Below are 72,089 nucleotides of genomic sequence, written 5' to 3' on the forward strand. Positions count from 1 at the left end.
GGGCAGTGTGTGTAGTGTGTGTATGGGGCAGTGTGTGTAGTGTGTGTATGGGGCAGTGTGTGTATGGGGCAGTGTGTGTATGGGGCAGTGTGTGTAGTGTGTTTGTGGGGCAGTGTGTGCAGTCTGTGTATGGGGCAGTGTTTGTGGGGCAGTGTTTGTAGTGTGTGTATGGGGCAATGTGTGTAGTGTGTGTATGGGGCAGTGTTTGTGGGGCAGTGTTTGTAGTGTGTGTATGGGGCAATGTGTGTAGTGTGTGTATGGGGCAGTGTTTGTGGGGCAGTGTGTGTATGGGGACAGTGTTTGTGGGGCAGTGTGTGTAGTGTGTGTATGGGGCAATGTGTGTCGTGTGTGTATGGGGCAGTGTGTGTAGTGTGTGCATGGGGCAGTGTTTGTGGGGCAATGTGTGTAGTGTGTATGGGGCAGTGTTTGTGGGGCAATGTGTGTAGTGTGTGCATGGGGCAGTGTTTGTAGTGTGTATGGGGCAGTGTGTGTGGGGCAGTGTGTGTAGTGTGTGCATGGGGCAGTGTGTGTAGTGTGTGCATGGGGGCAGTGTTTGTGGGGCAGTGTGTGCATGGGGGCAGTGTTTGTGGGGCAATGTGTGTAGTGTGTGCATGGGGCAGTGTTTGTAGTGTGTATGGGGCAGTGTGTGTGGGGCAGTGTGTGTAGTGTGTGTATGGGGCAGTGTGTGTAGTGTGTGTATGGGGCAGTGTTTGTGGGGCAGTGTGTGTAGTGTGTGTGTGGGGCAGTGTGTGTATGGGGGGTAAGGAGGCTTTTTTAAAATTTATTTAATTAAAATTAATATATTCATGTCCCCCCTCCCTTCTTACCTTTACTGGGAGGAGGGGGGACATTTCTTAGTCCCTGGTGGTCCGGTGGGGATTCCCTGGTGGTCCGGTGGTGGTGAGGTGAACTCTAGCCCAGTTACAGGTCTAGAGTTCACTCTCGCGAGATTTGGAGCGTTGCCGTGGTTACCGCGGCAACGCTCCAAATCTCGCGAGAGGAGGACCCGGAGGAGCTGCAGGTAAGAGCTCCCGGGTCCTCTCTCACTCCCTCCCCTGCCGGCTGTCAGCAATGTGCCTGCAGACTGGGGAGGGAGATCTCTGATCTCCCCTCCGGTCCGCAGGCACATTGCTGGGCTGGCACTTGGGCAATGCCAGCCCTGCATGAGCCGGCAGGCTCGCACACCCCACACCCCTGGGCGGCCCGGTACCGTTTGATCCACGGACCGGTACCGGTCCGCGGCCCGGGGGTTGGGGAACACTGTGGTAGATAGTCACTAGAGGTGGAGTTAACCCTGAAAGCTAATTATTGCAGTTTCTTAAAAACCGCAATAATTACCTTTGCGGGGTTAAGGGACCTGTGAATATGCACCCCGCTCACCCTCACCCCCCCCTCCTACCCACCCCCACTCCTCCCCCGTGCCCTCCCTCGCCTCTCCTCCTTGGCTGTGATTATCAGAATTGACAAGTTCAGCCAATACACTGCTTTCCCACAAGAAAGCTGTGTTGTCATTAAATTGTATTTTCTTGGAATTCCTAACAATTATCTCTTTACTGAATAGCCCTTTGTAGAAATGTCACTGTTTTCTTATCTGAAAGCATAAATGTATTAAAAATCTATCTTCAGTGCACACATGGCCACGTACTTCTGAACTTTAAAAAAAACTGAGCATGGACTGTTTTTCATACCCAAGGATATTTTTCATTTACACCTTACCTTACACCTTCATTTACACCATTTACACCTTATGACTCTCACGGAGTAGACAGAAAGTAAATATTTTAGTTAACTAGGTGCTTTATTATTCCTTGACTAAATCTACTTCTTTTATACCCCTTTTGCTTAAAAAAACTGCAACAAACTTACAAAGATGAAGAAGCTGCATATATAAAGGGAAACTACTATAGTGCCAGAAAAAAAAAGTTGTTTTCCTGGCTCTATAGTTCCCCATTGTGCTCCCTGCCTCTCCGTAGTGCACAAGGGGTTAAAAACCCCTTCTGCCGCTTACAACAGTCCAGTGCCAGTGGCCCTCAGCGCTGGCTCGGGTCTGTCTCCGCTCCTCCCCTGCCAACGTAAGCCCCGCTCGCATTAAGATATCCCCATAGGAAAGCACAATGCTTTCCTCTGGGGTTTTGTAAATTTAGCACTAGAGGTGGAGTCAACACATAAAGGTAATTATGGCATTTAATTAATAACTGCAATAACTACCTTTGCTGGGTTAAGGGACATGGCAATATGCACACAGACCACTTCGATGAGCTGTAGTGGTATGGGTACCTATAGTGTCCTCTTAGTATACAAAATCCAATATTTAATTTGAATGCAATAAGAGGGCCTCTATAGAAGGTGGGGAACAGTTGTGTTGTCAGATATTGGACTACAGGAGCAGCAAGATGCTATTTTGAGGACAGTTTACCAGTATCAATTTGTTTAATGAGTATACTTTCTGTATTATGGGTTGACTCCCCCACCCGTGATCTAACTAGTTCTCAAGTATGCAGAAACTTAGCTTATCTCAAATCAAATACATACATGCAGAAACTTAACTTATCTCAAATTAAATAAATAAATAAAAGGGCATGTTCAGTTTTATTGATCGAAAAACCTCATAAAATGTCAGTGAAGCAAGGCTGGCATTAGAACAAATATCCTTGTTTGTAGTCTAGTTGGATGAAAAGGGAATGTTCAAACATTAAAGTAAACTTTAGTGCAATGTTCCGTAGCATACTCTACTTCATGTAGAAGAATTCAATCACATTATGCTGAACTCGTTAGTGGAGATATGTAGCTTGCTTTAATTTAGGAAGCTTGCTTTAATTTAGGAAGCTTTCTTTTAACGCTTTCTTCTAACGATCCAGACTAAACTGAGTTGAGAATTGTTATATTGTCCAATAAAAGAGAAAACTATGCACTATACAGTACATCAAGAACCAAGAATGGACATACATCTTGGACCAACAATGAATAAACTCCACTATCAAGTGCTGTTAGCAGTACATCGAAAGATTGAATTAATGTGGTGGTGGTCATACTGAACATGTCCTTGAACGTTTCTATAGACTGAGTTGAATTTGCTTGAGAAATCACGAGAGTAAAACCTAGGCTATTAACAGAAGCTGTAGGCTAAACATGTGCAATTTGTTTTGTGTCCGAATTTATGAACCGACAGAAAACTAAACAATAGGAAACGGAAATTAGGGAGTCGTCTACTAAAGATAAGATCAGAGTTATCTACTAAACATCTGAAAAATCTGTACTTTGTAAGTTCATGACTGTTACCTGCATCCATTCCCCATAAATTCAGTTCATCCAAACAGATATTTTCTGAATATTGGATGAGCCGAAATTCTAAAATGAACTAATCAAAAGTAAATGAATCCCCTGAAACCCGTGCACATTTCTACAACAGACTCTTTTAGTTATAATGATTTGTTTCACAATGCAAGCTATCTGCAATCTGAAAATGCTGCATTATGTTTTTTGTTGACCTTTCAACATGCTTTCTGTTTAACCAAACAGAATGCTTTTCGTTCCATGCTTGTGAAAAGAATTTGAAATGTTGCTTATTGCGTCTTTGTCAGCATTATAGCAAGTTAAATATTCCTGGAATGCAAATCTAAGGAGTTACAAACTATTTCTAAAATGAAAGTCCAGAAAACATGCAGCAGGCTTTAGGACATGCAGCAAGGACTATTGACCTTTATATTCCAAGTCCATGATCACTGGTAGACAGGTAATGCTAAGAAAAACACGTACACAAGAGGGTGCATGCCACAACTAGTACACCAATCACAAAAATATAAAAGATCCAGATTTCTGTAAGTACGCTGTGTCCTTTTATCAAGTGCACAAAAAGAAACATTTGGAACTTAAAGGGCTACTCCAAGAATCATGTTCACTACTGCCCACAGTAGTGGTTATGATGCCAGGAGTACTCTGGCCCAGTTCACTGGTAATGGGCAAGCTATTTAGCAATGGTTTGCCCCCTTAGCTGGATACCTGCCGGGCTCGATTCTCCCTGGTGGTCCAGTGATAAACTTCCTGCTTCCTGAGAAGACAGAAACAGATGCTGTCTCCATCCATTGGCTGAGAGTGTCAGCTGACTGCTCTCAACCAATGATTTCCATCCTGAGCAACAAAACTCTAGTTTCAAGATGGCTGATGAACCCCTTGTGATGCTGCCGGAGGGGGAGTTACACCAGCAGAGGGATTCATCTCTGTATGTGTATTGCTTCACAGAAAAACACTTCAAAATACAGACTCCATACACCATGACCACTTCAATTCACTGAAGTGGTCATGGTCTTTGGAGAATCCCTTTAAATAAGTCTCTGTGAATGCATACTCATCAGAATAACACAGTCTTAATATGTTCACTAAAATGTAAATAGAATATCAAACATTTTTTAAATTAAGGTTCATCTTTAGGGCAACACCGGGACAGACATGTCCCAGGCTGCCTGACATTGCTTGACGTTACACTCTACTATAGCTACTGTCCTTGATTCATGTGACGCTATCTGCATTGTGTATGGGGAGGAAGTGTGTATTGTGTGTGGGGGTGATCTGCACATGTTGAGGGGTATATCACAAGTCCCCTCACTGTAGTAGGAGGTTGTTGAAATTCTATCTCCCACAAAAACCCGAGAACTGCAGAACATCCCCTTGGGACTGAAACGTCAGGCTAGAGCCTTGTTTGGCTTATAGTAGAATTTGCTTCTGTAGCACAGTGTAAAATCCAGCCATGGGGCCCCGGAGCTGCAGTGAGATAATAATAAGTATGGGTCTGCTCCTATATTCTTGTTATCAGATTACTTAATGAACATGTCTCTGAATGGCGATTTATTTTTTCCATACTAGTTGACACGCATTGCTTTGTTTATTCGAAGATATACGGTAGGCTCAGAATAATCTCAATGAATATGTCTATTCAGCAGCATTTTGAATCAAGGCATCTCTATGAACTGTTATTTAATTAATTGCTTAATTTGTAATAATTCATATGATTACATTATTTCCTAAAACCTCTTGATAATATAATCGTCTGGTGTTTTTCCCCTTTGCATTCTTCGCATTCTAGCCCTGACTTACCACTAAATTGTGTTTAGACGGCCTAGTTCGAAAGCACCAACGCTCTGTTTCTCCTTAAAGCTTGAGGTTCTTCTTCCTCAAGTTTACAGTCTTTCAAACTCTGCTTTTTTATAGACGTGCTTACTGCTCAGACATCATTAGGTTTTAGGTGGAACATCTTTAGCACATTAGGCGTCTTAAAGCCCTTATATTATATAGCCACTAAATGCTGCAATGCTACACAAGTCACGTGCCGTGTTTTACTGTCACATTTCATCATCCTAATTCTTTCTTCCTTCTTTTTATTTTCCATTTACAGCCTAGGAGAGGTAATCTGCGCGGTCATGTATTGCTTCTACATCCGAAAAGAAGATTACTGGGTATTCTTTAGTTCTGTGGGAAGAATTCATTGCAAAATCCAAGCAGACCAGTCTCTAACAATGGGCTGGGGTGTGCAGGAATGAGCTGGGTGTGTGCTACAATCACAGCACAGTGTTTTTTTACATCACCTGTATGCCTCATGTGAAATATAAATGCCACAAGCAATGAAACTGCAACTTCATATTAGATTCTACACACACCCTACTCAAGTCAACCAAGTTTTTATAATTGATGATTTTTTTTTCATATTTATAGCATGTTTTACTACAAACAATACTTTGCAATTTCTCGTATTGACATATGTCAGGTTTTTTTTTTTTTTTTAGACAAATTATTTTCAAAGAAGATTTCTAGGCACCATAACTATTACATGCAGATATATGCTGATATAGTGGCTATGGTACCATCAGACTGCATATGCCACTATATGGTTTGAGCAAATTGTTTTTGAGCAGTATGACCAAAGCACCGGCTGCACTGTCTCTTTTAGCCGGAGTTTGAGGACCCATGTCCTAGAACTATGCTGGTTATAATTGTCTTGCACATATGTACTCACAGCCATATTTAAAGTAAGCAAAGGTGATTTAAAAACTGTGTAAAACGGCTGAGGCTCATTGTTATGATGCTATTATTCCATCATTTAATATAGTATCCTAGTACTTTTACAAAAAGTATGGAAACTTTAGAATACAGAGTGTTATTGGAAAAACCCCAGAAATGTTTTGCCCTTTTTATATCTGGTTGTTGATTCCAATCTGCAATAAATGCGGAAAAGATATACCTCATCTCCTCTTTTCAACTTTAACCCCTTAAGGACCAAACTTCTGGAATAAAAGGGGATCATGACATGTCACACACGTCATGTGTCCTTAAGGGGTTAAAGGAACACTCCAAGCACCATAACCACTTCTGGGAATTACCTGGCAGACTTCAGGTAAGAAGTCAAACTGATCACCAGGTAAGAAGTAAAACCATGGGAGGGAGGTGCCTTTATAATCACTACAGCAGTCTGTAGTGGTTATGGTGCTCAATGTGTTCCGTTAGCATTCAGGTTCTCCTGTAGTAAAAAACCCAGTAAGAGCGCAAACCATAAAAAGAGTTTATATAATCAATGCGGCAGAAGTACAATAAAATTTGTACACTATCCCTTTAAAGGATCATTCCATAAAATAAAATAGTTGAAGATTTTGCTCTCTCTCTCTCTATATATATATATATATACACATACACTCTTTTATTTTTAAACACAATTTTGTCAAAAATAAAATACCTGTCGTTTATGCTAGTAAGTGTCACAATTTTGTGTGGGTGGTTCCTTCGTGCAAGGTTTATTTGTTTTGTGGTATTTTCTGTAGTAAGCACAGAAACACTCTCTTGATTTAGTTATGGTATTTGGCTGTCTCCATTTGAAATTGCAAAACTTCTTACCAGATCTAGATCTTAACAAACCACTAGGAGGATTAAATCTGACAAATATGGTGCCTCCTATGAACATATAGGTATGAAGTATCGTTTGGTCATAGGAAATATTTCTGTGTTACATCACTTTAACGAGGAATTGAGATTCAGCTCTGTGTGTGTGTGTGTGTTTGTGTGTGTGTGTGTGTGTGTGTGTGTATATATACACTGCTAAAAAAAACAAAGGGAACACAAACATAACACATCCTAGATCTGAATGAATTAAATATTCTTCTGAAATACTTTGTTCTTTACATAGTTGAATGTGCTGACAACAAAATCACACAAAAATAAAAAAAATGGAAATCAAATTTTTCAACCCATGGAGGTCTGGATTTGGAGTCACACTCAAAATTAAAGTGGAAAAACACACTACAGGCTGATCCATCTTTGATGTAATGTCCTTAAAACAAGTCAAAATGAGGCTCAGTAGTGTTTGTGGCCTCCACGTGCCTGTATGACCTCCCTACAACGCCTGTGCATGCTCCTGATGAGGTGGCAGATGGTCTCCTGAGGGATTTCCTCCCAGACCTGGACAGCATCTGCCAACTCCTGGACAGTCTGTGGTGCAATGTGACATTGGTGGATGGAGTGAGACATGATGTCCCAGATGTGCTCAATTGGATTCAGTCCTGGGGAACGGGCAGGCCAGTCCATAGTATTAATGCCTTCGGCTTGCAGGAACTGCTGACACACTCCAGTCACATGAGGTCTAGCATTGTCTTGCATTAGGAGGAACCCAAGGCCAACCACACCAGCATATGGTCTCACAAGGGGTCTGAGGCATGGCCAGATTAACATAGGGGCTGATGGAGCTGCAGCTCCAGGCCCATGGAATAGGCCCATACACACTACTCTTAGGTTTGCCACCTGACTGGTATTTTAAGGCACAGCCAGTATTTGAGGCTGCCTGGCTGTGATGGTATTGCAGAGATTACTCTGCAATACCAGCACCAGCCAGTAGGGGTCACTGTGTATGAAGAGAGGCAGGGATAGGAAGTTACAGCATATACCTGCATCTTGTCAGGGTACTCACCTGTTAGACAGACAGCCAGACGTGGCCGCTCCTGGAGTTCCCAACAGGGGACTTGAACCGAGGAACTTATCAGTCCTAGTCCTGATTTCTACCTCTGAGCCACAGCAGCTTCACACAGAGACTACTGAGTCGGTCCTGTTCATCCTGGCATGGCTTATAAACCGGGGGCTGCACCTTGACTTGGCTGTGTCTCACCTGACTCTCATCGGTCATCAGCAGGGTATTTAAACCCAGCCTCTTCCTGTGCTCAGGGTCAAGTCTTTGATCTAGTGTTCCTGTGTCGTACCAGTTTATCTGCTTTGTATATTTGACCTCGGCTTGTGACTACGTTTATTCTGACCTCTGGCTTTATCCCTTGACTTTGGCTACTCCTTGTTGTTCCTGACCTCTGGCATCCTTTGACCTCGGCTATCCCTCGTCTATCCTGCTGGTTCTGTCCTTGCCTGTCCTGCGTATTTGGTACTGCATCCTGCACAGCCCCCGTGCACAGACCCACAGGCCAGGTGAATTCTTACCTGACCACCTCGGCCTGTGGCTATCTGCAAGAGTGAGCAACATATCTGCGCTACAGACTCCCAACTCAGGTAAGACCCCGACACATCTCTCTACTCACTGATCTGTGGGGGAGCAGCTACACAGCACAGAGAGTTCAGATAGCAGTTACCAGCCTGCAGAGACAGACTACAGCTCAGGGAAGTGAGGGATGGGGGAAAGGCAGCAGGGTAACACGGGGACACTGAGACACTAGTGGACACATGGTGACACTGAGACCCATGTGGATGATGTGAGACATAGGTAGACACATTGGGACATAGAGACACAGTGTCCCCAAACTTCTGTGTCCCCATGTCTCCCAGTGTCCCCAAACTTCTGTGTCCCCATGTCTCCCAGTGTCCCCAAATGTCTGTGTCCCCATGTCTCCCAGTGTCCACATGTCTCCCAGCCAGTGTCTCAGTGTCCCCATGTCGCTCAGTGTCCCTATGTCTCCCAGCCAGTGTCCCTAGAATCTCAGTGTCCCCATGTCTCCCAGTGTCTGTGTCCCATTGCCTCTGTGTCCCTAGTGTTCCCATGTCTCCCAGTGTCCCCAAATGTCTGTGTCCCCATGTCTCCCAGTGTCCCCATGTCTATGTCCACAAGTGCCCCATGTCTCCCAGTGTCCCCATGTCTATGTCCACAAGTGCCCCATGTCTCCCAGTGTCCCCAAGTGTCTCAGTGTCCCCAAGTGTCTCAGTGTCCCCAAGTGTCTCAGTGTCCCCAAGTGTCTCAGTGTCCCCAAGTGTCTCAGTGTCCCCAAGTGTCTCAGTGTCCCCAAGTGTCTCAGTGTCCCCAAGTGTCTCAGTGTCCCCAAGTGTCTCAGTGTCCCCAAGTGTCTCAGTGTCCCCAAGTGTCTCAGTGTCCCCAAGTGTCTCAGTGTCCCCAAGTGTCTCAGTGTCCCCAAGTGTCTCAGTGTCCCCAAGTGTCTCAGTGTCCCGGGGACACTGGGAGAAATGGGGACACTGGGAGACATGGGGACACTGGGAGACATGGGGACACTGGGAGACATGGGGACACTGGGAGACATGGGGACACTGGGAGACATGGGGACACTGGGAGACATGGGGACACTGGGAGACATGGGGACACTGGGAGACATGGGGACACTGGGAGACATGGGGACACTGGGAGACATGGGGACACTGGGAGACATGGGGACACTGGGAGACAGGGGGGAACTGGGAGACATGGGGGAACTGGGAGACATGGGGGAACTGGGAGACATGGGGGAACTGGGAGACATGGGGGAACTGGGAGACATGGGGGAACTGGGAGACATGGGGGAACTGGGAGACATGGGGGAACTGGGAGACATGGGGGAACTGGGAGACATGGGGGAACTGGGAGACATGGGGGAACTGGGAGACATGGGGGAACTGGGAGACATGGGGGAACTGGGAGACATGGGGGAACTGGGAGACATGGGGGAACTGGGCGACATGGGGACACAGACACTGGAACTGGGCGACATGGGGACACAGACACTGGAACTGGGCGACATGGGGACACAGACACTGGAACTGGGCGACATGGGGACACAGACACTGGAACTGGGCGACATGGGGACACAGACACTGGAATACATATGGACACTGATGCCAGGTTGGCCTTCCAATTCTTTGGACAGACATACCCCCTTTTTGGGCATGTTCGCCCCTTTTGCAGTTCTGGTCACATGATTCGCATCAGTGGCCTACTCTTTTACCCCGCCCATTGGCTTCCTGCTTCACTGGACACTGCTGTTAGGGGGTATGGATTTATTTAAAAGATGAAAGCATAAATTGGATAAAGAGATTAGCATAGAGTGTGTTTTTTCTTAAAGCTTCATCCTCTGAGTTTCCCACCAACACCAACTCATCAGATACATGACGCTTGATATGTATGACTGTTTTAGTGTTTTTGGTCGATAATATTCTGTAATTAGGCCCCATCATAATTGTCAGCACCAGGCCCACTGGGCTCTTAATCTGGCCCTGGTCTGAGGATCTCATCTCGGTACCTAATGGCAGTCAGGCTACCTCTGGCGAGCACATGGAGGGCTGTGCTGCCCCCCAAAGAAATGCCACCCCACACCATTACTGACCCACTGCCAAACCGGTCATGCTGGAGGATGTTGCAGGCAGCAGAACGTTCTCCACGGCATTCCCAGACTCTGTCGCGTCTGTCACATGTGCTCAGTGTGAACCTGCTTTTATCTGTGAAGAGCACAGGGCGCCAGTGGCGAATTTGCCAATCTTGGTGTTCTCTGGCAAATGCCAGACGTCTTGCACGATGTTGGGCTGTAAGCACAACCCCCACCTGTGGACGTCGGCCCTCATACCACCCTCATGGAGTCAGTTTCTGACCATTTGAGCAGACACATGCACATTTGTGGCCTGCTGGAGGTCATTTTGCAGGGCTCTGGAAATGCTCCTCCTGTTCCTCCTTGCACAAAGGCGGAGGTAGCAGTCCTGCTGCTGGGTTGTTGCCCTCCTACGGCCTCCTCCACGTCTCCTGATGTACTGGCCTGTCTCTTGGTAGTGCCTCCATGCTCTGGACACTACGCTGACAGACACAGCAAACCTTCTTGCCACAGCTCGCATTGATGTGCCATCCTGGATGAGCTGCACTACCTGAGCCACTTGTGTGGGTTGTAGATTCCGTCTCATGCTACCACTAGAGTGAAAGCACCGCCAGCATTCAAAAGTGACCAAAATATCAGCCAGGAAGCATAGGAACTGAGAAGTGGTCTGTGGTCACCACCTGCAGTACCACTCCTTTATTGCCTATAATTTCCTATAATTTCCACCTGTTGTCTATCCCATTTGCACAACAGCATGTGAAATTGATTGTCACCCAGTGTTGCTTCCTAAGTTGACAGTTTGATTTCACAGAAGTGTGATTGACTTGGAGTTACATTGTGTTGTTTAAGTGTTCCCTTTATTGTTTTTTAGCAGTGTATACAAATCCACTTAACAAGAGCTAGTCACAACTTATTCTTTGGAAATATTTACAATTGGTCATGGCAACTGTAAGACACTTGTCCGAAATTTAAGACGCCCTATCATATGGCTTAATCACCTGAAAGTAAATCCGTCTGTGTATTCTATGGGCCTTTGGACTAACATAACAATTTCCAGTTTCTACAGCCAGTGTATATGCCTGTAGATGTATATTTAGAATTCCCATCACAGGGTGGGGAAGGTGTGAGGTTGTAGGATATATCTGTCAAAAAAGGGAGGAATCTATTCCTACAAAAATGCATTTTGTACATTTTAGCGGATTTACATGTTGGTTATCCCTAGTGTAAGATGTTCTCAGCTGTATTTACAAAGCTGGTTTATTTCTAATGTATACTAACAGACATACATGTACAGCCGTGTGCAAGATGCAAGGTGTGCCCATACATACCCTAATGTATATCCAAATGACTGTTTTCTTCCATTTGGTCCCAAATACACCTTTTGCTTTAAAGGGACACTCCATAGCCCAAATATTAAAATAAAATAAAATCTCATATTTATGAACAGTTTTAAAAAGCTGCAGATCTCTTGCCTGGCAAGAAACCTTTGCAATCCCTCCCTTTCTAACCACACCCTGACTTTCTGTGTCTGTCCAATCACAGACTTCCCAATGCAGCTCAATGAGAAGACTTTGCAAGGCAGGTGCTCTGAGCAAAAAAGGAAAAAAGAATAAGCCACAATCTTCTCACACAAGTGAGGAGAGGGGTCTCTGGATATATACCAGTATCTAACATAATGGTGTGATCTCTGTGGTGGAGACATATGTAACAAAAACTTAAATTATAAGCAAAATGGCTATATACATAAAATCCTTAACCTTGTAAGGCTATTCCTATATTAGATGAGACGGGTCTATCACACAGTATACATGACTGGTTTAATAGTTGGTAAAAAAAAAAGTAGGTACAGTGTAAGGTAGATTCTGTATGTATATTAGTCAGATTTGAGCAAATATCATCACAGTATGTGTATCAAAATAATATACAAAGTAATCATGCCACTAGTATTGATAATACTAGCATGCGTTACTTCTGATGTTGTGATGGTAATTGCAATATAGTACCAATATATGTGGAAAGATATAGGTCTGTCAAGTGCTGTGCTTAATACAGTGTCGAAGGGTGTGTTAACTCAGCATGGCTGGTCTTCGCATAGACTGGTAAGAAGGGGATATAAGGAGGACAATTGTAGTAAGCCTCTCTCCCTTTAACCCGTTAAGGACCAAACTTCTGGAATAAAAGGGAATCATGACATGTCACACATGTCATGTGTCCTTAAGGGGTTAAATCTGACTAGATAGAAAAATAGGAAAAAAAGAGGAAGAATTGATTGCAACAGAAACTTAACCCCTTAAGGACCAAACTTCTGGAATAAAAGGGAATCATGACGTGTCAGACATGTCATGTGTCCTTAAGGGGTTAAATTATTTACGAACTAACTATATACATAAACAACTTGGCCTTATAAGGCAAATTTTATACCTGATGTGACAGGTCCACTAAACAGTTCACATGACTGGCTTTATTAAAAATCGGCCAAAATGGGCCTGGTATAAAGTAGATCCTGTGTATATTTCTAAGTCAGATTTCTGTCTGAGATGGAGCAAAAAAATCATCACAAAAAACGTATCCAGGTGATACAAATAGCAATAATGCCAACAGTATCTATGATATTAGCACGTGTTGCTGGTGGTGTTGCAATGGTATTTGCAAATTAGTCCAATGAAAATATATGCGTATATCCAATGCTGTGCTTTTTGCAAAAGCGAAAAGTATCTAAGGTCAGCATGGATAGTCTTAGCATGAAATGACAGAAAGGGATATGAAGGGAAAGCATTGTAATTGGCTCAGATCAAAACTTTTGCTGTCAGCCAAGCAGGCAGATCAGGGGCAGAGCCAGCTGCAGCAGACTGGAGTAAAGGTAAGATTAAGCTATATTTAGGGGGGCAAGGGGTGGCCAAGGCAGCATGATGGTGGTTTTAACACTAGAGGGTCAGAAATACATGTTTGTTTTCCTGACCTTATAGTGTTCTTTTAAGGTTAGAGTAGTCAAATTAAAAAAAATGAGTGATGTGACAGATCAACCTTATTTTATAGACTTTGTTCCGTGTTTTGTCACCCAAAAGACTATTTTCACTACCCCTGGTTCCCTGCGCCTTCCGATCCAAACTAACTGCCCTGGAGCGCCCTTCTCCTGACCGTAACCGGAGTCCAGAGAGCTGCAAAGACTGAAGCAGGACTTATGTACAATTCATCTGGAACTCCGGACCGGTCTCGGCTAGTCCCAACGGCCCAATTCCACTTCGGATTTCCCATATTTCCACACTAGCCACAAGAGCGCTTTTTGGAGGGAAGGTGGGAGTGCCCCTTTATTCACCCATAGGAACTCCCGACATTTGGCCGACCAAAGCACTAATCGTCTGGAACTCTTTTGGGCATGGACCACATGTGCGGCTGGTCAAAACTTTACCCCAGTGGCGTTTTGTCATCTCTTCATTGCTCTGGGGCGCTATTTTGCCAACATGGGTGCTCGGATCAGATCTATCCTGGGATATATAATGTGTGGGGTTCCTGTATACTTTTCTGATGTTTTGGTGGTGTTTTTGTGTTGTGCTCTCTGGATCCAGGAGATAATTAGTTTAGCAAGCCTCAACCCAATCATCTCCCAGACTCAGAGGCACCAGGGCGGGATTACTGTATTGTAAATAAGGATCTCGTGCTGGGGGTCTGTGTATGAATGACCGTGTTGAACCTAATAAATCCAGGTCTACACCCAGCATTAAGTCTCGACTAATGTATGGGGGGAAAGCTATACCAGCTATATTCACTACTTTGTCTGGAAGGAGCGATAATACTACGGGAAAGGGAATCGCTGGAGGCGATACTATGGTGGTCCGCCACAAGTGAATTAGAGCATTTTTCCAGTTTGGCTATTTTGACCTTAAATTTGAATTCACTTTGGATTCTCTTTGAATTCTCACTTTAGTGAATAAACCTGTATGAGTTTTAATTCACTAAGTGTAATCTGGGTAATTTACATTTTATTTTAGTTCTATATGTCGTTATAAAGACCTCCCCCAGCCAAGCAGTGGAGTTAGAATGGTTTACATGAAACAACGATGGGAAGGGATATGCTGTTTGTTTAAAGGATTACTTATCCTTCACATTTGTATACCTAGTGAAGATCGATTTCTATTATTGTTCCCCTGTTTTAAGTTGCTGTGTAACTTGCGAAATGTTGATATTCTACCATAGCAACGTGATTAGTGCTGCAAGATGTTATGGAAACTGGAAGCAAGATTGCTGGATACATTTGTAAGTTTATTCCAGGACAAATGCAATCTTTCATTTTATTTTAAGCTTTGATTGTTTATCCAAAATTGTTTATCCAAAAGTACTCCTACCATTTCCTTGCAACAAGCACTGCATTTTTGTATTTTTTGGCACAATAGTGTTAGTAATTTTATTTTCTCATTTTCTCGATTATATATTGGGTACCTGTTCAACCACCCTTTCTGTTTTTTTATATGCAAGATAACCTCTGGATTGAAGTTGTTATGGTGCCTGGAGGTCCCTGGCGCCAGCTCCCTTCAGTCTTAAACCGTTAACGAATGCTTATTGTGTTGAATCCAGAGGCAGTTAGCTCTGCCCCTCTCCTTCTGCTTTTCAGTGAAGGTTGAATCAGGACAGCCTTGTAAAGTTTACTCAACTCTTAGTAGTAAATAGCAGTGATTTTATTCCAACTTCTCTCTGAAGGCGATATATTTCTCGTTTTAGCATATTCTTATTCAATATTTAATGCGCCAATTTCACAGACATATAACATCACTGCTGACTATTTTGCCAATATTTTCTAAAAGTCCATTCTGCACTGTATGAGCGACCCAAGTATACGTTGATACGATAAAAATGGTGGCCTGGATTGAATATTTTTGGATAAGCTTTTGAAATTATTTATTATTTTATATATAATAAACTTTTCACATTTATTTGTTTGTCATTTATTTATTATTTATAGACTCTTTGGTAATTGAGAAGTTCTCTGCAATATGTTGGCTCTATTCAAATTATAGTGGTGATAAATATAATAATAATATTTATAATATATTTATTTTATATAAAATGTTCCTGTTTGCAAATGGGGCTAAGTAAAGCGGGTCTGAATAGAACTTCCCAAAAAAGGGACACAATCTGGTAATGAACATAGACACAAATGAGTGACCATTTGTGTCTATATTCATTACCGGATTTTGCCCTATTTTTTGAAAGTTCTATTTATTACATAGTGAAAAGTTAGGGTGGTAGTGCTGGTACTACCTAATTGACATACCATTGTGGTTATTTATTGACTTTCAATGGGAAAGTCGAGTTATTTGATTTAATATTTTACCTTTTTTAAAATATATTTTCAAAATCCTTAAATATATAATTATATTGACATATTAACAATAGCAAAATTTTAACATTGTTCAAACTATTAAATACTTTAAAAAGTTTTTTCCAAAAATATGAAATCATTTGAAAAGATTAACTAAAAATATTAATTCAAGGGCAAAATCTTGTCTCTCTTTTTTTTTTTTTATATTGACGCTCAATAATAGAACTCGGTAATTATCTATAGCTATTCAGAGATGGGCATCATTGGGGCAGCAACACTCACCAGAGAAAGTAATTCGGGTAGTCTGATAATCGTCCATGTGGTAGTTCGGCTCGTCTGAATACTGTCCATGCAAATTATTTGGAAAAACAATTCAGATGAACCAAAAGGTTGCAAAAATGGACCATTTAGTGTATTGCAAAATATATACATAACATTGCTGTACACTGATGATTTCACAGATCAAGTGAGAAAAAGTAACTAGCAGAGGGTAAATGAAGATATGCAGTAAATAATCTATATGCATATATTTATTAAATATCGAAAAATAAAGAAAAAAAATGTTACTGCTTTTTCCCCTCTATTGGTCACTTCTCACTCGATCTGTAAATAAAGTCACCATTTAGTGGCTTTCATCTAACAATCAATCAACTTTTTCCCATGAATTATCCTTTTTGGCACCATGGATGGAACTCTGAATCATGGATCAAATAAAGATGCTTGTCCTTTGTGTGAGTTGTTTGTTTAGTTATGTCTACATATGGTGTTTTAGAGTCACAGTATTTGGACGACATGCAGATCAGCCTAAATTCAGACAATTGCAATTTGTCTGAAAATGAATGCAAATGTTTACAAGCTATGAAGGTAGCCTGAAGCCAGCTTCCGAGTCAATGGAAGAATTAGTTGCATCTAGTCACAGGAGTGACTGCTCTCTACAATTTTCTCTGAATTAGCAGCTAGTCCACTAATCTGAAATAACACAATGAAAAGACAGTAGGTCAGAGTATTTTCACTATGTAAACATTTAATGTGTGTCTATTTCCTTCTACCCTTTGGCCTCCTAACTTTGCCTCCCTTTCTACACCCACATTTCACCAATAGGAGAGAGCAAAGTGCAACTCAACAACTAATACAAATACTATATGTATTTAACTCTCTCTCATTTTCCCTGTTTATCCTAGTCTTTGCAGTTTTCAAGTGTCTTTATCTGTTTGACTATGCCATATCTCAATTTACACACCTTGCTATTTGTACGCCTGCCTGTTCATCAGTCTGTTTTGGTTTTTCTTTATAATTGCCTCTCTGATTGTGTCACAAGGGCAAAAGTGGAAACCATAGGGCCCCATCACAATATTGAGGAGGGGCCCCTCCAAATACCTAATGAAGCTTTAAGAAGCCTCTAGCCCCTGTGCGGCTACTGTTGAAGGAATTTTTTAGCCCTAGGCATTTTGCCACACATGCTCAAGAGCCTCTCAATGCTTTCCTGTGGGAAAGCATTGGGTTGGCTGAGATCATCAAGATTGATATTCACAGTCATGGAGGCTGGGCCAGCTGTGGTGAGATTAGCACAGCACGGGGGAAAAATGTGAGTAAAAATCCTTTTCCAATTTGATTGGAGTGGGGCCATTCATCTAAACACACTCACTGACACACACACACACACACACTGACACACACTCACTCACTGACACACACACACACACACTGTCACTGCAATAATCACACACATTTATGTAATCACTCAGCCTCCCTATCTTTGAGAGAGCTAGAGTGATTCTGCTTTCCCTGTGGTCCAGTGTGGCTTCAGTCATCTTCCTGCATTGCTCCATTGAATACTGTTTAGTGATGCCGGCTTTAATCAGCTCCATTTTCAAACAGGAAACATTTTCAATAAAAGATATATATCATAAATATTATATCACCGCTGGCTGAAGGTTGGAGGCAGAAGGCTCAACAGAGGCTGCTGGGAGGATAAGTGGAGCGGTCACTGTTTGGGTTCCGCTCGATATACCCCGAGAAGAAACGTAAGTGCAGCTTGGCGGGGGGAGAACCCAGAGATCTCCGGAGTAATGGAGAAATAGCTTCACTAAGTAACTTTGAGCAACTTTGAGCAACTTCAGGGGGAGAATCCCCTATAAACAAGGAAGAATCTCCTTTAAACCTCCTATAAATCCCCTCCTATAAAAACCTCTTTTAAACCTCCTATAAATCTCTTAATCTCCCATTAATATTATAATACTTATCTATACAACCTATATAACTCTGAAAAATCAAGATCTACAAATAGAAGAGATAAAGGGAGAAAAGAGGGAAAAGGAGGGGAAAATATGTATATATACAGATAAGAGAAAGGGAAAAAAAAAAGAGGAGGAGCATCTCTCTGCGGGCAACGGAGATTATGTTAACAGCAATATAACAGCAATATAGGAAGACCAAGCAACTCTGCTGAAGTAAAAGAGAAAAACTGGAAAAACAGATAATTCAGAGAGGCAAAAAAAAAAAACTGAAAGAAAAAAAAGGTTTTAACAAGAAAAGTGAAACAAGTATAGGATTCTAAAATCTGCCAATCTGAAATAATTAAATACTGATTTATGACTAGAACCCAGCACAAAGGCTTTAAAAAGTGATTTAACATCAAAAGCTCCGTCTGAACCTGGTGTGTTTTTTTTTTTTTTTTTTGTTTTTGTTTTTTTTCCTCCTCTCTGGTCCGAAATGACGTCCAGGAAAGGGCAAGAGAATAAACAGCAGATAAAGAGAGAAGAAGTTAGAAAGCAAGACAGAAAGAAGGCTTTCCTCCTCAGTTTCTGTGCAAACACAGAAACAAGAAATAGAACAACAAAATCTATCAGACTCCTCATCCCAATCATTTAAAGAAGTAGACAACCTATCTCCAAAAAGGATAGTTACAAATCCAGGCTTAAAAGAATATAATTCGGATGAAATACTTATGCATCTAGAGTCCTGCTTTGAGCGTCAGTCAGAAAAAATCAAAAAAGAGATCCATGAAGGCTTTATGGAATTCAAAATGGAACTATCACAGATGGGAAAAAAACTCAAGCAGAATGAAGAAAAAATAGAATCGATAGAATTTCAGCAAGCTTCAATAGAAGACACTCTTGGAAAGACAAATAAAAAAATAGAGGAGCTGGAACTTAAAATTGCAGATCTGGAAGATCGCTCTCGGCGCAACAATCTTAGAATTAGGGGAATCCCAGAAGCCATTAACAGTGATAAACTGCAAGACTATATAATGGAGATTTTTTCCCAATTGGGCATACAAACATCAGATCCAGCAAACTTTTTGGAAAGAAGCCACCGCGTTAGGAAACCAGACTTTGTGTCCCAAAGCGAACCCAGAGATGTAATGATCTGCTGCTCGGCATATAAAACGAAAGAACAAGTCTTAAAAGCATCAAGACTTATTAGGCTGAAGGATCCATATAGTGAAATTATGATTTTTCCGGATATCTCCTATCATACTAGGATTAAAAGAAAACCATTTGCAATTTATACAAAGATTCTACGCCAGAAGAATATTAGATATGCTTGGGGTCATCCCTGTAAAATCATCGTTTCACACGATGCAAGGACATATTCCTTTTCGGAGGTCACATCAATTTCGAAATGGTTCAGAGAGCAGCATTTTGAATTGGACAAACCAGCGGATGAAGATAAAGGTCGCAGGAGAGAAGCTGAAAAATAAATAGAAAGACTTTTTTTTTTTTTTTCTCTGCCACCCCAGCCTCCCCTTTATTATATAACCGGCCCAAAAGGCAGAAAAAGCAAAGAAAATGAAGGGATATCCTATTAACGATAAAGGGTTAAAATTATTGAATAATTATTGCCTATGCCGGAGGCCATGAGACTGACCCCACTTCCAGGGACTCTCCCAAAACCTGTTTATATAGACCACAAAATGATACTGTGTATTAAGAGTAATGCAATTAGAGGGATTCACTATAGTATAGACATAAGTTAATTGAAGTCACATAAATAATTGAAATTTAAGAATGCATGCTTTTTTTTTTTTTTTTTTTCTCCACTTGGAAATGACTACGACATACAAAATTGGGCCACTTAAAATTCTAATGAACACACAACCACTAGTGTTTTTTTATATCAAATTTAAACTAGTCAGACTGTGGGATGAAGCTTGGGAGCTAAAATTGCCCTTGATCTGATAAATCACAAAAGTATGGGGAATGAATAACCAAATTTAAAAATGAGAAATATGAGTATTGCTATTCACACTTATAGATATAGTCTGAGAATTTCAAGGCACAATTAGAAGAATTTAAGGTTACAAAAGATATATTGAAAATTGAATGTAAATCATCAGCACTATTTAAGGATAGAAAGACAATGTTGGATATGATATATAAATTTTTGAAAGGGGTGGTTTAGGCACTAAGGCTCACTATGAATTTTATAATAATATATGCTAATTAGAGATTAAAGTATTAGAAGGAACGGTATGACGACATAGAGACATGAGGAGAAGAAAAATGGGGGGGAGGGGGAAGGCAGAGGATAGAGACAGGCATAAAGAAATATATATATATATATATATATATATATTTTTTTTTTTTTGGACATCTAGGAAAGCGTATTATCTTGGGGCCGAATTGAAACATCTGGCTCTAATGCTCTCTAAGAGGGGCAGTTCAGTATCACTATATTGATCCTGTATTGGATCTAATTGGAGGTTATGCGAAAGAGGGTTTATCGCAGGACCATCCATACTTCCTTGAAGGGATGTTTCTTTGTAAATCTGTGTGTTAATGTAAATGTTGTGTGGTTTTTTGAATGGTTTAAGTTGACGACGAAAGATAAAATTCAACTATATAAAATAGTAAAGAAAGTTGCTTATCCTGAAGAGAATGTAACCTTGAGTAAGAGAGAAAGGAAAGAGAAAGAGAAGGAGAGGAGGGAAGAAAGAGAGAGCAGGAGGAAAGTAGGATAAAATTCACATGTTAAATATTGTTTCAATCAATGCGCAAGGTTTGAATTCCCCGCAGAAAAGAAGGCTCCTATTTGATCATACGAAAAGGGAAAAGGCGCAAATTATAGGCATTCAAGAGACTCATTGGCGCAGAGCAGATGAAGGGAAATTTAGCTCGAATGACTTCCCCAGCTCAGTATGCTCTTCTCTTAAAGATAAAAAAAAGAGGGGAGTAGCCATTTTTTTTCAGCGACAGTAAATGTTGTGATTAAATATTTTGAAAACCGATGCGATGGGTAGATGGATTATCTTAGTCTGCACAATAGACGATAAACTTTATACAATTGCTAATATATATGCCCCGAATACTTCGCAGATTCAGTTTTTATATAAATTCTTTTCGCAATTAAATAAATTTAAACAAGGAAAAACTTTACTTATGGGCGATTTTAATTTAGTAATGGATCCCTACATAGATAGAAAGTCTGAAAAGTCCAAAACTCCATCGAGGAATGCTTCAAATCTGGCAAAAAAATTCCGAAATATAATACAAAGTGAAGCTCTCCTCGATTGTTGGAGGACATTCCATCCTATGGAGGAAGACTTTACATGCTTTAGCAAGACTCATTGTTCATACTCAAGAATAGACTTTATATTTGCTGATCGTAATTTAACGGAAAATGTAAAATCTACGAATATAATTACGGTGACATGGTCAGACCATAACATGGTGAAAATACAATTAAAGAATAACTCTCCAAAGCATAGGCCAGAGTGGAAATTAAATGACAAGCTATTAATCCCTAAATCTAATGAGGAACAGATTGCAAAGGCGATAGACCTGTACTGGCTAGATAATGACAATAACGAAGTATCCTCAATCACAAAGTGGTGCGCATTCAAAAGTGTTATAAGGGGACACCTTATTGGTTTAGAAGCTCAGGATAGGAAAAATCGTCGGGAATCCCTCTCTAGCCTATACATTGAATTAAGTGAGTGCTATAAAAAAAACACTGCGACACCGACAAGAACAATTTCGAATCAAATTAGGACAATAGAAAATAAAATAAATGAAATTCTGATAGCTAAAATAAATAAGAACCTCCAGTATATGAAAATAAATTATTATTATAGGGGGAATAAGGCGGACAAACTTCTTACTAAAAAAGTTACAAATATACAAAAAAATAAATTTATTACAAAAATAAAACAGGGAAACGAAATAGTATTAGATCCCCAAAAAATTGGAGAAATATTTAGAAATTACTATTATAAACTTTATAATTTACCGGCTACATCCTCTCAGGAGGAGCTAGACAGTTATTTTTTAAATATTCATCTCCCTAGACTAGATGATTCTCAATTAGAACAATTACCGTATTTTTCGCTCCATAAGACGCACTTTTTCCCCCCTCAAAAGTGAGGGGAAATGTCTGTGCGTCTTATGGAGCGAATATGAAGCTTTACTTACCTGTCTTGCAGCGTTGGCCGGCAGCACAGGGTGCACCGCGGTAGTGGAACTTGAATTTCATGTTCCGGTTTCCGGTGGGACTGAAAGGAAGTGTGCACAAGCTGAGTGCGCACTTCCTTTCAGTCCCGCCGGAAACCGGAACATGAAATTCAAGTTCCACTACCGCGGTGCGCCCTGTGCTGCCGGCCAACGCTACAAGACAGGTAAGTAATTATGGGACAAGGGGAGGGGGACAGTAGGGAGAGAAGAATATGGGGAGGGGGGGGGGATGAAGTCTATGGGGGGGGGATGAAGTCTATGGGGGGGGGATGAAGTCTATGGGGGGGGATGAAGTCTATGGGCGGGGGGATGAAGTCTATGGGCGGGGGGATGAAGTCTATGGGCGGGGGGATGAAGTCTATGGGGGGGGGGATGAAGTCTATGGGGGGGGGATGAAGTCTATGGGGGGGGGATGAAGTCTATGGGGGGGGATGAAGTCTATGGGGGGGGATGAAGTCTATGGGGGGGGGATGAAGTCTATGGGGGGGGGATGAAGTCTATGGGGGGGGGGATGAAGTCTATGGGGGGGGATGAAGTCTATGGGGGGGGTGAAGTCTATGGGGGGGGGATGAAGTCTATGGGGGGGGGGATGAAGTCTATGGGGGGGATGAAGTCTATGGGGGGGGGATGAAGTCTATGGGGGGGGATGAAGTCTATGGGGGGGGATGAAGTCTATGGGGGGGGGATGAAGTCTATGGGCGGGGGGATGAAGTCTATGGGCGGGGGGATGAAGTCTATGGGCGGGGGGATGAAGTCTATGGGGGGGGATGAAGTCTATGGGGGGGGGATGAAGTCTATGGGGGGGGGATGAAGTCTATGGGGGGGGGTGGATGAAGTCTATGGGGGGGGATGAAGTCTATGGGGGGGGGGATGAAGTCTATGGGGAGGGGGTGGATGAAGTCTATGGGGGGGGGATGAAGTCTATGGGGGGGGATGAAGTCTATGGGGGGGGGAAGTCTATGGGGGGGGGATGAAGTCTATGGGGGGGTGGATGAAGTCTATGGGGGGGTGGATGAAGTCTATGGGGGGGGGATGAAGTCTATGGGGGGGGATGAAGTCTATGGGGGGGGGATGAAGTCTATGGGGAGGGGGTGGATGAAGTCTATGGGGAGGGGGTGGATGAAGTCTATGGGGAGGGGGTGGATGAAGTCTATGGGGAGGGGGTGGATGAAGTCTATGGGGAGGGGGTGGATGAAGTCTATGGGGAGGGGGTGGATGAAGTCTATGGGGAGGGGGTGGATGAAGTCTATGGGGGGGGATGAAGTCTATGGGGGGGGGTGGATGAAGTCTATGGGGGGGGATGAAGTCTATGGGGGGGGATGAAGTCTATGGGGGGGGGATGAAGTCTATGGGGAGGGGGTGGATGAAGTCTATGGGGAGGGGGTGGATGAAGTCTATGGGGAGGGGGTGGATGAAGTCTATGGGGAGGGGGTGGATGAAGTCTATGGGGAGGGGGTGGATGAAGTCTATGGGGAGGGGGTGGATGAAGTCTATGGGGAGGGGGTGGATGAAGTCTATGGGGGGTGGATGAAGTCTATGGGGGGTGGATGAAGTCTATGGGGGGGGATGAAGTCTATGGGGAGGGGGTGGATGAAGTCTATGGGGAGGGGGTGGATGAAGTCTATGGGGAGGGGGTGGATGAAGTCTATGGGGAGGGGGTGGATGAAGTCTATGGGGAGGGGGTGGATGAAGTCTATGGGGAGGGGGTGGATGAAGTCTATGGGGAGGGGGTGGATGAAGTCTATGGGGAGGGGGTGGATGAAGACTATGGGGAGGGGGTGGATGAAGACTATGGGGAGGGGGTGGATGAAGACTATGGGGAGGGGGTGGATGAAGACTATGGGGAGGGGGTGGATGAAGACTATGGGGAGGGGGTGGATGAAGTCTATGGGGAGGGGGTGGATGAAGTCTATGGGGAGGGGGTGGATGAAGACTATGGGGAGGGGGCGGATGAAGACTATGGGGAGGGGGTGGATGAAGACTATGGGGAAGGGGTGGATGAAGACTATGGGGAGGGGGTGGGTGAAGACTATGGGGAGGGGGTGAGTGAAGACTATGGGAGAGAGGAGAAGACTATGGGATGGGGGGACACTATGGGACAGGGGAGAAAAAAAATATTCTGTACAAACTGTCCCATAGTAAGAAACACTATGGGACAGTTTGTTCAGAATATTTTTTTTCTGGGTTTCTTCCTCTAAAAAACTAGGTGCGTCTTATGGTGAGGTGCGTCTTATGGAGCGAAAAATACGGTAAATACAGAGATTTCATTTCAAGAAGTCCACGACGCCATTGTCACTATGAAAAAAAAAAAAGCACCGGGCCCAGATGGGTTTACAGATTCCTTTTTTAAAACATATAAGGATAGGCTGATTCAGAGATTGGTAGATTGCTATAATTTAGCAATGAATACAGGTAAACTACCTAAAGAAATGTTGGTGGCAAATATTTTACCTATTCTAAAAAACAATAAAAATCCAGAAGAAATTAATAACTATCGACCAATAGCACTTTTAAATAATGATTATAAAATTTATGCCTCTATTATTGCCAAAAGAATTAGGAGTATAATCTCCTCCTTGATCTCAGAAGATCAGGCAGGGTTTATACCGGGCAGGATGTCTTCCAATCATATCAGGAAGATATTAAATATATTTACAAAGATCCATATGAATAAAATCCCCTTTTTAACGATGGCCTTGGATGGAGAAAAGGCATTCGACAGAGTCGGATGGAACTTCATGCAATCAACTCTAAAGGCTTTTGGATTTGCAGGGCGGATTATCCCGGCAATTCTGGCCTGTTACTCCTCACCATCCAGTAGGATTGTGGGAGGGAGGATTAAGTCTGATTGGCTCTCGGTATCGAATGGCACCCGTCAAGGATGCCCTTTATCCCCATTATTATACATTTTATCAGCTGAACCTTTGGCATATGAAATACGGAAAAATGCCGGAATAACAGGGCTAAAAAAAAGAGATAAACATTTTAAGATATGCCAATATGCGGACGATACACTGTTAATGTTAACTAACCCAATCAAATCAGTACCAGCCGCTATGCAAGCAATTGAAAATTATAGCCGCCTTTCAAACTATAAACTTAATGTTCAAAAAACGTCGGTACTGCCCTTCTACATGCAAGAGGCAGATTATCAGTACCTATCTGAACACTTTGCCTTTAGGTGGGAAAAAAAGGGATTTGTTTATCTTGGGATTAATATAGTGAAAAACCCGGAAAACATAATGAAGGCTAACGTAATCCCCTTGATTGAAGAATGTACTCAATCGTTAAAACACTGGAACTCTATGCAGCTATCCTGGTGGGGGCGGGTTAATTTCATTAAGGCATATATTTTTCCTAGGTTTATTTATCTATTGAGGATGATTCCGATTCAGATGCACCCCCATCGACTTAAGCTTATAAATAAGATTTTCAGAGACTATGTATGGCTTCAGAAGAAACCCAGATTGGGACAGGATCTTCTGTATATGAAATATAAGCAAGGCGGTATTGGTTTTCCAAACATCTTTCTATATCATCAAGCGGCTCAGTTAATGCATACCCTTCCACTAATTAGACAGGATAAAATTTCACAAAATTGGTTTGAAATAGAGGGGGAAGATATTACTACTCCTTATAACAATGTAGACCTAATGTGGCCTACAAGAGAAAAAAAACGAAATAAAAATATAGGGTGTACCACGGACAATATGATAACAAAACCTCTTGTAAAATTTTGGATCCAGTTTAAAAATCAATTGGATTTAAAAAACAAAATATTACCCGCTATGCCCTTTAAAGCCTTAGAGGTCTGGTTAGAAAACTTGGATACAACAGAATGGATGGAGAAGGGGATCCAAAAAGTGGCAGACATATTAGAAGACGGCAGGATTCTTCCCTTCCCCAAGATTAGGAGAATATATGGTCTTTCAAATGCACAGACTTTTAATTTCATTAGGATTAGGAGTTTTTTACAAAGCTCCCTCAGCAGGATAACAAAGTCATCTTCAGTAGCTAAACTAAATGAATTAATAGACTCAGAGATGGACATAAAAATATTAACCAGATGTGTTGAGATTATGAAAAGCGTAAAAGGATATGTTCAGCCTCTAGCAAAATGCAAATGGGAAAGAGATCTATCGATAGAAATTAATATAAAGGAATGGAACAGGGCCCTCCAAACAGTATACTCAACAGTACACTGTTTAAATATAAGGGAAGCCCATTATAAGCTTTTAAATCGATGGTACTTGACCCCAAAACAGATTCAGAAATTTTCGAAGGAAGAAACCGCCAGCTGCTGGAGATGCGGCAGTGAGGGGGCAAACGAATTGCATATATGGTGGGAATGCCCTCCAATTAAAGTAGCATGGGATCAATATATGGGTCATATTAATGATCTTCTGGATATTACATATATCTGGACTCCAGATGCTTTGCTACTGCATATAAATCTGCCGCATTTAACTAAAGATAAGAAATGTTTGCTGATACATGCTCTGATGGCATTTAAGGTAGCCATAGCAAGAAATTGGAAGAAAACTGCAATTGACTCCTGGCCACTCATTAAGGCGACTATTTTAACTCAATGCAAAATGGAAAGGGGTATAGCATTACACTTAAATATTAATATTCGCTTATTTGAGATATGGGATGAATGGATAAAGGTTCTTGAAAATTCAACCGATAGCTTACTCTATGACTAATGGGATCCCTTATAAAATTAGAAAATAATTATGAATCAGGATAGGCAAAAAAAAATCTTTATATGACCCACAAATAATGAAATGTCAACTTTACTATTGGTATGTCTCTTTATGAATGTGTACAGTGGCAGTACGCACGAAGGATAGAAAGGGAAGGAGATTCTGACTCCGATACCCTTGTTTTCAGCAGAGTTTATACGGGGGAAGAATTGTATGGAGAGCAGATAAATTGCTCAATCGCTCATATTAAGGGACACGTGTTGTATTATAGAGCATATGCTCCCCTATTTCTAGTTATATATACAATGTATTGTACTGATTGGTGTATGTTTTAGCTGTTGATAAGGGGCACTTTGTCTATAGTTTCTAAAGACAGATGGGGGCACTGGCATCAGTGACAGCGTGGGGTAGAAGGAAATTTCGGCACTATTTTCTTCACTAAAGACTATATGATGGAAGTATCCGATGGGGAATAGACAAATTACACAAACGTCTTTTATTGTACAATATGAAGGTAATACAGAGTATATGTTTCTATATCCCTATCCATATAAACATTGTACTGTACTGTGGGTTGAATGTTTTACTTGTTTTGTATTTTATATCTATCTAAAAATACCAATAAATTCTATTTAAAAAAAAAAATAAATAATTATCACCATCATAATTTCAATAGAACCAATATATTTCAGAGCATTTCGCAATTAACAAAGAGGACATGAATAGCAAATAAATGACAAACAAGTAAATGTAAACAATTAAATTCTGTTTTGTTTTCTGGAGACTTGTTATCCAGTTATGTCTCTAAATAGAAAATATGCAGTGTGATTTTATCTATTGGTCTTTATGTTCTCCATCAAATTGTAAATAGGTTGTCATAGTTGGAAACATACACCAGTTCTGTGACTCCATTAAGTGTAGTTAAAATTAGAGGTTTAGTGTGTTCTTTGATCCAGGGTCCTATAAAATAATTTGTGAACAAATTCTGAAACTCATTGATCTTGGATATCACTATAAAGGTCAGATTTTTTCAATGCAAATAAACTGTGCAATGTTCTTGGATGGAAAGATAATTTGCTAAATTAGCAATACTATTTACATAATTTATTTCATTTTTATTGCTTTTTGCTCTGTTATTTTTTATTTTTTTCTTGCATTCAGGCCCAGGATTCCAGTTACTTATACCCAAAGAACACAGAAAAATATTATAATAATGAAATAAGAAGTGGCTGATGTAGAAAAAAAAAAAAAAAAAAAAAAACAAGTAGGAAGCATCTACCAATCTCAATATAGAGAAAACACAGATTGCCAATAAACAAGACTCTAAGCAGCAAAACAACTTTAGTTTAATGAAGCAGCTTTGATGTGTATATATGCTCAATTCTCGTCCAACTCCCTTTGGAATTCAATCACTTTTGTTTCTGTTTGTGCAGCCCTGGTTGTGACTCACACAGCCTCCATGAAAAAAAAATGTTTCATTGTGAATCAGATCTTTCAGCACCATGTATTTACTTTAGAAGTACTTAACTCTTGCTCTGTTAATTGAACTTTGCAGACAGGAGGCTGTTGCAGGTTATTAACAGAGGAGGATATGATACATTCTAAATTAAACACACTGTGCAATAAGGGAAGGTAAAATATTTAGATTTATTTTCACGCAGAGTCTCTGTGAGTCACAGCCATGGGAGAAGTGTCTAAAGTGATTTAATTTCTAACTGACAGAGAATAAGCAGTGAGACTGCAGGGTCATGATCCATACACAAAAACCTCTACATTAAGCAAAAGTTTTTCAGTGTTCCTTCAATGCTTATAGATTTTTGTATATTTAGTTGATATTCAAATTTCTAATTATCGATTAAGGTTATAAGCATCGATAAGCATCGACCTTAAAAAAAAAAAAAGAAAGGAAAAGGAAAAAAAGATTTAATCGCACAGTGCTCCTTCTGCAAACAAAACAGTATTACCTAACACCAGAATATGATGCAGAATCTTATTAGCCCCCAAGGAAAAAGCCAAACAAAACACAATACAGCAAAACCACAAATACCACATAGCAGAAAGTACAAATATGACATTTAACTAAGGTGCATAAATTGCATTTGTCATGCCCCGGGAAAACTTATATATATATAAATATATTTTTACATACATATATTCATATATTCATACAATCAAACCACTAATTTACTTTTTTGTGTGTGCCATTTTTTTAAATTTATTTTTTAATATAGATCTTGACTCAATACATCTTGCGGTACACAATTTTGTTTTAAAAAAAATAGTTTCTTCAAGTAGCTTTTGGCCTGGATAAAGTTCTGGACGTAAAGCTGTTAAAAATGCATCCAGTAAGAAGATCACTTTTTACTTATGTCTTCTGGTATGCCTCTTCTTCGTAGATTATCCCTTTGGGAAACCTCTTCATTGTCGTCCATTTTATTCAGACAGGATTCCAATCGTTCTTCCAGAGACCGTACTTTGTCTACTATTTTATTATATAACTCCACTGTGTCTTCCAATCTAGCTTCCAGAAGGATTGTTCAAATACCCTTTTCTTTAATTTCTTCTGAGATTTCAGATAGAACTGATTAAAACTTCTTATTGTGGTTAACATATTATCTAATAATTCCTGCATTGTAGCTTCTGTGATCAATCTTTCTTATATTACAGTTAGTATACACAGTAACGGATCACAGTACTTCAGCTGAGTACATCGGTGAAGAATCTCCCAAGGCCCAAGCGCAGTAGCAATTAGCTGTGAATATAGTTTCCAATCCCCCAAACATTAGCATATACTTAATAAAAGGGTAAAATTATCTGTTTAGTCCAGGATCAATGTATGCTTTTATACAATACAGGGACATAGAAAACACGCCCATGACACTCCCATAAACACACCCACAAAATATCCTTAAAATGCAATGTCACCATGACAAAGCATGAAATGACAAATTATAGAAAACACACAAAATCACATATTTCCCACCTAGGAACCCCCATAGTTTATACATCCACAGAAAGCCTGGGTTTGAGCACACCACGAACATAGCCAAAATGCCACCGGGGGTAAAGTTCTGACTGGCTACACACATGGTCCTATGCCCAAAACAGTTCCAGGGCGTTTTGTGCTTTTGCCGGTCAACTTTGGGAGTTCTTTGCAAAATAAATACAGAACGCGTACTCTGGCTATTAAGTAGCATTTGTTCGTATGGTTCATATGAACAAACCTAAAAAGAAAAAGAGAATGCACACCAGAAATCACAAAAGAATAATCAACCAGGTTTAATAAAACCAATAGCAGTTTGAAACACAATATAGCACAATCAGACAATAATCTTTAAGTGATACAAAAATAGGCATTAAACAGAAAAAATAAACAATAATAATATATACCAAAATTCTCACAAGCCTAGCTGGGCAGAAACAGGAATCAAAAATAACCCCGCAACGTTTCGGCACCTCTCGCTTGCCTTTATCAAGGGTGGATGAACAAACCTACCAAACGTCTCTCTCCTGATATGTGTGGGAAGGAAGCAGGCGTTTGTCAAAGTTCAGCAGTGTTCGGCAGTTTCCATGTCCGTCTTTAGTTCCATGCGATCGATGCCCAAACACGTTGCCTGCATTCCCGTGAACACGATAGCCGCCAACCCAGTTACTACGTGTACATGCATACGAATGGCGGCCACCCAGCCGCACAATTAGAACACCTGATAATTGAAGTTTCAGGAGAGGTTACCAGGGGTTAAAAAGCCCAGAGGTTGTCCGCAGTTCGTGAGTTTGTTCAGTTCCTTTTCTATAGTCAGTGGGCAGGAAGCTAGCCTCCACACTCCTCCAGGAGCCCGTGGCAAACATCCAGACAAGGAGGCATTCATCACAGTGTGTATCTAAAGGTATTCTTTTTTATTTTTTTTTTATTTTTTTTACTAATTTCGTTTTCTTCATCAGGGAATTCTGTTATCGCAGTTTCAAACTTTTCGCCTTGTCTGCTTGCGCAGTGATTGGTTTTAAAGCATTCTTGCTGTACAGAATATTGGTACATGTGGTGCAAAAAAAAAATGCTATAGCTATGAAAAAAATTAATAAAAGTCTCACTTGCTAAGCATTCTTAACGTTTTGGGAGATTTTAGGGGCTTATATTGGCTTATCTTTAAAAATGAGAAACCGTTTATCAGCATTCCAATCACCTTCAACTGAAATTTGTTTCCAGCTTTACTTTGCTTTTTGTTTTGGTCTTAATTTTTCTCCTTTCCCATTTTTGTCACTACTCTTTTGTCTTTCCCCTGCTTTGTTTACAACTCAGTTACAGCCTGATCTCAACCATGTCCCAATCTAATGCAGTCTTGTGCAGCCTTATATGGCCCTTGCAATTGACTCACAAGTGCAACCTCATCCTAGCTTAACGTTTAACCCTTGAATGATCTCCCAGATACTCCTTGGTAAATTTGTCAATGACATAGACTAAAGTCAGTAGCAGGGCCGGCGCCACCTGTAAGGCGACCTAGGCAGCTGCCTAGGGCGCAACTTAGCAGGGGGCGCCGGATCCCTGCACCCGGTCATCACCGGTGCGTCTCCTCATGCTGCGCCGCCTGAGTGCTTTAGCAAGCCCCAGGCGGCGCAGCACTGCTGTGTGGGGGCGGCCGGTTTTGAGTGACCGGCAGGAGGGAAGCGCAGAGCGCTCCCTCCTGCCGATCTCTCAATGTAGCGTGGCCGGGCGGCGCGGAACGCGGGACAGGTACATCTGTTTCCTGTACCCGGCCGCTGGCGGACTAACAGGAAGTGCTCACTTCCTTTCAGTCCGCCGGCGGCCGGGTACAGGAAACAGTGGTTGCTGTCCCGCGTTCCGCGCCGCCCGGCCACGCTACATTGGCAGGAGAGAAGAGGAAGAGGAGGGTAAGGACCACTGGGGGAGGAGGGAGGGAGGACACTTAGGACCACTGGGGGAGGAGGGGGGGGGACTAAGGAGCACAAGGGGGGGTGGAGGGGACTAAGGACCACAAGGGGGGTGGAGGGGGAGGGGCAGGGCCGGTGCAAGGATTTTTGCCACCCTAGGCAAAAAAAAATTTGCCGCCCCCCCCATATGTCCTGCCCACCATGTGACATCACAATGCCCCGCTCATATGCTCTGCCATATGGGCCAACATCAGTCTGCACAAAGTGTCTTTTAAAAACCAAAGAAAAGAAAATGTTACTTGCGCTTTTTCCTTAATCCCTATGTATATTTAGACAAATGGAGGTCATTTAGTTGCTCCAATGGCCATTGGAGGGATGCCCGCCTGCCAACGTCAAGGCAGACCCCCCCTAAGCGGGTCCTAACACTGACCCTTCAGCCTGCTTCCTTGAGCTTCTGGCAAAGATATCTCTAATGAGACAGAAAGGGGTATTTTTTATATACACCCCTTTACTTATTAACCCTTAATAGGGAACACATGGGATGGGTAGCAGCATTGTAACCAGGCTGTGTGATACAAAGTAAATGCAAATACAAAAAGAGAAGTCCTGCGCTTAAGCAGCAAGGACTACAACACACATCAGCCCCAATATATAGTAAAAACCAAAGAAAAGAAAATGTTACTTGCGCTTTTTCCTTAATCCCTATGTATATTTAGACAAATGGAGGTCATTTAGTTGCTCCAATGGCCATTGGAGGGATGCCCGCCTGCCAACGTCAAGGCAGACCCCCCCTAAGCGGGTCCTAACACTGACCCTTCAGCCTGCTTCCTTGAGCTTCTGGCAAAGATATCTCTAATGAGACAGAAAGGGGTATTTTTTATATACACCCCTTTACTTATTAACCCTTAATAGGGAACACATGGGATGGGTAGCAGCATTGTAACCAGGCTGTGTGATACAAAGTAAATGCAAATACAAAAAGAGAAGTCCTGCGCTTAAGCAGCAAGGACTACAACACACATCAGCCCCAATATATAGTAAAAACCAAAGAAAAGAAAATGTTACTTGCGCTTTTTCCTTAATCCCTATGTATATTTAGACAAATGGAGGTCATTTAGTTGCTCCAATGGCCATTGGAGGGATGCCCGCCTGCCAACGTCAAGGCAGACCCCCCCTAAGCGGGTCCTAACACTGACCCTTCAGCCTGCTTCCTTGAGCTTCTGGCAAAGATATCTCTAATGAGACAGAAAGGGGTATTTTTTATATACACCCCTTTACTTATTAACCCTTAATAGGGAACACATGGGATGGGTAGCAGCATTGTAACCAGGCTGTGTGATACAAAGTAAATGCAAATACAAAAAGAGAAGTCCTGCGCTTAAGCAGCAAGGACTACAACACACATCAGCCCCAATATATAGTAAAAACCAAAGAAAAGAAAATGTTACTTGCGCTTTTTCCTTAATCCCTATGTATATTTAGACAAATGGAGGTCATTTAGTTGCTCCAATGGCCATTGGAGGGATGCCCGCCTGCCAACGTCAAGGCAGACCCCCCCTAAGCGGGTCCTAACACTGACCCTTCAGCCTGCTTCCTTGAGCTTCTGGCAAAGATATCTCTAATGAGACAGAAAGGGGTATTTTTTATATACACCCCTTTACTTATTAACCCTTAATAGGGAACACATGGGATGGGTAGCAGCATTGTAACCAGGCTGTGTGATACAAAGTAAATGCAAATACAAAAAGAGAAGTCCTGCGCTTAAGCAGCAAGGACTACAACACACATCAGCCCCAATATATAGTAAAAACCAAAGAAAAGAAAATGTTACTTGCGCTTTTTCCTTAATCCCTATGTATATTTAGACAAATGGAGGTCATTTAGTTGCTCCAATGGCCATTGGAGGGATGCCCGCCTGCCAACGTCAAGGCAGACCCCCCCTAAGCGGGTCCTAACACTGACCCTTCAGCCTGCTTCCTTGAGCTTCTGGCAAAGATATCTCTAATGAGACAGAAAGGGGTATTTTTTATATACACCCCTTTACTTATTAACCCTTAATAGGGAACACATGGGATGGGTAGCAGCATTGTAACCAGGCTGTGTGATACAAAGTAAATGCAAATACAAAAAGAGAAGTCCTGCGCTTAAGCAGCAAGGACTACAACACACATCAGCCCCAATATATAGTAAAAACCAAAGAAAAGAAAATGTTACTTGCGCTTTTTCCTTAATCCCTATGTATATTTAGACAAATGGAGGTCATTTAGTTGCTCCAATGGCCATTGGAGGGATGCCCGCCTGCCAACGTCAAGGCAGACCCCCCCTAAGCGGGTCCTAACACTGACCCTTCAGCCTGCTTCCTTGAGCTTCTGGCAAAGATATCTCTAATGAGACAGAAAGGGGTATTTTTTATATACACCCCTTTACTTATTAACCCTTAATAGGGAACACATGGGATGGGTAGCAGCATTGTAACCAGGCTGTGTGATACAAAGTAAATGCAAATACAAAAAGAGAAGTCCTGCGCTTAAGCAGCAAGGACTACAACACACATCAGCCCCAATATATAGTAAAAACCAAAGAAAAGAAAATGTTACTTGCGCTTTTTCCTTAATCCCTATGTATATTTAGACAAATGGAGGTCATTTAGTTGCTCCAATGGCCATTGGAGGGATGCCCGCCTGCCAACGTCAAGGCAGACCCCCCTAAGCGGGTCCTAACACTGACCCTTCAGCCTGCTTCCTTGAGCTTCTGGCAAAGATATCTCTAATGAGACAGAAAGGGGTATTTTTTATATACACCCCTTTACTTATTAACCCTTAATAGGGAACACATGGGATGGGTAGCAGCATTGTAACCAGGCTGTGTGATACAAAGTAAATGCAAATACAAAAAGAGAAGTCCTGCGCTTAAGCAGCAAGGACTACAACACACATCAGCCCCAATATATAGTAAAAACCAAAGAAAAGAAAATGTTACTTGCGCTTTTTCCTTAATCCCTATGTATATTTAGACAAATGGAGGTCATTTAGTTGCTCCAATGGCCATTGGAGGGATGCCCGCCTGCCAACGTCAAGGCAGACCCCCCCTAAGCGGGTCCTAACACTGACCCTTCAGCCTGCTTCCTTGAGCTTCTGGCAAAGATATCTCTAATGAGACAGAAAGGGGTATTTTTTATATACACCCCTTTACTTATTAACCCTTAATAGGGAACACATGGGATGGGTAGCAGCATTGTAACCAGGCTGTGTGATACAAAGTAAATGCAAATACAAAAAGAGAAGTCCTGCGCTTAAGCAGCAAGGACTACAACACACATCAGCCCCAATATATAGTAAAAACCAAAGAAAAGAAAATGTTACTTGCGCTTTTTCCTTAATCCCTATGTATATTTAGACAAATGGAGGTCATTTAGTTGCTCCAATGGCCATTGGAGGGATGCCCGCCTGCCAACGTCAAGGCAGACCCCCCCTAAGCGGGTCCTAACACTGACCCTTCAGCCTGCTTCCTTGAGCTTCTGGCAAAGATATCTCTAATGAGACAGAAAGGGGTATTTTTTATATACACCCCTTTACTTATTAACCCTTAATAGGGAACACATGGGATGGGTAGCAGCATTGTAACCAGGCTGTGTGATACAAAGTAAATGCAAATACAAAAAGAGAAGTCCTGCGCTTAAGCAGCAAGGACTACAACACACATCAGCCCCAATATATAGTAAAAACCAAAGAAAAGAAAATGTTACTTGCGCTTTTTCCTTAATCCCTATGTATATTTAGACAAATGGAGGTCATTTAGTTGCTCCAATGGCCATTGGAGGGATGCCCGCCTGCCAACGTCAAGGCAGACCCCCCCTAAGCGGGTCCTAACACTGACCCTTCAGCCTGCTTCCTTGAGCTTCTGGCAAAGATATCTCTAATGAGACAGAAAGGGGTATTTTTTATATACACCCCTTTACTTATTAACCCTTAATAGGGAACACATGGGATGGGTAGCAGCATTGTAACCAGGCTGTGTGATACAAAGTAAATGCAAATACAAAAAGAGAAGTCCTGCGCTTAAGCAGCAAGGACTACAACACACATCAGCCCCAATATATAGTAAAAACCAAAGAAAAGAAAATGTTACTTGCGCTTTTTCCTTAATCCCTATGTATATTTAGACAAATGGAGGTCATTTAGTTGCTCCAATGGCCATTGGAGGGATGCCCGCCTGCCAACGTCAAGGCAGACCCCCCCTAAGCGGGTCCTAACACTGACCCTTCAGCCTGCTTCCTTGAGCTTCTGGCAAAGATATCTCTAATGAGACAGAAAGGGGTATTTTTTATATACACCCCTTTACTTATTAACCCTTAATAGGGAACACATGGGATGGGTAGCAGCATTGTAACCAGGCTGTGTGATACAAAGTAAATGCAAATACAAAAAGAGAAGTCCTGCGCTTAAGCAGCAAGGACTACAACACACATCAGCCCCAATATATAGTAAAAACCAAAGAAAAGAAAATGTTACTTGCGCTTTTTCCTTAATCCCTATGTATATTTAGACAAATGGAGGTCATTTAGTTGCTCCAATGGCCATTGGAGGGATGCCCGCCTGCCAACGTCAAGGCAGACCCCCCCCTAAGCGGGTCCTAACACTGACCCTTCAGCCTGCTTCCTTGAGCTTCTGGCAAAGATATCTCTAATGAGACAGAAAGGGGTATTTTTTATATACACCCCTTTACTTATTAACCCTTAATAGGGAACACATGGGATGGGTAGCAGCATTGTAACCAGGCTGTGTGATACAAAGTAAATGCAAATACAAAAAGAGAAGTCCTGCGCTTAAGCAGCAAGGACTACAACACACATCAGCCCCAATATATAGTAAAAACCAAAGAAAAGAAAATGTTACTTGCGCTTTTTCCTTAATCCCTATGTATATTTAGACAAATGGAGGTCATTTAGTTGCTCCAATGGCCATTGGAGGGATGCCCGCCTGCCAACGTCAAGGCAGACCCCCCCTAAGCGGGTCCTAACACTGACCCTTCAGCCTGCTTCCTTGAGCTTCTGGCAAAGATATCTCTAATGAGACAGAAAGGGGTATTTTTTATATACACCCCTTTACTTATTAACCCTTAATAGGGAACACATGGGATGGGTAGCAGCATTGTAACCAGGCTGAAGGGTCAGTGTTAGGACCCGCTTAGGGGGGGTCTGCCTTGACGTTGGCAGGCGGGCATCCCTCCAATGGCCATTGGAGCAACTAAATGACCTCCATTTGTCTAAATATACATAGGGATTAAGGAAAAAGCGCAAGTAACATTTTCTTTTCTTTGGTTTTTACTATATATTGGGGCTGATGTGTGTTGTAGTCCTTGCTGCTTAAGCGCAGGACTTCTCTTTTTGTATTTGCATTTACTTTGTATCACACAGCCTGGTTACAATGCTGCTACCCATCCCATGTGTTCCCTATTAAGGGTTAATAAGTAAAGGGGTGTATATAAAAAATACCCCTTTCTGTCTCATTAGAGATATCTTTGCCAGAAGCTCAAGGAAGCAGGCTGAAGGGTCAGTGTTAGGACCCGCTTAGGTGGGGTCTGCCTTGACGTTGGCAGGCGGGCATCCCTCCAATGGCCATTGGAGCAACTAAATGACCTCCATTTGTCTAAATATACATAGGGATTAAGGAAAAAGCGCAAGTAACATTTTCTTTTCTTTGGTTTTTACTATATATTGGGGCTGATGTGTGTTGTAGTCCTTGCTGCTTAAGCGCAGGACTTCTCTTTTTGTATTTGCATTTACTTTGTATCACACAGCCTGGTTACAATGCTGCTACCCATCCCATGTGTTCCCTATTAAGGGTTAATAAGTAAAGGGGTGTATATAAAAAATACCCCTTTCTGTCTCATTAGAGATATCTTTGCCAGAAGCTCAAGGAAGCAGGCTGAAGGGTCAGTGTTAGGACCCGCTTAGGGGGGGTCTGCCTTGACGTTGGCAGGCGGGCATCCCTCCAATGGCCATTGGAGCAACTAAATGACCTCCATTTGTCTAAATATACATAGGGATTAAGGAAAAAGCGCAAGTAACATTTTCTTTTCTTTGGTTTTTACTATATATTGGGGCTGATGTGTGTTGTAGTCCTTGCTGCTTAAGCGCAGGACTTCTCTTTTTGTATTTACAAAGTGTCTTTTATCTGAAAAGACAGTGTGTTTACATTAAAAAGCCTACAGGCACAGGCTATAGACACCAGAAACACTACATTAAGCTGTAGTGCTTCTGGTAACTATAGTATCCATTTAATGTGAGGTAAATTAGAGATTAGTGCCACTAATAATATATTGGATTGTCTACTTACCACCAGATGAGGACAATAGGCTGATGATGGGCTCAGTCTGGCTCCACAGGTCTGGTGTAGAACAGGAAGCAGCGCCATTTTTTGGGGCCCCTTACACAGCTCAAGATCTGGGCCCCCAGGGCTTGACCGTGAGTATGCCTACAATGCCCACACATAAATCCACCTACATGGCCCACCCATGAGTTCTCTCACAGGTAGTGGAGTGTATGTGTGTAGGGGATGTTTTACGTGTTATTGTAGAGGATGTAATGTGTGTGTTCTTATAGAATGTAGTGTATAGGGATACCAATTTGTGTAAGGGATGTAGTGTGTGTATAGTGGATGCAGTGTGTGTTTGCGTGTAAGGAATGCATTGTATGTTTCTGTGTGTGTGTGTGTGTGTAAGGGATGCAAGGTGTGTTTCTGTGTATGTAATTGAATGCAGTGTGTGTCTGTAAGGGTTGCATTGAGTGTGTAAGAGATGCATTTTGTTTCTGTGTGTAAGAGAATGAGTGTTTGTGTGAGCGTAAGGGATGCATTGTGTGTTTCGGGTGTGTCTGTGTGTAAGGATGCATTGTATGTTTCTGTGTGTGTGTGTAGTGTAAAAGAGAGGGTTTGCGGGGTAGGATAGGGACTGAGAGGGGAGCAGCTCTTTATTTTTATTTTTTTTAAATGTCATAGTGCTCTCCCCTCCTGTCAATTAGTGATTTCCCCTTCCCTCCTGTCCCTCAGTGTTCTCCCTTGGCCCCCTGTCCCTCTGCCGTCCCCCCTTGGTGGTCTTCTCACTCCCCCCCTCCCCCTCTTAATGGTCCTCCCTCCCCTTTGGTGGTCCTCCCTCTGGCAAACCCCTAGTGGACCTTCCCCCCTCCTCCCTCAGTGGTCCTTACTCCCCCCTCTTCCCCAGTGGTCTTTACTCCCCCCCTCCTCCCCCAGTGGTCCTTAGTGTCCCCCCCTCCTTGCCCAGTGATCCTTAGTGTCCCCTCCCCCTCCTCCCCCAGTGGTCCTTAGTCCCCTCCCCCCTTAGTGGTCCTTAGTCCCCCCCCTCTTCCCCCAGTGGCCCTTAGTCCCCTCTCCTTCTTCCCCAGTGGTCCGTAGTCCCCCCCATCCCCCAGTGATCCTTAGTGTCCACTCCCCCTCCTCCCCCAGTGGTCCTTAGTCCCCTCCACCCCCCTTATGGTCCTTAGTCCCCCCCTTTTCCCCCAGTGGTCCTTAGTGTCCCCCCTCCCACCTCCCCCAGTGGTCCTTAGTCCCCTCCCCCCTTAGTGGTCCTTAGTCCCCCCCTCTTTGCTTCCCTCTGCGCTTCCCTCCTGCCGGTCACTCAAATCCGGCCGCCCCCACACAGCAGTGCTGCGCCGCCTGGGGCTTGCTAAAGCGCTCAGGCGGCGCAGCATGAGGAGACGCACCGGTGATGACCGGGTGCAGGGATCCGGTGCCCCCTGCTAAGTTGCGCCCTAGGCGGCTGCCTAGGTCGCCTTACAGGTGGCGCCGGCCCTGGGGAGGGGACACTAAGGATCACTGGGGGAGGAGGGGGGACTAAGGACCACTGGGGGAGGTGGGAGGGGGCACACTAAGGACCACTGGGGGAGGAGGGAGGGGGGACACTAAGGACCACTGGGGGAGGAGGGGGGACTAAGGACCACTGGGGGAGAAGGAGGGGGGACTAAGGACCACTGGGGGAAGAGGGGGGGGACTAAGGACCACTAAGGGGGAGGGGACTAAGGACCACTGGGGGAGGAGGGAGGGGGGACACTAAGGACCACTGGGGGAGGAGGGGGGAACTAAGGACCACTGGGGAGGAGGAGGGGGGGACTAAGGACCACTGGGGGAGAAGGAGGGGGGCTAAGAACCACTGGGGGAAGAGGGGGGACTAAGGACCACTAAGGGGGGAGGGGACTAAGGACCACTGGGGGAGGAGGGAGGGGGGACACTAAGGACCACTGGGGAGGAGGGGGGGAACTAAGGACCACTGGGGGAGGGGGGACTAAGGACCACTGGGGGAAAAGGGGGGGACTAAGGACCACAAAGGGGGTGGAGGGGACTAACGACCACTGGGGGAGGAGGGGGAGGGGACACTAAGGATCACTGGGGGATGGGGGGGGACTAAGGACCACTGGGGGAGAAGGAGGGGGACTAAGGACCACTGTGGGAAGGGGGGGGGGACTAAGGACTACTAAGGGGGGAGGGGACTAAGGGCCACTGGGGGAGGAGGGGGAGGGGACACTAAGGATCACTGGGCGAGGAGGGGGGACACTAAGGACCACTGGGGGAGGAGGGGGGGAATAAGGACCACTGGGGAAGAGGGGGGGGAGTAAGGACCACTGAGGGAGGAGGGGGAAGGTCCACTAGGGGTTTGCCAGAGGGAGGACCACCAAATGGTAAGGAGGGAGGACCACTAAGAGGGGGAGGGGGGAGTGAGAAGACCACCAAGGGGGGACTGCAGAGGGACAGGGGGCCAAGGGAGAACACTGAGGGACAGAAGGGAAGGGGAAATCACTAATTGACAGGAGGGGAGAGCACTATGACATTTAAAAAAAATAAAAATAAAGAGCTGCTCCCCTCTCAGACCAGTCCCTATCCTACCCCACAAGCCCTCTCTTTTACACTACACACATACACAATTCATCCCCCCCCCACACAGAAACATACAATGCATCCTTACACACAGACACACCCGAAACACACAATGCATCCCTTACGCTCACACAAACACTCATTCTCTTACACACAGATACAAAATGCATCTCTTACACACTCAATGCAACCCTCACAGACACACACTGCATTCAATTATACACAGAAACACACCTTGCATCCCTTACACACACACACACCCAGAAACATACAATGCATTCCTTACACGCAAACACACACTACATCCACTATACACACACTACATCCCTTACACAAATTGGTATTCCTATACACTACATTCTATAAGAACACACACATTACATCCTCTACAATAACAAGTAAAACGTCCCCTACACACATACACTCCACTACCTGTGAGAGAACTCAATGGTGGGCCATGTAGGTGGATTTATGTGTGGGCATTGTAGGCATACTCACGGTCAAGCCCTGGGGGCCCAGACCTTGAGCTGTGTAAGGGGCCCCCAAAAATGGCGCTGCTTCCTGTTCTACACCAGACCTGTGGTGCCAGACTGAGCCCATCATCAGCCTATTGTCCTCATCTGGTGGTAAGTAGGCAATCCAATATATTATTAGTGGCACTAATCTCTAATTTATCTCACATTAAATGGATACTATAGTTACCAGAAGCACTACAGCTTAATGTAGTGGTTCTGGTGTCTATAGCCTGTGCCTGTAGGCTTTTTAATGTAAACACAATGTATTTTCAGATAAAAGACACTTTGTGCAGACTGACGTTGGCCCATATGGCAGAGCATATGAGCGGGGCATTGTGATGTCACATGGTGGGCAGGACATATGGGGGGGCGGCAAATTTTTTTTTGCCTAGGGCGGCAAAAATCCTTGTTCACAATTCAGCTCTATCCCGGCTCGCCAAGCTCTCATCTTATATTGCTCTCACCTTCTGCAGCTCACTTGTGGCTCTCATTTCTGCGGATCTCAATGAAACGATTTTCTCTGACTTTCTTTGACTTCATAGTCTCCTCCTCTAATCTTTAACGGGGGTCTGCTCCCTGTCACCACTACTTCTGACGATGGACATACAGAAGCTTTCGCTAACACTCCAGAGCTAAGCCATGCAGGGTCAGCTGATTGCTCCAAGCCAATGAGCTAATCCCTGACACCAAACCCATTACAGTGCAAATAAAAATAAAGACATATACAGTTGGAATCACACTATATGAACCTACTATGATCCACACCTATTCAAATGTATTCGTTTAATTTTAGTAAATTAGTAATCAACAATATACATATATATATATATATATATATATATATATATATATATATATATATATATATATATATATACTCAGAATGGCCCAAAAACACACACAGTGTCATTATATCACACAAATCAATCCTCCACCCATGTAAACTAATAAAATGAATTGTATTTATTTGTATTGGTATTCAATTTGGTTATAAACAATCTCATCTTGTGTGTTCATGTCACACCAATACAAGCACAATCTGTCATACTATACAAGGATCACACTTAAAGGGATACTCCAGTGCCCTAAAACATTCTAGTTTGTTAATCATTTTTTTACTTGAGTGTTCTTTTAATCTTTGCACACCATTTATCTAATTGTTGATGGTTGTTTAAGTTGACCTCTGCCACATGAAAGTAAAAGAGTGCAAGTTGCTGCTTTGAATATGGCACGTAAAAAATGATGTGGTCACAGTTTTCTGAGGGTAAGAGTTGGCAAACAAGGAAAAATATGGAGGTTGGTGAACACTATTTTGGCAACCTGTTTCATCAACAAATACTATCTCTAGACAAACGAGGTTCAACATTTTCTTAGCTATTGCCAGAAATAATTATAAAATCACATAGACAAAAGGAATGTGGGAAATAGAGTAAATACCGGTGAAGAACTCAAAGAACAATAACCTCATTTATTACTACAATATCACTGGTATCTTAAGAAGGACACACCTAAGGATTTCTTCAACAGATATGTAAGTGATCTTTGCATGACAATCTCTCTAATATCTCTATATGTATTTTCAAACACAGGATTGCCATCTTAACCCTTAAGGTACCACGGCTCTTTTGAGATGCAACGTTTGCCTTTTTTCTGCATTTTTTTCCATAGTTCATTCCACCTCAATTTTACCCTTTCTCTTTACGTACATACATATTACACATCATTTTTAAAGGAGACAGAGGGCTTTCTCTTGATACCCTACTTGTACATTTAACGCGTTATTACTTATGAATAAATATTTAAAAAAAAAATAAAATCTATTTTGCTATTAATATTTTTTTATTCGTTTTCACAGCTGGTGAGATAACTCAGTGGGCTAATGCATCATCAGTAGCATCAGTTCAACACTTGGGTTGAAGATTCGAATCGCCGCAGGGTTGACTACATAGACAAAATAGATTCACTGATTAGTACTGATTGTAAAAATGCCCAATATGTCTAGGATTTGAATGAACTTTAAGAAGTTATAAAACAAATATTGCAAGAAGTGCATTATGGTTTTAAAGTCAAAGCTCTTGCTATATTTTGCAGTACACTAATAGGAGCGGTAAAATGTCTATATATAGATATTTGAATACACAATATATAAATATAGATTTTTTTTCTTTTTACTGTTTTTCTACTTTTTGCCTCTAATGGCTACTTTTTACTTAATCTGTGAAACAAATGATGGGAAAATGGGTGTACTACTAATATTTATATTAGGTATATATTTTGCAGTACACTGACTGGCCTATTTTTACTCTTGGTTTGTCCAAATAGTTTTTCTGAATCATTTGCTTGGACGAAACTTGAATCTGAGCTGAACCCCCACAAAAACAAATTCTAGACTACCTGGACAAACCTTTTTAGTGCAAATTGATTCATCCAAAACATATTTTTCCACCACAGACAATTCTAACTTCTACTGTCAAATAGGGGAGGAGTGAATGGACTGTTAGCATTACATTAACATAGCATTCTAGAAACTGAAAAAGATTGCTATAGCAGTTTTAAATTAATTTATTTTAGACATTATGCAGACATTATGTATACATGCAGACATTCTTTTTTACATTTTGTTGCCATTTTACTAAGCTGTATTGCTAAGAATACCTTCAAGGTCCTTACAAATACCTTTAAGCAAAGTATTTGACATTTTTAGCAATTTATGTCACACCTACTATATGTGAGAAAAATTGCATTTTTACTTTTATACCAACATTTCAGACTCTGACCTCGATTTAATTAGTTTGGATCAGCATCAGAAATGATTACCAACTGTTAGGAAAAAAAATGATTTATCTAAGGAAGGCACTATTATTATTATTATGTTATTATTTATATTTTATTGTATTAGTAGCCTTTTGGAAATGGGGCTTGAGGAGTGAGCACCCTTATCTGTATTCATTTTTTTATCTATTGTATATGGCTGATAACTGGGCATGCCCACCTTTCTCTTGTTAATTCATTATTTATTTAGCGCCAACAAATTCTGCAGCGCTTTACAGTGGGTGGACGAAATAACATGTAGTTGTAACCAGACAAGTTGGACACACAGGAACAGTGGGGTTGAGGGCCCTGCTCAATGAGCTTACATGCTAGAGGGAGTGGGGTAAAGTGACACAAAAGGTAAGGATAGTATTAGACTAATGACAGTTGCAAAAAAGGAATCAGTCGGGAGCTATTAACAGTTTAATTGACACAGTTTTATGATGAAGTGGGTTTTTAATGATTTTTTGAAGGAGTAGAGACTAGGTGAACATCTAACGGAGGAGGGAAGTGAGTTCCACAGGAACGGTGCAGCCCTCGAGAAGTCTTGAAGGCGAGCATCAGAGGTGGCAGTACGGACAGAAGCGTAAGGGCCTAGACGGGACATACTTGTGTATTAGGGAGGATAGCTAGGTGGGAGCAGCATTATGTAGAGATTTGAACTCAAGAACCAAAATTTTTAATTGAGCCATATATCTTACAGGAAGCCAATGTAGGGACTGACAGAAGAGTAAGGCGTGGGAGATGCGGGTGGACCGGAAAATGAGCATCGCCGCCGCATTAATTATGGACTGTAACGGCGCACGTTGGGAGCACTTAAGACCACTAAGAAATGGATTACAGTAGTCAAGGAGAGAAAAGACAGTGGAATGGACCAGCACCTTAGTTGCATCTGGGGTTAAGTAGGGTCGGATGCGCGCAATGTTTTTGAGATGGAAGCAGCAGGATTTGTCGATAGACTGAACATGAGGCATGAGGGGGAGGTCAAAGTCAAAAAGAACACCTAGGCAGCGAGCCTGTGTTTTGGAGATGATGGTAACACCGTTGACTTGGAGGGAGACAGACAAAGGAGTAACAACACTTCATGGAGGAAAGACCAGAATTTCAGTTTTGGTCAAGTTGAGTTTAAGAAAGTGAGCAGCCATCCAGTTAGAAATAGCAGAGAGGCAGTCAGAAACACTAGTATAGAGAGACAGGGAGAGATCGGGAGAGGACAGATAGATTTGCGTGTTATCCACTTAGAAATGACATTGGAAGCCATAGGAGCTAATGAATTTACCAAAGGAGGCAGTATAGATAGAGAACAGTAGGGGACCAAGGACTGAACCTTGGGGGACTCCAACAGAGAGGAGTTGGGGAGAAGAAGCAGAGCCAGAGAAAGAACTCTGAAAGAGCGCTGGGAGAGGTAGGAGGAGCACCAGGAGAGAGCAATATCTTGTATACCGATATTGCGGAGGATGAGAAGAAGCTGTTGATGATCAACAGTGTCAAAAGCCACAGAAAGGTCAAGGAGACTTAGGATAGAGTAGTGACCACGAGATTTTGCAGTGAGTAGATCATTGGATACATTGGTCACAGCTTTTTCAACAGAGTGACGAGCGCGGAATCCAGACTGAAGCGGGTCTAGCAGAAAGTTGGACTTGAGGAAGTCGGTCAATCTTGCATACACAACTCTTTCAAGGATCTTGGACGCAAAAGGCAGTAGCGAGATAGGACTGTAGTTGGACAGGGAGTTAGGGTCAAGGTTGGGCTTCTTTAGAATTGGGGTTACAGTTGCATGTTTGAAGGTCGATGGAAATATGCCAGAGGTAACTAGTAACGTCTAGGGGAGTTTTTCTAGACAAATCATTTGAAACGTTTTTCTAACACATTGTGTTCAATTCTGATGCGGATTCCAACTAATTAAAGCAAAGTCTCTGTGTGAAACGTTGCAAGATAAAGAACACTGCATACTGTCTAAAGCTTTTCATTATTCAAATATTTGTTGTAAAGGCTAAAGAAATAATTGAAAAATAAAAATAGTGCAAATTATATAATTAAAATCTTTACGTTTTGTCTGCAAAGCAAACTGTACACAAAATTGCTGTGTTGTGATAGGTTTATGTGCTGCATATGCACACCTTGCTTCAACTAAATGACATTAATTAGTTAAATACATAATGCAATGTGTAAAAATGTAATGGTACAAGTTGAACATGTTTAAGTTAAAGTCAAAGTCACTGACAACTGTTATAGTGTTTCATATATCGTTAGGTTTTCCCATCTACCGAGGGAGCTCTTCTCAATTGCCAAGGCAAAGTATTTGCTCTGTATTGGTGTTTGATAAGCATGACCCATTGGCATATCCATTCTGCTCTTTTCATTCACAATTGGAGCATGGACATCCTAAGGTTTTATTGCATACCTACTTAATGAAAAAAAGGTTGTATCTGAATATTCTCTCCTTACACTATTCTGTTATGTTTGTCACGGGAGATGAGACTTCTTGTACGTGCTCCCTTAATTATACTTTGTATCGTCTAATGTTTCTCTGCATTCCAATGGAATTGTTCCTTTCTGTTCGGTTACAGAACAGATTCTGTGGGTCCCCCCAAGCGACTTTAGTAACTTGACCCTTAGCGACTCGACCCTGAGCCAATACCGAGACCGAGCTGCCTCTGGCGAGATAAGTCCATATTCTGACCACATATTGTGGAAGAATGGTCTACTATACCGGTCCACCCCCAGGGAACACCCAGGGCACCACCGCTGTCTCCATTTCCAGTTGGTAGTCCAGTCTCCACACCGATCAGCCTTGCTTAAGCTCACCCACGAAGTCCCCTTAGCTGGACACTTGGGATCTAAACGGACTGAGTTCCAGCTATCCGTAAATTTTTCTGGCCTCTCTGGGGATGTCAAGTACCAATGCCGAAACTGCAACGTATGTCAGCTTATCAGAAATGGCTGAAACGTTGCGAACGCCCCCTACAACGCTTACCCTTAGTAGGCAAACCATTTAGACGGATCATCGTAGACATGGTCAGTCCCCTCCCCAAGCCCAGCCGGACAGGAAAATTATACATCCTCATGGTAGTGGATTTTGCAACCCGCTACCCTGAGACAGAAATGATAGCAGATGCCTTACTTAAAATATTTGCCCGAGTAGGCTTTCACCAAGAGATTCTATTCAATCAAGGGACCCAGTTCACTTTGGATCTCCTGAACCAGGTATGGACCCTCTGCGGAGTCAAATCCCTACTGACCTCACCCTATCAACCACAGATTAACGTGCATTGTGAGAGGTTCAATGGAACCCTCACACAAATGCTCCGGAAGTTTACCGTCCAACATATGGATTGGGAACGGTACCTCCCTCACTTCCTCTTCGCTTAAAGAGAAGTGCCCCAAGAATCCATGGGATTCTCCCCCTTCGAACTGCTGTATAGACGCAGTTTGGGGACCCTTTAATATCCTGGGAAGAGAAATGCACCCTGAAGAGACTCCCGCTATCACGTATGTCGTCCAGCTCCAGGAGAATCTCAAACAGTTGATTGTACTAGTCCATGAGAATCTCTGGGCTCTGGGCTGCTCAGACCCGACAGAAAACCTATGACCAACACCCAAGTATTCATGGTAGGACAGTGGGTTACAGCACACTAGGCAGAACAAGCTACAGGCTGCCTGGGAAGAACCTTACGAGGTTGTAGAACGAAAGTGGGAGGCCACTTATGTAATTGCCAAGGGAGCCCAAGCTCATACACGATGCATATGTCTCATAAACTCGCTTAAAACGAACTTAGAACGTGCTGCAGATATCGCTGTCATTTGCACGCCATCCCACACCGAGTCAGGGGACCAAGCGATTCCAGACCTACTAGCTGAAACCAGGAATGGGAATGACCTCACGCAGATTCTACTAGGACCCCAACTTAGCCCTAAGGAGCAGTACCAAATACAAGCTGTCCTGCAGCAACAACCCTACTTGTTCTCCGCACAGCCTGGGGCTACCACGTTAGCCCACCATACAGGCTCCCTTCCACCAACCCGCCTATAGGGTACCCGAGGCTGTCAGAGGGGATAATTATCAAGAGCTCAAAGAGATGTGAGCCCTCAGTGTTATAAAACTTTCTTACAGCCCCTGGGCATCTCCCGTAGTGTTAGTATCCAAAAAGGATGGAACCACCCGGTTCTGTGTCGATTTTAGGTGGATCAATGAGAAAAACACTATCAAGTGGATGAACTCCTTGACCGCCTATCTAGCGCTGCTTGGGTCTCTACCCTCGACCTGAGCAGGGGGTACTGGCAAATTCCCCTAACTGCTGAAGTCATTCCCAAATCGTCATTCATCACCCTGTTCAGCTTCCAGAGGTTAGTAGACTAACTACTCAAAGGACAATGTAGCCATCTTCAGAGCATTGTGGGGGAGCACTTGCAACACCTTAGTATGAGTCTGAATTTAATTCAACAGGCAGGGATGACTATACGCCCCGACAAATGCCAAATAGGAAAGGCCGAGGTCCAATACTTGGGACACCGAGTAGGGAGTGGAAAACAGCGCATCGAGCAGGCCAAGATAGAGGCCATTCTCAACTGGCCACAGCTTTGTTCCCCATAATAGCGACACTGCCAAGCACCTGACGGATCTGACCAAGAAATCGCTACCCCGGACAGTTCTGTTGTCCCCCGAGTGCCAGCTTGCTTTCTCCACCCTAAAAGCTGCCCTGGGAAAAGCCCTGTGCTAGCTGATCCAAACTTTAACAAGAATGTTCTAGTCAAGACAGATCCTTCCATGTATCCAGGTAATTGAGGATGGAGAAGAACACCCCATAGCCTACCAAAACCGAAAATTGCTAGACAGAGAAGTAGGGTATGCAGCTATTGAAAAGGAGTGCCTGGCTTTAATGTGGGCTCTTAAAAGGTTCCAACCCTACCTCTACGGAAGGGAATTCACCACCCTCACTGACCACAACCCCCTAGTTTGACTGAATCAAGTAGCAGGGGATAACAGACGCCTACTATGCTGGAGTTTAGTACTTCAACCTTTTAATTTCACCATTCAATACAGGCCTGGCAAAGACAACCACAATGCCGATGGATTGTCCCGGCAAGGAGATGTATAACCGCACTGCTACATTCGTCCACGGCGTTACCCGTTAGAGCAACCCCTGGCCGCCATCTCCACGGTAGATGGGACTCCTGTTTCCTTAATTATACTTTGTATTGTCTAATGTTTCCCTGCATTCGAATGGAATTGTTCCCTTCTTGGAAGATTGTGCTTGTCCCATTCTAAATATGATAATAATATGGCTTGTTCATATCAAAGGATTCCTTATCTTAGAGGGAATCGAGACATATGGCAATTGAGAGAGTAAGTTTATACTGAAACAAGTCTTCCAGGCCACTTATGTGTGACTTCTCACACCTTACAGAGTAGCTCTGCTGGGGTCCCAGCTTCAAAGAGGAATTCAGGTTGTAAGCCCTGACATCCCATTCAAATTAACCCCTTTTTGGAACTGACAATACCACCTCTACCAGGCAGGGACATAGATTTCGTTTTACCGAGCCGATCTGAGCGCTTTTTGGATATGTTGTGTGTTCAGATCAGGGCTATTCAGGAATTAAATTTTTGTGGGGGTTCCGATGCTGTTGTCATGTATTTTTGTGATATGTAAAAATTTCACCCAATGATACTGGTTGCGTCCATTATATTGGGGAAACTCTACACAAAAGGAATACTTTCACTATATTCAGTGAATCTGGAATTAGGACTAGTGGAGGATTGAAGGAATTACAGCAATAGACTCATGAACCCGTGACAACCTTGTTTTCGTTTCAGGCGAAATCACAACCCATTTGCTCTTTTTCACGTAATGGATAGAATATTTGGTTCTACTCGTTGTCATTGTCAATAGCAACTAATGCTTTCCGAGCAGACTACATAAGATCTTTTCTTATTCTCCATGGTCAGACATTAGATCCAGTCACCCACGGTATTCTGTCTCTTTTGCTCTATTTTCCACCAGCTGCCCCCCCTCCCTTTGAAACGGTGGAAGTTATCCCGGTTCCAAATAGCATTGTTTTAATCTTGGCTTCAACCCGTAATATCTCTGTGTTGGGCGTATTTGAAATATACCCTCCTAAAATGGCAGGTGAACAACTTTACATTATGCGGTATGTGCCTGTGTGAAATATTGCATAAGAGACACTGCATAATGTCTAAAGCTTTTTTTATTTCCCAAATATTTTTTATGAAGGCTGACGGAATAAGTGAAAAATTATAAACTGTGTAAATTTATATGATAATTTTTTATTTTGTCTGCAAAGCAATCTATACACAAAATTGCTGTGTTATGATATGTTTATATGCTTGATATGCCCGCCATGCTTCAAATAAATTACAATGAATAGTTGAATACATAATGTAATGTGTAAAAATTTAATGGCACAGGTTGAAGCTGTTAAAGCTAAAGTTACTGACAATTGTTATAGTGTTTCATATATCTTTAGGTTTCTCCATCTACCGAGGGAGCTGTTCCTATCTCCCTCAGGAGTCCCACAAGGCCTCCTAAACCATATTGTGACCTCCTGACTGTTTTTGATGTTTGGGCATTCAGGTCGGATGTTTCAAAGCCCAGTTTTCCCAGACTTCATGTCTCCAAGGAATGGAGTAGGCATGTGCATGGGGAAAAATTTTGGTTCGGTTCGGCATTCCGAAATTCGGGACTTTCGCAATTCGGCACTTGAACACTTCGGAACTTCGGCAACTTCGGCACTTCAGCACTTCGGAACTTCGACACCTCGACACCTCGACACCTCGACACTTTGACACTTTGACACTTTGACACTTTGACACTTTGACACTTTGACACTTTGACACTTTGACACTTTGACACTTTGACACTTTGACACTTTGACACTTTGACACTTTGACACTTTGACACTTTGACACTTTGACACTTTGACACTTTGACACTTTGACACTTCGGAAATTCGGCAACTTCGGCACTTCGACACTTCGGAAATTTGGAATTTCGGAACCTAATGTCCTCCCCCCTGGCCCCCACCCCTGAGCAGTGGGTGGGGGCCCTAAATACTAATAGGGGGGACCTAATGTCCTCCCCCTGGGCCCGACCCCTGAGCAGTGGGTGGGGGCACTACAGGAAAATAAGGGGGGGACCTAACGTCCTCCCCCCTGGCCCCCATCCATGAGCGGTGGGTGGGGGCCCTAAATACTAATGGGGGGGACCTAATGTCCTCCCCCTGGCCCCCACCCCTGAGTGGTGGGTGGGGGCCCTAAATTCTAATAAGGGGGACCTAATGTCCTCCCCCCTGGCCCCCACCCCTGAGTGGTGGGTGGGGGCCCTAAATACTAATAAGGGGGGACCTAAGGTCCTCCCCCCTGGCCCCACCCCTGAGCGGTGGGTGGGGGCCCTAAATACCAAATGGGGGGGACCTATTGTCCTCCCCCCGCCCACACCCCTGAGCGGCGGGTGGGGACCCTAAAAAAATTCCCCCCCCAGGTGAATAGGGGTCCCCAAACCCCTAGTCACTCCCTCCCCCCCAAAAAAAATGTACCCCCTACCTACCCCCCTCACACTAAAAATAATGAGGGGGGACCTTTAACTAAGTACCTGTAAATAAAATAAATCTTACCATTCGATGTTTTCTTTGTTCTAAAATCTTCTTTATTCAGCCCCAAAAAAGGCCAAATAAAAATCCATAAGAACCGACACAATTAAAAAACAAAACAAAAAAGAAAAGAGCGCAACAAAAAAAATAATCCGTCTTCACCCGGCGAAGGATCCGCGCAGACTGAGCTCTGTAGGGCGGGGGAAGGCTTATAAAGCCTTGCCCCACCCTGCAATTAGGCTCAGAGCACTCTGGTTGGTGGGTTTAAGCCATCCAATCAGAGTGCTCTGACAGGTAAATGAAGATATTGATAGGTAAATCTCTACATTTACCGGTCACAGCACTCTGATTGGTTGGTTTGAAATCCACCAATCAGAGTGCTCTGTGTAATTTTACACAGCGTGGGAAAGTTCTTTGGAATTTTCCAACGCTGTGTAATTTGACTCATAACTCTCTGATTGGCTACTTATCCACCCGCCGCTCAGGGGTGGGGGCCAGGGGGGAGGACCTTAGGTCCCCCCCTTATTTGTATTTAGGGCCCCCACCCACCGCTCAGGGGTGGGGGTCAGGGGGGAGGACATTAGGCCCCCCCTTATTATAATTTAGGGCCCCCACCCACCGCTCAGGGGTGGGGGCCAGGGGGGAGGATGTTAGGAACCCCCCCTTTTATTTGTATTTAGGGCCCCCACCCACCGCTCAGGGGTGGGGGCCAGGGGGGAGGACATTAGGTCCCCCCTTATTATAATTTAGGGTCCCCACCCAGTGCTCATGGGTGGGGGCCAGGGGGGAGGACGTTAGGTCCCCCCCCCTTATTTTACTGTAGGGCCCCCACCCACCGCTCAGGGGTGGGGGCCAGGGGGGAGGACATTAGATCCCCCCCTTATTATAATTTAGGGCCCCCACCCACCGCTCAGCGGTGGTGGCCAGGGCGGAGGACGTTAGGTCCCCCCCTTATTATAATTTAGGGCCCCCGCCCACCGCACAGGGGTGGGGGCCAGGGGGAGGACATTAGGTCCCCCCCTTATTATAATTTAGGGGCCCCACCCACCGCTCAGGGGTGGGGCCAGGGGGAGGACACTAGTTCCCCCCCTTTATTTTACTGTAGGGCCCCTCCCGTTGCTCAGGGGTGGGGGCGGGGGATCGCAGGTGGGGGGCCTTTTTTTTTATTTTTTAACAGTGAGCAGCCACAGACATGCCCCTACTCGCGGCATAGCGAGTAGGGGCATAATTTACTGAACTAAGTATTTTTTACTTAGTATTAGTAAATTTGGCTGAAAGACCAATTTATGTCTTTCAGCCTTTTAGTAGATAGCTCCCTAATACCGTGGGAATTAGGGAGTTATCTACTTATTCATTCCTGTCATTACATTGACAGGCTAAGTAACTTACATTTTATATGAATGTATGTTACTTAATTGTTGTAAGTGTTGCAAATGCTTACAGCTGAATCCTGGCTATGTTTTTATACTTTTTATTTAAAATTGTATACAATGTAACATTCTTCTTCTTTCGCTGGTTAAGTATATTAGTACTTAGGCAATACTGTGCTTCAGAACTTCGACACTTCGGAACTTCGGCTACTTCGGAACTTCGGCAATTCAGCACTTCGGCACTTTGAGACTTCGGAAATTCTGTATTTTCGGAACTTCGGGACCTCAGAAATTCGGCACTTCGGCAATTCAGAAGTATCCGAATGTCCGAATTGCCCAAAGTTCGTACGAATTCATATTCGGACCGAAACAAATTGAACATGTCTAGAATGGAGGCTTTTATCCATGGTGGTCCAATGGTGGGTCATACTCCAACAGGGGTTAACGCTGCCTAGTGGTTTAGCAGAGGTCCTGAGTCCCTGATGGACAAGTGGGAGAGCGTGAGGTTTGCACCACCTACAGATGCATAAGTAATTGCTCCCTCGCCATTTGGCACTCAACAAGTCAGAGTGCATCTCTGACTCACTAGACAGCACCAGACCGCAATGGAGCTAATACTAAAGTGCAAACCCCAGGCTGCCAGTTCTAATCCTCCCCCACCAAGGCAACCCTGACACTTGTCAGCTGCAGGACTAAAAGTATAAAGCAAACTGCCTGCTCGGCAATGACTCAATATTCACCCTTAAAGCTCTCACATGGCAGGGGCGACACCACAATTTGTAGCAGGATACTATATCATTAGGAATACATGTATGTCTGCAATGAAAATATGTGTTGGTTACTGTGTGATTCTATTTATACACTTCTGATAAAAAATCATATTCTTTTTGACATTGTTCAGTGTTGTATTAACTAAGCGTGAATCAATAACCTGGATTGTGTTTACTTTGCAGAACACACACCTTAATTCAATGAAGAATAGTGTACTTCAATGTCTTGTTGAGGGCATATCTATTGATGTTTTCTTTCTCGATGATAGGGTATGTCTGGAATGTCAAATGTCCAAGCCATTTTAGTTTCTATGAAGATAAGTCTCCTTTTTTGAAGCTACATATATTATTTAAAAAAAAACAGAAACAAGACTACCTAGGTAAAAACACACACACACACACACACACAGTATAATTTGTAGTAAGGGAATTTAACAAGATAAGTCTGAGTTGCTTAACACCCATATCATCAAAAGTTATCTGGAAGGAAGCAAAAATGGATTCCCGTCGAACTAAAATATTGCTGTCGAACAAAGCAAATGTGTGTTTTTCTTGGAACTCATGTATTGCTGTGGAACTATGGAGAACCTGTAGAACTCTAGGTTTGCCACAATTCAAACAGTTTGACTTCTTGCCATGTGAGGGCAAAAGGGCACTCCTGTCACTATAACCATTACACTCCTGGAACCATAATCACTGACATGTTTATTTACTCAGGAGTGAATTTAGAGGGGAATTTAAATTTAAAATCAAAGAAATAAAACTGGATTTTTTTTTTCTATTCTGGTTACTTTTTTGTTAAATTTGAAATTGACTTTGAATTCTAACTTTTGTAAATAACCCTGTTATTGTGCAGTTGTACCTGGTCAATAAATACAAATGCAGTTTGTTGATCCAGGTTTCTCTGTTATATTACTAGATAATCCAGGTAGTTAATCTTGCTAGAAGGGCATGTGGAAAAGAAACACATCCAAGGTAGCATGCCCAGCAGACATGACCAGTAAAATGTAAGAGGAAGCATCCAGTATGCGATGGAATGTGTAATAAGTGAATCTATTTTTTAAAAAAAAGTATAATCTCTTTCTGTTGTTTGTTTGTTTATTTATTTTTGCTTTTATTTGTGTATATACATCTAATGTTTATTGTGTATTTGTGATCTGGCCATTTTAATGCGTTTTAGATGCCGTTGTAATGAAGGTAAAAGAGGAGGGCCAGTAACAGGATTGGGGGTCCTAGTGCCCGTCAATAGACCTTGGTGGGACCATGGCTCCAGGCGGCACTATGAAAGGGGCAGCATTTTGACGCCCCTGTCATCAACTCCACCGCACTGGCTGAGAAACTGTGTGAGGGTCCACCGGGTGGTTCATGCCCTTAGGGCAACCTGATGGACATGTGCAATGAGGGGCGCCACTCGGTCGAGCTGCACACACTGCACGACCGGGCCCCTTCTTAAGTGCAGGCAGAGCTGGGAGGAATTGACAGCATATCACTTCCTCCCAGCTCACTGACACAGCCACGTGGGAAGAGGAGGGACCCGCAAGGATGAGACCAGATCAAAAAAACAGACCCCCAACTGCCATCAGTCACAGCCAGCAGAAGGTAAGACACTGGTTAATGTTTTTATGTGTGTTTATCTGTGTGTGTGTGTGTGTGTGTATCTGTGTGTGTTATCTGTGTGTGTGTTTATCTGTGTGTGTGTGTATGTGTTATCTGTGTGTGCAGGGCCAGCGCTTCCATTAGGCCACTTGGGCGGTGACCTGGAGCACCAGTTCTCTGGGGACGCCTACAGCAAACCTCCAGCTAATGGTTTCTGGGTCTGTCCGTACAACTGGACCGCCCAGATAGACCCAGTAATGGGTTGTAAACAGGCCAAACGGCCAGAAACAGTAAAATTCAGGATGGCAGTCAGGAGTCAGCGGCCGTTACTGCACGGTGCTGAATTACACCGGTGCCTGGCTGCACCTGGGTCAGTGTGTGTGTGACTGCATTGGTCAGTGTGTGTGTTTGGGTCAGTGTGTGTGTCTGCATGGGTCAGTGTGTGTGTCTGCATGGGTCAGTGTGTGTGTTTGTGTCAGTGTGTCTGTCTGCATGGGTCAGTGTGTGCTTGTATTCACATTTTCATAATATTTGAAGCGCCTACACAACTATTTGTGTTACTTATTAAGAATAAAAATAGACCTGCAGGAAAGAATAAGCATAAACAATAAAACTAGAAAATCAGCAGATTCAGTACTTATCCATGAGGGGACTCTCCACGAGACCAGAAGGATGCTGTAGCCTGGATAGGTGTGCAGGGATATTTAAAAAAAAGGAGAAAAGTGTATGTATAAAAAAGCGAGCTCTGCCCTTACTTTGGAAGAGCACTATGGATAACATACAGTGCCTTGCAAAAGTATTCACCCCCATTGACTTTTTACCTATTTTGTTACATTACTGCCTTAAGTACAATGTTTTATTAATCTGAATTTTATATGATGGATCAGAACACAATAGTCTAAGTTGGTGAAGTGAAATGAGAAAAATACATACCTAAAACTATTTTTTAGAAATAGAAAACAGAAAATTGGCATGTGCATATGTATTCACCCCCTTTGTTATGAAGCCCATAAAAAGCTCTGGTGCAACCAATTACCTTCAGAAGTCACATAATTAGTGAAATGATGTCCATCTGTGTGCAATCTAAGTGTCACATGATCTGTCATTACATATACACACCTTTTTTGAAAGGCCCCAGAGGCTGCAACACCTAAGCAAGTGGCACCACTAACCAAACACTGCCATAAAGGCCAAGGAACTCTCCAAACAAGTAAGGGACAATGTTGTTGAGAAGTACAAATCAGGGTAAGGTTATAAAAAAATATCCAAATCTTTGATGATCCCCAGGAGCACCATCAAATCTATCATAACCAAATGGAAAGAACATGGCACAACTGCAAACCTGCAAAGAGACGGCCGCCCACCAAAACTCACGGACCGGGCAAGGAGGGCATTAATCAGAGAGGCAGCACAGAGACCTAAGGTAACCATGGAGGAGCTGCAGAGTTCCACAGCAGAGACTCGCGTATTTGTACATAGGACGACAATAAGCTGTACGCTGCATAGAGTTGGGCTTTATAGCAGAGTGGGCAGAAGAAAGTCATTACTTTTAGCAAAAAATGGCACGTTTTGAGTTTGCGAAAAGGCATTTGGGAGACTCCCAAAATGTATGGAGGAAGGTGCTCTGGTCTGATCAGACTAAAATGTTACTTTTCGGCCATCAAAGAAAACGCTATGTCTGGCGCAAACCCAACACATCACATCACCCAAAGAACACCATCCCCACAGTGAAACATGGTGGTGGTGGCAGCATCATGCTGTGGGGATGTTTTTCAGCAGCCGGGACTGGGAAACTGGTCAGAGTTGAGGGAAAGATGGATGGTGCTAAATACAGGGATATTCTTGAGCAAAACCTCTACCACTCTGTGCGTGATTTGAGGCTAGGACGGAGGTTCACATTCCAGCAGGACAATGACCCCAAACACACTGCTAAAGTAACACTTAAGTGGTTTAAGGGGAAACATGTAAATGTGTTGGAATGGCCTAGTCAAAGCCTAGACCTCAATCCAATAGAAAATCTGTGGTCAGTCTTAAAGATTGCTGTTCACAAGCGCAAACCATCCAACTTGAAGGAGCTGGAGCAGTTTTGCAAGGAGGAATGGGCAAAAACCCCAGTGGTAAGATGTGGCAAGCTTATAGAGACTTATCCAAAGCGACTTGGAGCTGTGATTGCCGCAAAAGGTGGCTCTACAAAGTATTGACTTTGGGGGGGTGAAAAGTTATGCACATTGACTTTTTCGGTTATATTGTCCTATTTGTTGTTTGCTTCACAATAAAAAAAAAATAAAAAAAAAACATCTTCAAAGTTGTGGGCATGTTCTGTAAATTAAATAATGCAATTCTCAAACAATCCATGATAATTCCAGGTTGTGAGACAACAAAACACGAAAAATGCCAAGGGGGGTGAATAATTTAGCAAGGCACTGTAAGTGCATAGGGAAATTCAGTCTCGGATGAACAAGTCGCAGCACTTGACAGGACTGAATGCATTTGCTTAACGCCTACCAAAAAAATCACACCATAGTACTCCAAAGTTAATACTTGTTATTCTTTGCAACTAGAGCAACCATGTCGGAGGACTTGGCCTGTCACAAGTGCATTGCCACAGTTGCGAACCTAAACATCTCTCACTTTAGTATCCGTTAGGATTCAGTACCAATAGTATGGGCATGTTAATGTTACTCTATACGTTACTTTGTGTGCGTAGTATGTTTGTGTGTATCTCTGTGTATCTGTATGTGTTTCAGTGTGTATGTCTGTATTTGTATGTTTGTGTATCTGCATGTGTGGCAGTGTTTGTGTCTGCATGCAGCGCTGTGTTTATCTGTATGTCTGTGTCTGTATCTGCATGCATAACAGTGTGTCTGTACATCTGTATGTGTTTCAGTGTGTGTCTGCATCTGTGTCAGTGTTTGATACACACACTAAAACACAAGCAGATATACAGATATAGACACTGACACATACAGATGTGCAGACACACAGATACAAACATTGCCACACATGCAGGTACAGACAAACAGATGCAAACACTGACACACATGCAGATACAAACAAACTGATACACATACTGACCCACATGCAGATATATACACACAGTGTATAGGTAAGTATTTGCTGCAGTGGAACCACATACACACACTACATCCACAGCACACACACAGACACACTACATCCCCTTTAAAGTGTCCCTTTAAAGTAAAAAAAATAAAAGCTAAATGTACAATTGACGAAAGAAAAATAATATGATGGGAGGAGTTCATGAGAATTAGTCTTATTTTTTTAAATAAATAATTGTTTAAGAGAATTAGAATTACTTCTAATTGCAACCTGAAAATAAAACACAACACACACACCATTTTATATTTTCTTTTAACTTTTCTTCCATCTGTAGAATGTAAACACATATGTTTTGGTACCAGACTATCAGGTGTTCCGTGACATTGCTTGACATGTTTGACACTAGGTTTTCCATGTGGATTGGATAAATCATGCCCCATCAGTTGCATCTGCCTTAGGAAAGAAAATATCACCAAGTAACATCACCCCTGCAAAATGAATATTTCATAAAGATAAAATCTTTATCAAATACTCATACTGACTGTGCTGAAATGTCACTGCAATTCCAACTCAGTCTAAAGATATATTGAAACGAAGTAGCGACTAGTTTGTCTCAATATATTTCCTACACCTGACACTTCTAGACACTGGGTGGAGCTATCACCGTATAGAAGTGTCAATCGTCCAGCAATCACCATAGACCTCAAAGCGGAACTCTCGCACATGCATCAGAGCACAGCAGTGACTTTGGCTCCTGGCGTTTTAGAAGATGACCAGCCAGAAGAAAATTATGGCACCCACGTGGGACAGGTTCAAGCAAGTAAATCTCACCTTTCCCTGGACAAATGTTCTAATGTATGAAATTAAATTAAATTTAATTTGCTGAGATTTACTATAACTGCCGAATACCCTGTGTGTGACATTTATTTAACCCTTTAAGACCGGAGGGCGTACTATTACACCCTATAGTACGCCCTGCATTTTTTTTTTACTTACCCGGTCGCCGGCGATCCCACGCCAGTGATCGCGGTTGGGGGGACTCCCAGGGAGCCCCCCTCGGCACGTCCATCCTCCTGGGGCCCCCCCGGCCATGTGAGAGTGAGGTCCTTGCGATGACCTCACAATCAAATGGCCAGGTTAGCTGGCTGAGGCATTGCCAGCAGGGGGACTGCCTGTAATGACAGTTAGTCCCCCTGCTGGCTGGGAATCAAATCAAATAAATTAAATAAGTGTAAAAAAAATATATATATACTTAGATCATATATATATATATTATATATATATATATATATATATGATCTAAGTATATATATATATATACACATATACATAAAAAAAAAGAAAAAGAGACCTTGCACTCCAACTTACTTGATTGTAGACCCGGTGCTAGATTGCACTAAATAGATATAGCCAAAGAAAATCAGCACTCCCAGGATTTGTATCAAAAATGAAAATAAGTCTTTATTCCAACGGTCAACGTTTCAGTTCCGCTAGGGAACTTTCATCAGGACAGAATACACACGTTTAAAAAATAGACATTGTTTAAATAAGGAAGGTAATCAGAAAAACTCACGGTTCAGATGTGCAGGGGGCTAATCCTTCCAAACGAGCATCTGGGCGGGTGCAGGAGGCAAATCCCTCTCTGTTCGCGCGCTCAGGTTACTTCCTGGTTGCTCGCGTCCTCCATCACCATGGAGACGTCGGGCGCATGCGCAATAGGTACATCTGCTCTCACTGCAGTCACCCCTCGCTCGGAAGTAAGGATTCACGCATTGTGTCAACTGATACATAGTTTCAGAACCCTCAAACTGCCAGACCGAAATATATTCATGAGGATAACGGCATACAGAAAAACACTACTATTACATATAAATAAATATGATTACGAAAAAAATAAATAAAAAGGCGTGCTAGTATATATAGATACCATATTCCATGGCCCAATGCTGCATTAAAGTGAACATTATATCATTATATCGTTATGTCTCTCAATTTAAATATACAATCTATATATAGAGAATTGTAATTTCGTGAACCTCCTAAGTGTTACTTAGTATATACTTGTTACTGATGTATTACCTATAGAGTGCTATCATTACTATAATAGAAAAGGAGTTAACTACTCAAACAAACTGGTATGGTACATATCAAAAAAGAAAGTATAGTGCCTAATCCAAGTGCTATTTTTACAAAAATACTCCAAAAACTCCTTAATAAACAACTACATCAGGATATATAAGAATAAAAACTTAATTTGTGTGACGTAATATGTGCCAAATCTATACATAAGATCCTGTATGCCACTGTGTCCTGGACTGTGGGGAAAAATTCTTTACATCTAAGAAACTGAAATGGTATGTGAAGCATCACAAGCAGGAAATCCTAACTCCTCCTGCACCATGTCCAGAACCATGGTCAAACCAATTACCATGATGATATATACTGATGTATAATCAATACAACCTCATAAACTGATTTTAGTTTAAAAACCACAAAAAAACACACAAATTAAGAATAAAGATAGGCCATCAGTATGTTTTGGACAAGTAACTATACACTTATAGTCATAATATTCTATATTATGACTAGAGACCTCTCCATTCTATACCTCGTTCTAGAATAAAGAGTTAATAGATTTCACCATATGTCCGAACTGAGTTGGAATCCATACTGCTCCTTTGCGGCTAGAGACTTCTCTTTCATATGTCCCTTTATAGAAAAGAGGTATAGGTCAATTTTTCATTGAGTCCGTCTGGAGCTACTGTTCCCAGTTTTTGAATCCACCAAGCCTCCTTCTGTAGTAGCAGCTCCCGTCTGTTACCACCTCTTCTGGATATTGGGAGATGATCTATCGCCACACATTTTAAAGAGGCCAACGGATGGCCTTTTTCCAGAAAGTGACGTGCCACAGGTTTATCGACTTGTTGTCCCTGTAAGCCAACCTAATGCTTGACCTGTGCCCTCTTATCCTTTCACACAAGGCCGTTTCTGTCTTGCCGATGTAATTTAAGCCACAAGGGCATGACAATTTATAAATTACATAATCTGTACGGCAACTTATCCTGTGTTGAATTTTGAATACTTGGCCCGTGTGTGGATGGTTAAAGCTTTTACAGGGAATGAGGTGTCCACAGGTCACACAGCCTAGACATCTTACGCAGCCATGATTTACTACGTTTTTACTAGCCGGCATGTAACTTTGAACCGGGTCCGTGTGAACCAGAAGGTCCCTCAAATTTCTGTTGTTCCTGTAAGAAAACATAGGTTTGCAATGGAGACTCTCCGGCAGACTCTTGTCATTCTCCATAATATGCCAGTTTTTCATTACTGTCTGACAAATTTTGGTGGTCGCTGTATTGTACATCATTGGAAATGGAATTCTCACATTCTTCTCTCGCGGCTTCCTCTCTGTTTCTGTATTTAGTTCTCTGGCTTTCCTGAGTGCTCTATCCAACACCTTGTTAGTATATCCTCTCTGTGTAAATTTAATATACATTTCCTGTAGTTGTTTATCACACTGTACTTCCCTTGAATTATTTCGAATTACCCTCAAAAATTGGGAGAGGGGTAGAGAATTTTTCACATGTTTCGGATGAGCACTCTCGAAGTGGAGCAATGTATTGCGATCTGTAGGTTTTGTATACAGTTGATATTCAATCCTTCCCTGTTCGATTAGTATCTCCAAATCCAGAAAATGTATCACATGGTTGTTGATATTGGAAGTCACTTTTATTGTTGTAGCTAGTCCGTTAATGTCTTCTACAAATTCTGCCGCCTCCTGGGTACTCCCTTTCCACAGGATCAAGATGTCGTAGATATATCGAAAATACTTAATGATGCTATCAAGGTACTTTTTAAAGATGTATTCCTTTTCAAATTGGTACATATAGGCATTAGCATACATGGGGGCCATAGCCGCCCCCATGGATGTCCCTGCCAATTGTAGGTACCACCTTGTCTCGAATCGGAAATAGTTGTTTCTCAATGCTAGTGATAAGAGATCCAAAGTATATTCAATGGGTGGTCCACTGTATTGTTCCGTCTCGCACAGCAGTTCCCTCATTGCTTCAATGCCCCCCTCATGGGGTATCACTGTATATAGACTAGAAACGTCGAGAGTAATTAATGTGACAGGTCCCTCCAGGGTTTGCAATTGTTTCAATTCTTCTATCAAATGGGTCGTGTCTTTAACACAAGTCGGTATTCCATTGACGGGTGACTTAAACAGAAAATCCAAGTATACATACACACACATACACTGTCTAGGTGTATTTTACTATTAATATATATAATTATATATATATATATATATATATGTATATATATATATATGTGGCAAACCTAGCCACTGTGGAACTATAATCTGGGAAGGTTGTCTGGAGGCTGTATTATGTGCCATGTATATTTGCTGTGTATGTGTTATGTTAGGGCGATTCGCATGCTGGCAGCCGTAAGCTACCAGCATACAAAGACTTCGTTCGACGAACAGCGGTGACTTAAGCCGTTCGCCGAACGAATAAGGGCTCCCCTGATAGACCACACACTTAGGGTCGTGTGGCAATTGTTAACCGATTGCAACAATGTTGCAATCGGTAATTATAGACTATTCTGGGTGGCCGTCGTTCGACTACCGACCATGCGGCGGTCGGCCATCTTGGATTCGTCTATTTGGCAGCGGTGCTTGGTCGTCGAGTGCCTGGAACCAAAAACGGCTACTCGATGATGCGAGCACCGCTGCACTTCCAAGCCATTCGGGAGCCCGGTTTTTCGGTAGAATCGTTCCCCTGGATATGTTCGACAGATTGAGGGGAACTTCTATGTAAAGTTATATTTGTGCGGCGTTCGGTCAATTCCGCCGGGATCTGAGCGGTATTCTCACGAAAGGTGCGCTCAGACCCCAGCTACCTGCCGAACGTTCGGTCATTTAAATCTACCGAATAAAATGTGAAAACCGTATTTTAATATAGATTGTCAGTTCTGCTGCACGAGGGGATAATCCACTTAATCGTCCATTTTAGTGGGTGTATCCTTCTCGTGCAGCACAGCCTGTTGGGAAAGTTACAATGTATGATGGGAGAAATCCCCTGGATTTACTGTCTGGAAACCCCTTGCATGGGGAACTGTATAAATATGCCAGCTGTGAATAAAACGAGTTAGTTGACTCCCAGACTGTGTTTCGTCCGGTTATTGGGAGGATTTGGGGATTTGTCTTACCCTTCAGCGCTGACTGTGGATGTACTCGTGGAACCAGCGGAGATTGTGGTCTTTAATACCTGCCCTCCGCTACAATTGGTGGCAAGCGACGGGATCCGACCTTACAGCCGAAAGAGCGCAATTCGTGCAAATCGTAACTGCTGAAGGAGGAAAAGGGAATGGCAAGCAGAACCCAACGAAAGAACCGACTACCGAAGTGAATGGAGACGGATTATTCTAAATTAAAGAAACAGACACTAAAAGATCTACTGGAAGCCAGGGGTAAAGTAGCCAGCAGCAAACCTAAGGCTGTACTAATTGCCGAGCTAATGGAGGGAGACCAAGCCCGCAGCGCTACACCCCCAGTAGTCATGGAAGAAACGCTCTATGAGAGAGAAATGAGGACCAGGCTGGCATTTTTACCACAGCCTATATCAGCGGACATGATGAACCTAGTAATGGCGAATGTGCAGGAGTACGTGATGGCACACAGCCCACAGTATGCAACCCCTCGGACCGGGACCACGACCGAGTCATCACACAGCCAGGTACCACCCAAAGTTCCTTATCAAGCATTTAAAGTATTTTGCGAGGAGAAGGAGGAAATCGATGGGTTTTTACAAGATTTTGAGAGGCTGTGTGATTTACATGACTTGGCACGACCCACATGGGTCCCCCTGCTGGCAAGCAGACTAGCAGGGCGGGCAGCCGATGCATACCGCGCTGTACCCAGCGAGGACAGCAAGGACTATGAGAAAGTAAAACGAGCGATACTAGACCGGTACGCCATCACCCCAGAAGCCTACCGGCGAAAATTTAGAGACCTAAAGAAACCAGAGAAAGACTCACATGCCGAGTGGGCACACAAGTTAGACCAAGCATCCAAAGGGTGGATACAAGCGAGCCAAGCCACGACCATGGAAGGATTGCGGCAGTTACTACTGCTGGAGCAATTTTTTGATGGACTAGCTCCAATGACCCAAGAATGGGTAAGAGACAGGAAACCTCTCACCCTAACCGAGGCGGCACAATTGGCCGACCAGCATTTTGACGCAAGGAGACATCAGGTAACCCTCTCCAAGGGCTACCCACGACCCACGGGGTCACCCAGCACTCCCATTACCCCAAGTCCCACTACAACCCCTTTTCGCACGGCCCCAGGGAATGTACCACCGGCTTCCCGGTACAACGGCCGTGCCAATATCCAGTGCCACTCTTGCAAACAGTGGGGGCATATAGCCCGGGAATGCACCCAAAACCGGGGCAGACCCACCTGGAACCAAGCCCGACCAAACCCAGCCCCAAGGGCTGCAGCCCACTATTATCAGCGGGAACCAGCGGCCCAAGAACTGTGGAGTGTACAACCGGAGGAACCACTAGGAGTATTACATGAGGTGATGTCGGTCAGAGCTACTGACAACAGACAACATCATCGGCAGCTGGTAACGCTGGAGGGGAAAGAGTTACAGGGGCTTCGCGATTCCGGAGCCACCCTCACTTTGATTGCACCCCACCTAGTTTCCGGGACCGCTCACACTGGGGGATCAGTGGCCGTGAGGGTAGCAGGGGGAGCAGTGTACCGTTTGCCCACTGCTAAAGTACATTTGAATTGGGGTGTGGGGGAGGGAGTTGTAGAAGTAGGTCTCATGCAAAACCTACCTGCGGATGTGGTACTGGGGAATGACCTAGGACAGATGACCTCTGCTTTTGTTCCCCAAGCTCCCTACCAAGAGGCACAACCAGTCACCACCCGGCAACAAGCCCGCACCACGGCTCCACCTACACACTCTGAGGCTCAGGTAAGAGACCAAGACCCTCACCCGATACGTATGTCCTGGGATACCCCAGCTAAGTTTGAAGCCGAGGTAAAAGCAGATCCCACATTACAGGTGTATAGGGACAGGGTACGCAATGACCAAGCGGGGACAGAGGGGGAGCGGTATACGTGGGAAAAAGGGCTACTATATCGCATTGCAGAACGAGGAGTGGGGGGGTCCGCCACAGTGTCTACCAAACAGTTAGTGGTTCCCCAAAAGTACCGGCCCGAGCTACTTAAGATTGCGCACGATATACCCTTATCCGGACATCTAGGGGTGACTCGCACCCGATATAGATTGACACATGCATTTTTCTGGCCAGGGATTTCTAAAGATGTGAGACACTACTGCACGTCCTGTGATATATGTCAGCGAGTAGGCAAAAGAGGTGACCGCCACAAAGCGAAATTATGTCCCCTCCCGATCATTTCCGAACCGTTCAGTAGAGTGGCCGTAGACATAGTGGGGCCACTATCCAAACCCAGTCCCTCCGGTAAAAAGTATATCTTGACGGTAGTGGACTATGCCACCCGATACCCCGAGGCCGTAGCTATCTCAAATATCCATGCCGAGACAGTAGCCGAGGCATTGATGAAAATATTCTCCCGGGTAGGGTTTCCCCAAGAAATAATATCTGATAGGGGCACCCAATTCACCGCCGAGGTCACTCAGCAACTATGGAAAATATGTGGCATTAAGCCCATAATAAATTCCGCATACCATCCCCAGTCCAATGGTTTATGCGAAAGATTTAATGGTACGTTAAAGCAAATGCTCCGTACGTTTGGGGAGGCACACCGAGACTGGGAACGTTTTCTACCCCATTTACTTTTCGCCTATAGAGAGGTACCCCAAGAGTCCACCGGATTTTCCCCGTTTGAATTGTTATTCGGGAGGAGGGTGCGGGGACCATTAGATCTCATTAGAGAGCATTGGGAGGGAGAGAGTAGCCCAGATGGAACCCCTATCGTATCCTACGTGCTGGAGTTCAGGGACCGTCTGGAGGCGCTGACTCAGGAGGTGCGCACCAACCTTCAGGCGGCCCAGCAACGCCAGCGCCGTTGGTACGATAAGGGAGCCAGGGACCGCAGCTTTCAGGTGGGACAGAAGGTTTTGATTTTAAAACCTGTCCGCACAGACAAGCTGCAGGCCATCTGGCAAGGCCCATACCAGGTGGTGGAACAGAAGTGTGACACCACCTACGTGATTGGCCCCTGCTCAGGGGTAGGGAAGAGACGCATGCTCCATGTGAACATGCTCAAACCCTACCATGAGAGGATAGAGGACGTGGCGGCGATATGCGCCTCAGCCTCGGAGGATCAGGAGAATTTACCCCTACCCGACCTATTGGAACCGGAGGAGCAGACCGAGCCCTCCAAGGGGGTTCAGCTGGGGGAGCGGCTAAGCCCACAGGAGCGTGCCCAGGTACAAGAGTTGATCGTAGCGAAAGGAGCTACCTTCTCCAATTTACCAGGGTACACTCAGCTGGCCACCCACCGAGTTGAAACCCCAGGACAGCTACCCATGCGGCAGACTCCGTACCGCGTTCCTGAAGCCGTCAGGGCTCACATGGAAAAGGAAATAGCGGAAATGTTACAGCTAGGGGTGATCGAGCATTCAGATAGCCCCTGGGCATCGCCGGTAGTGTTGGTACCCAAAAAGGACGGCACGACACGTTTCTGTGTCGACTACCGGAGGCTAAATGACAAAACGGTGTCTGATGCCTACCCGATGCCCCGGATAGACGAGCTGTTGGATAAGATGGCACGGGGTCAGTATCTCACTACCATAGATCTATGCAAAGGATACTGGCAGATTCCACTAGCCGAGGATGCCATCCCTAAGTCGGCGTTTGTCACCCCGTTTGGCTTGTATCAATTTAGGGTCATGCCATTCGGGATGAAAAACGCTCCGGCAACCTTCCAGCGGATGGTAGATCGGCTACTGGATGGATTCCAGGAATACGCCTGTGCCTATTTAGACGATATAGCTATATTCAGTCAGACCTGGGCCGAACATCTACAACACATAGGGGCCATACTCGATCGCATTGGAGAGGCAGGATTGACGCTGAAACCCAGTAAATGCCATATAGGGATGGCAGAGGTGCAGTACTTGGGCCACAGGGTGGGAAGCGGGCGACAGAAACCCGAACCTGCTAAAGTAGAAGCGGTAGCTAAATGGCCAACCCCTAGAACGAAAACCCAGGTGTTAGCATTTCTAGGTACCGCCGGGTACTATAGGAAGTTTGTACCCAATTATAGCGCCCTGGCCAAACCCCTGACTGACTTGACCCGTAAAAATCTTCCTCGACAGGTTATCTGGGCCCCAGAGTGTGACCAGGCCTTCCAACAACTAAAAACGGCACTAATCAATGCTCCAGTACTGAATGCTCCTGATCCAACTAAACGATTTCTTGTCCACACAGACGCTTCAATGTTTGGATTGGGGGCAGTGCTGAGCCAAGTTGGACCTGATGGCGGAGAACACCCCGTAGCATACTTGAGCCGAAAGCTATTACCACGCGAAGTAAGCTACGCCGCCATTGAGAAGGAGTGCCTGGCCGTGGTGTGGGCCCTTAAGAAATTACAGCCCTATTTGTACGGACAACCTTTCTCCCTACTCACAGATCACAACCCGTTGGTGTGGCTTAACCGTGTAGCAGGAGACAACGGCCGGCTGCTGCGCTGGAGTTTGGCGCTGCAGCCCTTTGACTTTACGATACACTATCGCCCAGGGAAGCAAAACGGTAACGCCGACGGGTTATCTAGACAAACTGAACTTGAAAAGTGATCTGTGAGTATTTTCCCGGACCTCCCCAAGCCGATCCGTTGGGATCAGACTGTGTATGCCGGCTTGATTTTGGGGGAGCATTGTGGCAAACCTAGCCACTGTGGAACTATAATCTGGGAAGGTTGTCTGGAGGCTGTATTATGTGCCATGTATATTTGCTGTGTATGTGTTATGTTAGGGCGATTCGCATGCTGGCAGCCGTAAGCTACCAGCATACAAAGACTTCGTTCGACGAACAGCGGTGACTTAAGCCGTTCGCCGAACGAATAAGGGCTCCCCTGATAGACCACACACTTAGGGTCGTGTGGCAATTGTTAACCGATTGCAACAATGTTGCAATCGGTAATTATAGACTATTCTGGGTGGCCGTCGTTCGACTACCGACCATGCGGCGGTCGGCCATCTTGGATTCGTCTATTTGGCAGCGGTGCTTGGTCGTCGAGTGCCTGGAACCAAAAACGGCTACTCGATGATGCGAGCACCGCTGCACTTCCAAGCCATTCGGGAGCCCGGTTTTTCGGTAGAATCGTTCCCCTGGATATGTTCGACAGATTGAGGGGAACTTCTATGTAAAGTTATATTTGTGCGGCGTTCGGTCAATTCCGCCGGGATCTGAGCGGTATTCTCACGAAAGGTGCGCTCAGACCCCAGCTACCTGCCGAACGTTCGGTCATTTAAATCTACCGAATAAAATGTGAAAACCGTATTTTAATATAGATTGTCAGTTCTGCTGCACGAGGGGATAATCCACTTAATCGTCCATTTTAGTGGGTGTATCCTTCTCGTGCAGCACAGCCTGTTGGGAAAGTTACAATGTATGATGGGAGAAATCCCCTGGATTTACTGTCTGGAAACCCCTTGCATGGGGAACTGTATAAATATGCCAGCTGTGAATAAAACGAGTTAGTTGACTCCCAGACTGTGTTTCGTCCGGTTATTGGGAGGATTTGGGGATTTGTCTTACCCTTCAGCGCTGACTGTGGATGTACTCGTGGAACCAGCGGAGATTGTGGTCTTTAATACCTGCCCTCCGCTACAATATATATATATATATATTTATATATTAATATCAAATTACACGTAGACTGATACTGATTAAATATATGTCTAATTATTGTTATATATATATATATATATATATATATATATATTTATTTATTTATATATAATATAAAAACATATGTAAATACGTAAAATAAAATTAAAAAAATAATTAAAAATAAATAATTAAAAAATATATAGATGTGTGTTATTTTATTCTAACTGTATTATGATATTAATATATATATATATATATATATATATTTATATCAAAATACACATAGAACGAAATAATATATATATCTATATACATAAATATATATGTATATATCACTATATATATACCTATATATAAATAAAAATATTTTTAAAAAATTATATATATATATATATACACATACGTATATATATACATATATTAATTCTACACATATATTTATGTAATATTTTTAAATAATTAGGTATCTTAATTAATTACAATTAGCGGGACCTGCCTGACAACCCATGCCGAAAGTAAAGGGAATTTAATTTGCTAGCACTATATTTAACCCTATAACTTTCCAAGACACCATAAAACCTGTACATGGGGGGTACTGTTCTACTCGGGATACTTCGCTGAACACAAATATTAGTGTTTCAAAACAGTAAAATGTATTAAAACGATGATATCGCCAGTAAAAGTGACGTTTTTTGCATTTTTCACGCACAAACAGCACTTACACGGACAATATTATTTCTGCGATAATTTTTACTGTTTTGAAACACAAATATTTGTGTTCAGCGAAGTCTCCCAAGTACAACAGTACCCCTCATGTACAGGTTTTATGATTTTTTCAAAAGTTACAGCGTCAAATATAAGGCTTGTGTTTCATTTTTTTCACATTAAAATTCGCCAGATTGGTTACGTTGCTTTTGAGACCCTATGGTAGCCCAAGAATGAAAATCACGCCTATGATGGCATACCATTTGCAATAGTAGACAACCCAAGGTATTGCAAACGGGGTATGTCCAGTCTTTTTTAGTAGCCACTTAGTCACAAACACTGGCCAAAATTGGTGGTTTTTGCATTTTTCACACACAAAGAAATACTAACACTAACTTTGACTAGTGTTTGTGACCAAATGGCTACTAAAAAATACTGGACATACCCCATTTGCAATACCTTGGGTTGTCTACTATTGCAAATGGTATGCCATTATGGGTGTAAACTTTATTCCTGGGCTACTATACAGTCCCAAAGGCAGCGTAACCAATCTGGCGAATTTCAATTTCAAATGTAATGTGCTATATTTGACCCTGTAACTTCCCAAAACACCATAAAACCTGTACATAGGGGGTACTGTTTTACACGTGAGACCTTGCTGAATACAAATATGTGTATTTTATTGCAGTAAAAGCAAACAGTATTATGACATTGACAGTTAAAATGTCATGTAGAACTAAAAAAAAAAAAGAAAATCTTATTTTCTCCCATTTTTTTCATATTAAAGTATGTTTCATAGCTAAATATTTGATATTAAATGAAAGCCCTGTTATCCCTGAATAAAATGCTATATTATAAGGGGGGGTGGATTTAATATGAAAGAGGTGAAACACGGTTGGACAGACATGTAGTGCAAATGCCAGGTTTTGTTTACGTTTTGTTTTGTTCACAACGTGTACATTTGGCTCAGTCCTTAAGGGGTTAACCACTCTCTGACCTCGACTTGTCCTGACTCATCTTACATTTCATCCTGCCTTGCCAATACAATTATATATCATGCTTCCCGTCTACTCCTCCTTAAAATTTTGCATCTCAAGATCCTGACTCACCTGCTGAGAGTGTTATGACATATTTTCTAGTATTTATTAATCCTAACCTGGGGCACACAGCATTGCATAACCAATGAGCCATCAAATGAGATTAATAGAATGCCAGAAATAGACTGTTATTTTTATCATATTATGGTCCTAATTTCTTATGCCTTATCATTTTGGGGGCTCAACACATCGGAGCATTTGTTCAGAAAAACATTTATATTATTTTTTTAAAAGAGGGTGCAAGAGAGTAGTGAGAACAAACAACAGCTCAAATAGCCTGCCCTTCTGTGGGTCCCCGCTCAGATCTCAAGCTGGTTTTAGCTCATCTTGTGTCATTACAAAAAGATCCAGGGCTGTTTGCATATTATACTGATTACACCAAAAAGGCTGGAACACATTCAAAATGCAGGCCTGCTCTTTCTGCACGAGAGATACAGAAGTAATCATTTTAAAGGGTAATCCAAACGTGGCCCCGTTGCTCACAGTGCCTAGAGAGATATCAGCTACACCTTTACTGACGACTCCTAACAGGGCTGAAACGATCATCTGGGGTTGTTGTATCTCCCGTGCAGAGAGTCGGCCTGCATTTCGGATCTGCACCACCCTTTTGGGTGGGATCAGTCTGATATCCAAACGGCCCTGGTTCTTTTTGTAATGGCACAAGATGAGCTTGAGATCTGAGCGAGGATCAACCAAAGGGCAGGCTATTTTAGCTGTTGTCCGTTCTTGGTACTCTCTTGCACCTTGTTTTTTTGCTCTCCCAAAGTTAAAAGGGTAATCCAGACATGAACCCCTTGCTCATGATGCCTGGAAGGATATATGCTAATACCTTACAGACGAGGCCCAGGGCCGGACTGGGGATACAAAGCAGGCCTCGAACAAAATCTATGCCAGCCACATAAGTCATTGCGCCATATATTGTCA

This window comes from Pelobates fuscus, chromosome 2 (assembly GCF_036172605.1).
Source record: "Pelobates fuscus isolate aPelFus1 chromosome 2, aPelFus1.pri, whole genome shotgun sequence".
Taxonomy (NCBI): Eukaryota; Metazoa; Chordata; class Amphibia; order Anura; family Pelobatidae; genus Pelobates; species Pelobates fuscus.